The sequence below is a fragment of the Dromaius novaehollandiae genome, chromosome 8 (assembly GCF_036370855.1).
Source record: "Dromaius novaehollandiae isolate bDroNov1 chromosome 8, bDroNov1.hap1, whole genome shotgun sequence".
Lineage (NCBI taxonomy): Eukaryota > Metazoa > Chordata > Aves > Casuariiformes > Dromaiidae > Dromaius > Dromaius novaehollandiae.
In genome coordinates this window covers 16,917,596-16,989,684 of record NC_088105.1, presented here as the reverse complement: position 1 = coordinate 16,989,684, position 72,089 = coordinate 16,917,596, and the positions used below count along the sequence as shown (strand labels likewise).

Here is a 72,089-nt window from a genome sequence, read left to right as displayed (position 1 = left end):
AAACCTACTTAGTTCATACTCTGAGCAGGGTACCTGCCTTTACCTAGGGCACCGCTAATGCAGTCTACGCTTTTTTGCAGCAGGTGCCATATTTCCAGGACCATCCACCTGCTTCGTAACTCACTAGCAAGGATCTAGATTTTGTTAGAGGTATTAACCATTTTATTATGGCCTATTGGTCTTCACAGAAGTTTGCATCAATTTCACAAAGCTGTGATGTTAAATTAGGGCAGTGTTATTGGCAGATGTGTTTCTGCTCATGTTTTAGCAGAAACAAAGTGAATTGTTATAATCCTGTCTGACCCGATGGAAGTACATCTCAGCACTGACTTGTACTGATTTATTAACACTTACCGAGTGCTTTATTAGCAGCACAGCTTTAGTTTCATTCATCCTAATTCTCTGTTTAAACAGGACAGTCATAATAACAAAAGGGCAAAATTGCTGAAATAAACACAAAAATCTTTGGAATTAGAACAACATTTTAAAAATAGGTTAATGAAACTGGTTTGGGTGACTTATAGTCTGTACTGGGTTTAAAAGTGTCTAGGTTTTCTCCTATTTTGAAAGAGGTGAAGTATCATAAGCTGAAATTCAGCAGGTATCTTCTCAGGGTGAACTGCAAAGGTGGAGATGGGTGGGGAAGAAGGCCAAGCCCTTTCCTTATTCCCTTGCAAATCCGAACATCAGCAAGGCACAGCTCCACCTCCTGCTTCCTGAAAGACTGTGCAGGGAGGTCCCTCGAGTTCCTAAGGAAGCAGCCTTGCTCCCCCCATGTCTGCACATGCCATGAATAGCCTGTTTTAGGTGGGAGGCACGTGTGTTTCTACAGGCAATTACCACATGTTCTGTGGACAGTCTTCTCTCCTTTCTTATCTGCTATTTTCTGGGATAGTTTCTTTGACTTTCTGTTACTTTATTTCTTCTTCTCTTCTTTGTAGTTAAGTGATTTATATCAAATCTTCATTGATGCTCAGGAAAAAAATATTGTGTGAGTCAATGCAGTTAGTATTACTATAACCAAGTTCTTTACAAAAAGGGTTCAGCTCTGTTAATGGGAAGAACTATATGGCAGTGGGGTTTCCTGTATATCTGCCCTAAATTGGAGCATATCTCTACTGAGTGAGGAAAGTGCCACATAGGAAGCTTTCAGGGAAGACCTGTAATACAGAATAGCAAAAATGTCTGAATGAATGCACAAAAATCCATTTTTCTCTCTACTGTTTTCACTGAACTACCATATTATCCAAGCTGTCTTGGGGGACTGCCCTGAGAGCATGAGTACAGTGAGAAGAAAGAATAGTTTTTCAAGCTGTCTTTGTTACATAGTATAAATGACACACCAGATTTCATTTGAAAAGTGTCAAAAGTGAATTTTTAATTGGGTGACACCATTTGTTTGGCTGGAACACACCCCACGGGACATGGGTAACAGTGTATAACTTGCACAAAGCCATGCAGTCTTTTGTTTGTCTTAAGGTGGTTAGAGTGCTTTTGGTAAGCTTTACCTAGTGTTTCCAATCACAATTCCACAGAATATTTTTATTTCATAAAATATTAGAAGCATTACATCTGCGATCTATTGTCTCAATGTCCAGTGATGTTTTGCTACATGTCCCTTCTCCATCTACAAAACTGTTGTGAAGCTTTGTCAGTCAATCACTCTTCTGCTAGTGCAATTTGAAAGAGTTTTGTTAGTCACGATTGAACTATGATGATTCACACTTACTGAAGATCTAGTCTGAGGTTTATAAAGCACATTGAAGTAAGAGATAACGAGTACTACAGAAATGCTAAGTATTATATCAGTGTGATAAACAGATGAAAAGTGGCTTTGATTACCATTGATTTAAAAAAAAAGCACAATAAATCTATTTGAAAGAAAATTTTAGGCACATTATAACTTTAATCTTTCATGCCTTTTTCTTTTCCTAGTGTCAGTTTTGTATTTTATTATACACAGTAAAATATCCTGCTTAATGTGACTTCATCCCTCCACCCCAGGTTCAGAATACTCAAACTGGTGGTCTTGGAATTTGAACTGCTAGATCTGAGGTATGAATAAAGGTTTTAATTTAAGAGGCTGAGGCAAAAGCATTTTGTAACTGTTTTGGTTTAAGGAGAAACTATTTGAGACGCGATGCTATACACACTTTCAAAATGCTTGGTCAGAAAAGACCACTTTATCGTGTTTGGTTTGGAAGGAAAGAAAAGATGCACTGCCAGTTACAAACTTGGTTGATGTTTCTACGTGCTATCATGATGCAAGTAATTACCGAGAGAGAGGTGTCTCAGTGGACGTAGAAGGTAGACTCTCGCAGCCTTGAGGCCAGCCTATTCTTTTGACTTTCACTGCAGTAGAGTACCTGGGAATTTATTTTAGTTTGGGAACCTCAGCCAGGGAGCTTGGGAACCAAATCAGGAATGATGTGTATTTGAACTGGCAGACAGTGAATGACTGGCACTGAGCATAAGTAGTCCATGTTGTGAAGCTTTAAGGTGCCATTAGTTTTGGAAAAAGTACTTGCTGTCAGTATTCCTGAGATACTAACTTTCTGAGGCATAGAGGTCTGTCTTTTTGAATATTCTTGAATAAAGCACAAGGTAATCCCTCTTGTAGGCATTATGCATGTGCATCCCATGGTGAAAAATGTGTGTCCTTGGGCCCCATGGGACATATTCTTCCATTGGTTACATGAGAGAAAATGCAGAGTAAAGTCATAGCTGTTGCTGAGTTTTTTCAGTGATGCAAATGACAGCTGAATTAATCCCAGTGCCTATATCTGGTATTTTGTGCAGAAATGCTCACTGTGCTGAAACATACCCACATTTGCAAGAATGTGTCTGTGTAGTGTACATTTCCAATTTTAATTTTTGAGCCATGCATAAGAGACTCCAGGGAACAGTGTGTACTGTCAGCAGAAGTTATCTTTTTGATGAATCAGACACATTGTTTGTACCCCTGCGTTTGATAGACGTGTTGTAATAAGGTCCTGAACTGCTTACTGTGTCTTTATGTACCTTCCCTCTCAGCAGTTGTAACTATTGTGCTGCTTGACCTATATTAATGGTACTACAAACAACAAGTTTAACCATTAACTTGTGAGCCCTGTTTAAATGGATTTTGCCAAGAGATGAGAACTGAAGATTTAAGGAGGTGAAAGAGGGCTAGCCAATGTGAAGTCTTTCAGTGCTTACTGAACTGACATGGAGATCACAAAGAACTTCCAGGACCCAAGAATAAAACCTAACATTATATTATTACAATTTGAGCAACTAGTGCCATTCAAGGTATGGACAAGTGGTATCTTTTTTTTATTCGTTAATAGCTTGTGTCTTATCTGTTTGGTTATTCCAGTGAGGCTTGCTGCATAATCTATATCCACACATACAGCTGTAGCAAGAACAGGCTGAGAGGGGTACCCCGAAGCGGGGTAAATATTGCTTACTGCTGGTGCCTGGGAAAAGGGGGCGTAGGTTCACAGTAATGTTTGAGGAGACGGTGAAAGCTAGAAGGAGTCCAAGTGAAAGGAGGCAGTGCCAGAGAAGTAGCACTTTAGGCACAGAAATAGCTTTTCCTCTAAAAGCCTAAATCAAAGAGCAGTGGATTTAGTTTGATTTAGTTGGACTAATTTCAGTAACTGAAGTTCAGCTCACAGAACTTGAATTTTAGGCCATTTAGGAAAAGACAAAACTTTTATTTCTTATGCAGAACTGTATTAGCTCAGAATAAATAACTGTGTGACTGCTGATTCATGGTAGCTGGTCCCATATGCACACAAAGGCAGCAGGAAATGCGTGATGGTTCAAGATCTGATGTGATTTGTTCCTGCATGGAAAAGAGATTCTGTCTCTCTCAGTTCATTGATATCGGTATTTTTGACTGAGGTCATTAAAGGGAAAGCATGCAAAGGTGTAAAGAGGTGGAGGGCTCTGGGACATCCTGCCAAAATCTTTTGTCTTCACTGATACAGCTGCCTCATCTTATGCACCCAGGCATTTAAATATGCTACTGTTCTCCTTTGGTTATCATATCTCTTTCTGCTAGGATTTCACCACTCTGGCTATACAGGAGACATGTAGGCATCTTGTGCAATCGAACAGTGTGCGTGTGTGTGTGTCCTGCCGGGTCCTGGTAACTGACAGTGCCAGAAATATGTGCTTTAGCTAAAAGCAGCAGTTGATGTTTGTAGGTGCAGATATCTATGGTTCATTCTCTGCAGCTGAACTATTCTGCAGCATTTTTACAGCTGTCTGCTGTGAATTAAGCATTAGGTAGCAATGCACACATGATCAAAACTGAGAATCTAAATGAAAATCCCTCGCGGGCATCTGAGAGGCTCCTGTGAGGCTGTCACTGAAGGGCAGAATCACCCGTCTTACTCTAAACCCAGCAAAACACGGTGTTTGAATGCTTCCTCTAGAGATGTGGGGTTCTTGTGTATTGGTCCTTTTTCCAATGAAGTTACACTAGGAGGAACAGAACTTTATCTTCCTTGTCACTGACCTAGTTTGGTTGAAACAGATAAATGGTAACAGATAAATTCCTAAGGTTTGCATTTAAGCTAGCTGAACTGGTAAAAGCCTGAGTATAGATATTTGCTAAGGGTTATCTCTGCTTCATTAGTTTAATTTATTCCAGAAATTCTACAGAAGCAAGGTAAGATGGGGGAAATCTGGCTTAAATTAAAGTGTGTCCATACGCGAAGCTGCATTGATTTCCTTAATCTGGATTAGCAGCAGACTTGTGTTTAACCCAGAGCAGGCCAGGTCTCCGTGGCTCTTCTCTTTTCTTGTCTCCGTCTCTCCCTTCAACTCACTAAACAGCTATGTTCAGAACGAGATCACAACACGGTGATTTCATTCTGAACATTAACTTTTGTTCTAGCAGCTGTGCTGGCTGGCACCCATGCAAGGAAATTTAGCATTTTCCACTGTATTGGTACAGCAGTATGATTTTTATTTTGCTCTGAGACTAATGGGCACATTCCGGCTTGTAATCATGAGAGGCCCTGGCAGATGAGCTTTTGAGATGCTTGTTTGCAACCTGGTGAACGGCTCCCTACAGTTCTGAGTGTTCAAACTAACTTGCAAGTCGTTAGATTTTTCTCCTGGTGCATGTAGCTAGGAAAATTTGTGAAGTTGCTAGTTTGAATATCCTTGTTCAGGTATTCATGTGCTAGCCTGGCAAGAAAGGAGAAATCTGAAGTTTAATGAACTTAAAATATCTGCCACTTGTCAGTTTTCAGAAATGTGAAAAATGGAAAATTTCATCCCAGAATGTGACCTGTACGAATATGGGCAAGACAGGTTAAACAAAAGCGGCAAATCTAACTCCATGCCTTGTTATATCCTGCAAAATGGCTGTCTGTGTTCTGTGACCTGAGGACAACAAACCAACACAACAGAGCACAATTCAGGTGTTACTTTTTACTCTTTAAGTCATGCTCTCTATCCTATATTAATGCAGCAGTCGTCATGATGGGACAGCATCTTTTAGTATCTCGATACTTACTTTCTGTGCTAAAAGGTTAACATGAGCTGTCCTGAGAGAATTTTGTCTCATATCGGAGCTATAAACCTTATCTCAGTAAATAGAATAAAGCTGGCTAATGATCACCAACTTTATTTTCTTTTCTTTCAGGGGATAGGTTTGAAAAGGTAGCCATTTCTTTCAACAATACGAAAAGCATCTTAGAGAAAATAGTCTTCATTACATATCAATAAAGATAAGTAGCCTTTCTTAGGCTACTTATCACTCCTGTTCTCATGTGGAGAGTGTGTGGTGTGTGTAGCTAGCTAGATGGAAAGATGTGTTTCTGAGCATTTATGTCTCAAGCCCATGCCACTTTTAATGTATGAGACCTAGTATGGAATCAGTGGAAATCTTGCATGTCTTAGGACTTTGATTTTATTTTTTTATCAAAGACATCTCAGAGGAGACAGGCTCATTCGTAGAACCATCAGACAGAAATGGAAAAAACTTGTGTTCATTTTGTGGCCCTCCTGAAAGGGAGCATTGCCAGCTGGAGGCAAACGTATGTATGCACAAGATTGCAGCTGGGAGGACAATTTGAATTCCTTAAAAGCAGCTAGGTGGTGCTCATATTTATTGAGTACTATGTGCAAGGTAAAGCTCAGAAGCAGGGAAATCCATTGTGGAATGTTAAAAGAAGGATCATGATGAGACGTGTTTGCAAAAGAAGAGCATTTTAAATTAGTAGTAGCCCAGAGTGACTGAGCATGAAATCCAGGTGTGGTGAGACACCTTGGGATTCCCATGTGCACATGCCAAGGACAGACAGATTGAAAAAGCTGTGCTGAAGCAGAGATTCCCTATTCATCCCCAAAAGACTGAAGTATAGTGTCAGTGATTCACTGAAAATCAGGGCTTTCTTCAGCTCAGTATTTTTAGACTTAACGGCATTTGAATTGACACAGAAGCAGGCCTTTTAGCCCGAGAAGCTTTTTCGCAGCCTCACTTAATTGCTTTATCTCCAAACTTCTCTGTGCTCACTTTCTCTTTTCTCACTTGCTCCTGCAGAGTCACTTTTTATCTAAGTTTCAACTATGCTATTCACTCTGGTCATCTTATTTGGCAGTTTATTCCAAAGGATGCACTAGTCTCTATATGAAATAGTTCTGCTTCGTTTGTTTCCTTGTGTTTGTACCTTCTACTTTATGTACTCTGCAGTTGAGCACACAGGTTATCAAAAGCTGTTCTATTAAATTATGTGTCAGTCAGAAGAATGTTTACAGTGTGTGTGTTCAATGGTATAGTATTACAAACATCACATAGTATGAGGACAGTAGCTCTGTAATGAGACAAAAACCTGAACTACTCAAGGTTTGGAACTCTGCATAAAATAATAGAGGTTTGGATAGATCAGCCTCAAGAGTTTACAAACTATAAAATGTACTCTGCAGATGTGTCCCTCACTGTCTTTATTTCGGAAAATACCTTGGATTCAGGGGGAGGCTTTGCCTATGTAAGAGTTATAGGCCTGGAGCTGAGTTGCAGCACTATAGTACTTCAGGTATGCCAAATGATGTGTTTTAGGACAATTTCAATGTTCTTTTATAACTGTTGATATTTGAAAGATTTTAGTTAGTGCTTTTCTTCGCAAGGCAATCAGCATAACATTAAAGAGGTACTGAGAACAGACAATGAATCTTATGTGACCAAATGTTGCAAACCTCTGAGAAGCAAAACAATTAAACTGTTCTTAGTGTGTTCCTGGTGGGAGATTCATGAGGGGGTTCAGAAGAGTAGAGCCCTTTTTGTATGCAAGCTGCATCAGGGGATGCAGAGATCTGTATCTGCCTCTACTGTCCTATTTAGTGTTTCTGGTTGTGTATAGAAAGCAGCATCTAGGCATCCAAACCAATCCATGTCCGTGTTCTGCTAGCTACTCATCAAACACATAGGCAATAGCAATATTTGTTCAGAGGAATTTATGCGCTGAAGAGACAAAAGTGAAAGAAAGGAAGTGTACTCCTTTAGTTTTTAGATGGGGACTAGGTACAAAGTGATTAAGTATTTTACCAAGCTCAAACAAGAAAGAGATAGAAAGACGACTTGGTTCTTCTGATTCTAGCCTAACGTCTTCACCTACAAGACCACTGTGGACATAAGGCTTCAGGAGAGCTTTGGCTTCAGAAAATGGCTGTCTTTAGAACAAATGTCACATTGCTTTGTAGCTCAGCCCTTTCTTTGCCTTTAAATAAGATTCTTGCAATGCTGCATGATTTGTATTTGTCACAAGCATTACTTTTGTGTCACAGCTGTTCCCCTCAGGGTATTTGGTCTGAAGTTCCTGGTCTTGGCTTTCCGTGATGCTAAGCTACTAGAGTAGATTGCTTCCTGGTCATTCCAGTATTCCTATAAAATATGCAACCTCTCAAAACACCCTAGTTAGCATGACTTATTCTTCTGTGGGCGAAGATGAGAAATTAAATGCTGTTAGCATGGTAGCTACTTTGCAGGTGATACATTTAACTGGTCAGCTCTACACTAGAGTAGTGTAGATCCTGAATGTCTCCATCTTACATATTGACTGGTTACCTTGACGGGCTCTGCTCAGTGCAGTCAGGCTTCCCCAGTCCAGGATTACTCACGACTTCATTTCTTGAGTTACCAGCTCTAGCACTTGTCTTCGAACCATGCTCATGGAAAACTGATGCCATGTCCCTTGGTGGGGGTGATGTAGGAGGCGTGCACCGAGCCTTACATAGTTGTTCTGTTTTAGATACCCCTGTTCTAGTCATATTAGGTTCCCCGATTGGGAAACTGCAGCTGGACCACAGGTTTTAAGGACTGAGGACTTGTGTTTTATTCAAATCAAAAGAAATCTTAGCTTCTGTGATGTTGCATGGGACCAATATCCTGAGACCATCAAATTGCCCAAAACCATCAGAAAAAGGTCTCCCCAGAAACATTTGAGGAAGCTAAAAATAACAGCTTTTAGTTTAGAGGAATCCTGAGTTGTCCCAGTGGTTCAGACATGGGGAGGTGGTAAAGGTGTCTGGAAAGCTTCCCTTTATTTTGGCAAACATTATTTTGCTGCTTCCAGCCCGAAGTCTCATCTTCAGAAACACAGTCAGACCAGTTTGAAATGACTCTGTCATGACCCTTATTTAAAAGTGACACCTCTCTTACTAAGAAAGACTTGATGGTGTTTTTTAATAAGGTTTTGAATATTTTATTCTTTTGGAAGTAGCCTGGACATGTTGTGTACAATGAAATGAGCCAAACTCCTCCTCTTCACAACAGCTGTGGTAAGTGTGCAAGTGATTTTGCTGCTTTAAAAACAGGAAAAAAACCCTTGTGTTGCATCACTCTGGCTGGGAAGTGCTCAAAGTTATTGTGACAGGACTGTATTTTGAACAATTGTTGGTGATTTGTTTTTTAGCACACAAAGAAAGTAATAAATCTGTCACCCTGAAAAATCAGGTTGTGACCTAAAGGAAGGAGCAAATTGTGGCTTTAGGTAAAAAAGAGTGACCTGTCTATGAGGGTCATTTATCATTATAACAAAATTGCTGGTGCTCTCCTAGCTGACCAGGAAGAAAGGCTGTGGTAAGCAGAATCAAGGGATGCAAGCATCCGAATATTTTTAACTGATCAATATTTTCAGGATTTACAAGCAGCCAAAAACCTGTCAGCATGCAGAATAAGTGCACTGTGCATCTGTTCTAAAGCAGAAAACAAGGGAGAATGGGTTTAATTAGGCAATTAAAAATAAAATGTATTTTAGGCTTAGAATAAATACTACACTTAAAGGCATCTGCAGTGAGATACAGTTTTATCACCCTGTATACCTTGTACAGTGGTACAGAAAATGGGAATCGAAACAAACTCCCAAGAAGATTGGAAACAAATAAATGAGCAACAACATAAAAAAAACTCTTCAAAGTGGTGTTAGCATTACTTTCTATGAATGTATGTGGCACATGCAGAATGTCTCAGGAAATTGTCTCAGAATTCCCTTGGGATACACAGTTTCAGTGTTTGAAAGTAACTAATACTCCCAAACTGTTTCTGATTAAAAAAAAAAAAAAAAATCAAAACCAAAAAACCCCCTTCTTCCCACACCATCATATATTCTACATTACCCTATATGTAAATAGTTGCATATATATATATATATATATATATATATATCTTATTAAAAGGGAATAGCAGAACAAGTTGAATGTCCCAACTGAGATTGCATCTATTGGAAAGGATGCATTCATTCAGTTTAAGTCTGACTCGTGGCATATCAGTTAACCATCTTTTGAAATAAAAGATTGAAAAGATGATTTTTTAAATATAATTATTCTTAATTACAAAATCTCATTCAGAATTAAAAATACTTCCAGTTAGTTTTGGAAAATATTTTCCTGTAGGTCTTTCCTAATTACAAATTTTCGCTTTAATCTGTTTTTTATAGAGTTCACAAAGACATAATGAAAGAAGAGTAGGGGGTGAAAAAAGCCCATTTCCTGTACAGCAATTTCCATGCCAATTGCTAGTTTCAGTTGATTGCCTCAGTGCAGGAGTGTCTGATCAGACCAGAACACCCAATGCTAAAACCAATTCTAAAATATGAGTCTAGAAAAGCATTTATGATTCAGGCCATCACCTATCGTTAGGTATTACCACTATTATGCTATATTAGGAATGCTTAACAAAGCTATTTTAATAGTTTGCAAGGACATTCAAATATACAAAGGCTGGCAAAGTACTCTACATTTTCAACATATTGTAGAAGACATTAAGACAAAAATCATGTGAAAGATAAAATAGTAACTTATATGCTGTTTTAAAGTGCCCATTGATAATACTGTATTCAGAAAAGCATTTTAGCATGATTTTAAGCATAAATGTAAATCCCATTGATTTATTCAGACTCCAGTGCATGGCAAAGAAGATGTCTGCGTAATTGTTTCCTGAATTGGGGCCCATGTGCTGAAATCTCTGATCTAGTTCCATACCAAAGTGCCCTGGCAGATTTCACCACTCCAGAAGCCCGGAAGGAGCGGGCTGAGAGGACCGAACTGAAGTTTTGTGATTCCATGCTTGAAGGACTAGGCTCTTTTTCCAGCAGGTCTTCCACTTTGAGGAGTCAATTGAGTTAGCCTAGAAAATACCCCAAATTTGTCATTATATAGAAGCATTTTAGCTTTCTGAGGATACCCTGAAAGTGATCTTTATCCTCACAGTATGATTTTTCTGCTTTTAATGTGTATAAAAAAAAAAAAAAAAAAAGGAAGTGAAAAGGTTCTTTCCCAAATATTTTTTCTCAATTTTTTTTGGAAACTTTTTGCTTTAAGGTTTAATATTAATTTTTGTGAGAGTATGCATCTATGTGCATTTGCTTTTGTGCTCAGGAATGCTTTTTATTGTATTTGAACCATTTTTCCCCCTAAATTGCTACATACCAATAAAATAAACTACAGTATTCTCTATGCCAAACTTGCATTCAGTGAAAAACTGACTTAACTCTTTTCCACCTGAAACTCAGCTCTGTCAGAAAAGAATAGGTCTAGTAATACTGAGATATTAGCTGAGGTCTGATTTCCAGGAAAGCTTTCAACTATTCAATTACAATATGTACTTATTCTGGGGGCTCTTTGTTTTCATTCAGCCCACTATCAAAGCTAAGTTTCCAAAGGTGTCTTCTAGCATTTTACTTGTAAATTCTATTTTTTGAATGTAGAAAAATTAACTCTCAAAAAAAAGATGCACAGAAGAAAAGTGCACAGAAAGTATGGAAAATCCTGGCCAAAGTTAAATAGGCAGGAGACGCTTGAAAGCTATTTTCTAAATCTGGTCCTTACATTTGCGTGTGTGATTCAACATATGGCTACAGATTATTAAAGAAGTAAATGTGTAGGTTAAGTTTCCTATGTCAAGGTAACCACATAAAAATGTGGACTTAGTTTGCTTATGGTATCTTCAAGCGTGACTGGTATCATCTTAGAAAATGTGAGTATAGGTTTTGCATGTGAACTAGGTCATTGTATCTTTCACTGAGGTTTGGGACTAGGCCACCGTGTGTGAAGGGTTGGGTCTACCGCTCAGCAAAATCAAGAGGGGGGTCTCCTCCCCTCTCAGAGCTGACACTGCGCTAAACCAAAGAGAAACTATGTGACACAGTAATTTAGAGAGACTGCAGGAAAATTGCTACCTGTGGAACCACGAAAGCAAAAGGAACCATGGATAAAAGTTTTGCTGCAGAACAAAAATCAAGTTCTAGTCCCTCTGGGGTAAGCTGCTGTGTGGAAAAACAAAACTCCTGAAGGACGGAGTCTCGTAAAAGTGTTCTCTTACTCCCCTTGCTAGCAGTAATTCAAGTTTCTTTCTCCCTGTGCCTCCAGGTGCCTGACGGTCCCCTGCTCCGGCAAGGCAAGGTGGGCTAGGCAGGCTGGCTGCTGTGCAGAGGGTTTCACAGCCAGGCTCTCCATGCCTTTAGCTCGTGGGACCACTAGTGCATGTTTTCTTCTCTAGTTTGATACTGTATGAAAGGAACCTCATTATCTTTCAGATTTTCAGTGCTCGTTCAAATTTGGTTGAAACTAACTTGTATTTAAGAATTAAAATTTATTGGAGGAAGATTGATAGGAAGATGGGAAAAAAGCAAGGAGACAGCTCTAAAACTGTGACATATAGTTATTCTTTTTGAAACTGACATATTTTATTCCTGTGTTGAAAGGATAGTTTCTCCTTCTAGTACCTTGACATTGTATTATTTTAATCACTTAAAAAAATTTTTAAATTTATTTTATATGTGGGGAGGAAAAAGCAGATTATGACACTGAGGTAAGGTACAAGTAGAAAATAAAGCAGAGAGACACTTGCTTGTTTGTAAGGTATTCCACCATAAATGCACCTATCTTTTCAGTAATTTTTCCAATGGATTTGAGGAAGGTTTGTCTGGAAATGTCACATGAGACCATCTATGAAATACTAATATTTTTCTGTCTGTGAGGTGCAGTTTGTACTCATTTTAGTAAAAGTCTATTATACTCAGGTCTGATTCCCTTAAGAATGAAGTTTACATTTTAGAAAGTGCTGAGAGACTGAATTTATGCAGTTATAGCAAGTTGTAGACAGCAACTGAAGGAGATATATTGTTACAAATTGAAACTTAGGGCATTTCTAATTTTTATGAGTATAAAACTTGATGCAGAAGCCTCTTTTCAGTTAACAGAGTATACTGCACTCTTTGGCTTGCTCATGCCTAAGAATTATAGCTGAGACTGAGGAGGCATAAAATATAGGATTGATGAATGGAGAGAGCATGTACAACTTCGTATAATCCAGGGTTAAAACTTTTTTGACTTTAAATTATTATCAAATGTGTGGATAATCCTTCCTTCCCGATATAAACAAGTTATAAAAATGCTATTAAATCTCAATAAAAATGCTAATTGTAAAGACACCTTTTTAAAATTCATCTGGATAAAATGTCAAGAATTTTGATCTCAGTGTCCTGTTAGTACAGAAACCACTTAATGATGTCTATAACAAGACTACTGTTATTTTGCTCATGCTTATTAACCAAATTCTAAGGCGCAATGTATTTGCCTTACCTCTTCTTTTTATGCCTCATAGTAGCCATACATGTTACTAACCAGTTCTTTTTTACTGTATTATTTTTAAGAACTTCCTAATTCAGATGTGAAGTATTATTAGGACAAAGGTGGCAGGTTTTGTCTGGTCAAGTTATTTTCTTGCTATTTTTAGAAACAAATATGCTTGTGTTGTATACCATAGATTGGCACTTAGATGAGGTTGGGGTATGCAGCTAATCAATCATATCTAGATAATAGACATCAGTGATATTGCTTTGCAAGGTTTACCCTCTTTGATTTATGCTAGAGGGTTGTTCTTTTATGGGACCTTTAGAATATTTGTGACTGAATAATGTTTTTATGACCAAGCCACAAAGACAAAGTCATTATTTCTTTTAAAGCCGTCGATCAACAGTTTGATTAAATTTGTACATATTTCCAGTGCGTTCAGGCTGGATGCCATCAGTCCGAGTAAGTGCAATGAACAAAAGATGCTTTTAAAGCAAGAGTGATACTGGGCCTGAATTGCTATTGACCATCACCTCGTAGAGCCATTTACAACAGGGGGATGTAAAATACAATCAAGTCAAAATGGTAGCATTTAACAGGCAGCCTGTACTTTGCTTGAAAAAGTCTACATAAGCTTCAGGATGATGGAGATCCAAGCCATTGTCCTTTAAGCATCAAGCAATATTCACCTAAGACATTTCAATTAATTTTTAGCCTGCTTCATTATTTCTGAAGTGCTTAAAATCTTTAGTATAACTCAGTTTCGATGAAAATGAAGTGAAGAGGAATGCAGACCCACAGCTGGTGTACTGACACGTGGCTATCTTCATACCTCGGTATTCGAGCTTGGGAGCTTGGGCAGCCCCCACCGGCAGGCTGGTGGGAAGGCAGAGCCAGGCTCTTGCTGAGGTGCATGGCAGGAAACCAAGAGGCAATGGTCATAAATTGAAACAGGGGAAGTTCAGACTGGATATAAGGTGAGGGAGAAATTCACTATGAGGGTAAAGAAGTGATGGTGCAGGTTTATGGGGGAGGCTGTGCAACCTCCATTCTTGGAAGTTTTCAAGACCCAGATGGAAAAAGCCCTGAGCAACCTGGTCTGGATTCACTGCTGAGCGTGCTTTGAGGAGGAGACTGGACTAGAGACCTCCTGAGATCCCTTCCAACCTGACTGATTCTGCAACTTTGTTTCCTTTACAAGAATAGGTGTTGGACATGTCCTGGTAAATATGACTGAGATTTTCAGACCTGTCCAGGAGATCTAGTTCCCCAGAGTACTTTTCAGACACATGCGGAAGAGTTTGGAACCTTACTGCTTTCAGAGGCAGCTAGATACCTAGAGCTGTGTCCTGGAAAATCTGTTTTGACCAGTAGTCTAATTTGTCTGAAGGCTTTTAGTTATTTTAGCAAATGCATAAAAACACACCCGGAGCGGGTACTCTGCCATTTGATGGCAGTGTAGAACATAAAGCCACCAACAGGCCAGTTGCAGTAAAAGCTGGCAAGACCTGTAGAAAATTAGACTTTTGTGTTAGCAATTAGTGCAAGATGCATGTGAGCCTGGGGAAGATGTGCTCAAATTCCCTTTAACTAGAGTTTGGCCCGATGAGACTTGACTACACTGATAAGATAAAAATGAGACATTACAACTGAAGCAATGGAGGCTCCTTAGCTTGTTGCTTACAGTCAAAATCAAGTAAATGCCATTTTAACTATATCCTTGAGGAAAACTGCAGTGTAAAGTGAAGAGAACTACATGTTCTTCAATGCTATGTGGAGGAGGCATCATAATGAAAAATCTTATCTAACTGTTTGTAAACTAGTGTTTTGTCTGGAATCTGCCAGCGGACAAGCTATGCTGATGCCCTTCTGTTGTTTGGATTGGTCACTCTGGTCCTCATGTACCATTGCTTGATTCAGCTCCAAAGCAGCCTTCCTAGCAAAGACATTTGTAGTTAAAAGCCGACATAATTCTGATATTTTGGTAAAAAAGGCTGATAATGTTCAGTAAAATAGATTTCAGCCTTACAGTGCTTGGCTTTACACAAGTCTGATTACAAAATGTTTGCAGCAGAGCATGGCCAGTCCGGGCAGTGGAGAGGAACAGCATCCTGATTCCCTGAAGAAGAGTCTATCAGTAATGCTGCATACTTCCTTTTTAAAACCATGGCATGTTAACACATGAATTAGTATTTCCTCCTACTGTCTCAAACTGCATATTCCTGTGTTCAGGGCTCTCAAGTCCACTAGCCACATTGGGGAAGAGCCTTCTATAAAAGATAGTTTTGTATTGTAAAAATGTGATTTGTTCTAATTTCTATTTTCCTCTCACTTGTTATGCTACATGGAAGGGAGGTTATATAGAAAGTAACAAGAGGAGTATTATTTTAGGATTATGGAAATAAATGTAATAATTACTCTGAAATAAAAGATTGCAAAGAAACAATATCACAGTATAGCAAAGAACAATGTTGACAGTCCTACTTCTGTGAACTGGATCTCAGCAGCTCTGCTCTGAGATGTGACACATGTATAGTGATAATCAGAAGGGTGTGGAGAGACTTACTATAGGAGTGACCAGTATGATGAGATGTGCCTGTGCAAGACTGCAGCAGAATTTTAACAGGAAGAGCACAGGAACTAGAGAAAGCAGCTGTAAAAGCTAGAAATACTCTAACAGTTTAACTTGCCCCGACCCCCTCAAGGCAACTTGTAAGGAGCAGTAATAAATAGATATGAAGACCAATACCAAAAATGCAAGTAGTAGAATACCAACCCCTATTAATGTGATACTTGTCACTATAGAGGGCTCATGATAAAGCAGTATACTAACTTCAGAAGAAGGTATGGATCCACCTTTAATGTGTTGCCTCATTACAATGATTAGTAATCAATGCCTTGTGATGCATCTAGTACCCCTAAATAGTGTCTAATTTTCAGTGGAGCTAAGTGCTACTAGCTCTTCACTGAAGGTTGCATATGGTGGGCAACATATGGTGAGAATGGATGCTCGGTATTTTTGAAAATCATATGTAGGGCTCAGCAATACCTAAAATTTATCAAAGGCAATGTGCTGGAATATCTAATATCCCAGAACATTTTTATCTTTGCTGAATCCTTCTCATGCCTGTCTTGCACGTGTCCTTTCAAGAAATTTTCAGGACTCTTATTGCAGAATAAGTATATCCACATAAAGTGATGTCCCAGAATGGATGCTATAGTACACTTTCAAGAAGCAAACTGCAGGTGTCTAGTTTAGGGACCAGTTTTTCAAGAACAGGTATGTTTCAAACTTCCCCTCCTAGCATGTAGTATTCTTGCTGAAGCCCAGCTTTCATCGTTTTCCACATCATTATATCATCTTGCATCTCTCTAGCTATAAATGCTGCCGTCTAATTCATGGGTTTTCTTCAGTGAAAGTCTATTGTTTCTGGATGACTTTTGGGTGCCATGGCACATCAGCTGTGAGAGGATACAACCAGAAGCACCTGGGTGACCATCTGTAGTTTTCCAGCTTTCATGCTTTACCTGTGGACAATGTCACAGAGCATACACAGATGAGTGTGGTGGGCTGGGACAAACCAGATGAGCAGCAAATGTATCTCAAAACTTAAGCCCTCACTGAGCTCATGCTGGGCTTACCGCTTTCAAAAATATCAGTAGGAATTGCTTGGCATCCTAAAACATACTTTTCACCTAGTTTATTACTGAAACCCTTTTGAGTCCTGCACTTTTTTGCCAAGCTGGCTTTATAGGTCAGTTAGTACAACAGTGAGCCAAATAATGTCGAAGGAGCTGGCAGCAGTTCATTAAACAGTTCTGTTCTTGACCTATTATTACATCTTTTTGTGTTTAAATATTCTCCTTCTCTCTTGATATGTGTGTTAGAGTGCACAAATAATACCCCTATAACCATTTCTAGATTTTTGTTTCAGAGGTTTCTGTGCAATCAGTGTTAATTTACATTGTAGTAGCTATTCTTCAGAAGTTGTTAGTGTGCTACAAGTAACGTACATCTCTGAGCCAACAGTGGACCCCATGAGTGTGGTCTCAAACCACTCTCGAACTCTGTGAGCAAAGAGAAGAGAAAAGGTTTCCATGGGAAATAGTTTGCTGTAACGCTACTCTCCTACTTTACAGAAAACACTTTTCGGCTGGCCTGCAGCAGGGGCAGGGATATAACTAACTTTTCATGACTAACTCATCTGAATGAGCTATTAACTAAATTAGCTAGAACCATTTACAACTTAACGCCATTACACATACCTAAGGAGCAAATATTCCTCGGAGTAAGAGACATTACAGCAGACTTCTGCAAAACTTCTCATTCCCTTGTAGCTGGTGGAGTGACACTAGAGTTAATGTGATGATGTTATCTTTGGGTACTTCTTTTATATCTTCAAAAGAGAAGTGAAGTGGGGTACAGCTGCTGCCAAATGTTCTAGTATCCTTTTTCACAGGCCTGTGGGTGCTGAGTGTCTCGTTACTGCAGTGACAGGGAGCTGAGGATCTTTAGGTGCCATAATATGTTGCACAAAGGACTTGTCTCTGTAGAACCACTCGTTTTCCATATGAGCTATAGAATCATGAACAAAATGAAACAAAGCAAAAACATGGGCTATGTCATTTGTGTCAACAAGAAAAGAATGAAATCTAGATAGGTGAGTAAAAGTGATCTAGGCATTTTGTTTCTTTCAGTGAGCAAGGAAGCTGTCTCTCTGACTGCTGCAGAGATGAATGGTGACATGGACAACATTGTCGCCATAGTCAGTAACAATCAAGAATGTGAGAGGAGATTTAAATTAAAACATCTGCTAAATTATTTTTAAAAGCAAATGTTTGCAACTTTCCCAGTGCCTATAAAAATCACATTGTTCTTGAATGATTGCTTACCGCTCTGGGTAGCCATAATAGGTGAAATAGTCTTTATTGAGCAGAAAAACACTTTCAATTTGAAAAAGCAGTAGATTCTCATGACAAAGCATGTAGATATCTGTCAAACTTAAAGTTACGGTTAAGACAAATCTCTGAAAATCCTGAATAACTATAGCTTTTGACTTGTAAATCTATGCTTTTTTAGCAACTGCCATTTATTCCAAGTCATGATAAAATATTTTTCTTGGCTGAATTAGATAGAAAAATAGAAACTTGACTAATATTTGTACTCAGAGTCAAGTATAATATCAATAGCTGTTATACTGACTCCCCAAATTACTGTGGTTTCTAGGTCATGTCACATACTGTTGTAATAAGGTGTGAAGTGTTTCAATGACTTGCTTAAGATAGTACAGTAATCCTATGGCAGAGCCCAAAATAAAACTCAAGTGCAGCTCCTGATTCAGTGACCTATTCCTGGAAATGTAGCTGCTGTAGTCTCACCGAGCAAGCAGAAAGCCTTTGTAAAGCATGGAAGATAAGCAATCTTGTGACAGAGTATTTACAAACCCCAAAACAAGACCAGAAAGTGGCATTGCCAAGCAAGGGGTCTCCTATTTCCCTTTTTAGCTCCAGTTCCAACTCCATTTTGGCACAGGTCTGGTTTTATGACTGTTAACAATCAGCCCACTCTGGACATTTGTGGAAGAAAGTTTATTTCAGACTGGGGAACTCTTCTGTATCCAGAGTAATTTACTACAGAGAAGGAATGCTCCTGGCAGGCAGTCTACAATGTATACCTTTGAACCAAAATGAAAATGGTAGTAATGACTCGGCTAACCCTGGTGTGGGACCTGAGCTCTCATAGATTTGGAGAGCTTCTTCAGCCTTTTAGGTAACGGATCATTTTAGAAGTAATCAAGCTTACAATATTATTATTGACTAACTGTCAAAAATAACTCTGGTCACAAGTTACTGGGGGGGAGGAAAATCGGAAACTTAATTTTGGTGTGTGGTGTGCGCATATATGTGCACGTCAACATATACAGAATATCTGAAACAATTTTATTTTAGTGATATGAGGAGCTACATTAATTAGAGGACTTTGTGAAGGAAGAGGGAAGTCTGAAGAGTTCTACTGCTAGGAAAAGGAGTGAGGACAGAGCATCCCAGACACTCTCCTGCCATAGAGCAGTGCTCTTTCATGCATAGTGCATGTCCAAGTCAGCTTGGAAGAGACAGGTCTGAGTGTATGCACATGTGCATGAGGTTAGATGCCAGCTGCATACCAGGCACTTTAGACAAAAAGAAAACTCCTGACTCAGACAATGCTTTTAAAGCTACTGAGATAACAAACTGAAATTCCTAAAATGCAGGATGTCCTGCTGCAAGAAGGGCTATTAAGAAGAAGGTGGAAGGAAGCTGGACAATCCCAAAGAGAACCATTTACACAAAAAACCCTTATTTTCAAGAGCAAATCCAAAAAACAAATATGCAAGTAAATTTATACAAAAGAAATTATTGCAGCCTATGAACTCTATGCCACCTGTTATTTTAAAGGGGATATGATCGGTGCTGGTAGTTTCAACAAAGGAGCTGAATTTGCTTTAGCTATCTGATAAGTCTTCATAAAATGAAGGTATGTGATTTATCTCCCCAAGCTAATAGAAAAAATAGTAGTTCTTATCTAGGCCGGATATAATCCGTAAATATGCAATAACCTTTAGATATACAAAGCAGTCTCTAAAGAAGCCTAGGGCCTGCTCCTACTCCCTTTTTAACTCACTGAGAAAATCTTTGAAATGTGATTTAGGTAAAATTTTAACTTGGGATTCTGTTTTTGCTGATTATTAAGCTGGTCACTTAATCCTTGCATCATTCTTCCAGTCCTCCTCTTACAACCATGGAAATTTGTAAAGAGATAATTTTATTAACATGATTTTGTGCTATTAGATCAATAGATAAGCTAATTAAAGTCTAACACTAATTAAAACTAATTAAAACACCCAAAATGCTTAACAGTATTTGCTGTATACATATATGTACTGAGAGAGAGTATTAAAGTGTGTTTGTATAATAAATATGCATATAAAGTCCAGTATTGCTGTGGGTACTCGTGTATGTGCAGAGTCCACACACTACAACCCCTTATTCTTTTGGTGGTCTTTGCTGGGGTTAAAAAAAAAAAAAAGCTCTGGAAACACTTAAAGGGCCCATCCAGCAAAATGGGATTGCTTCATTTAGTCAGGCTTGAGATTTTTGCAAGAAATAGCACAGGGTAACATATATATTGGACAGCCGAAAACAATGACAGAGAACTGCAATATAATTTGGAACACAGACAAATTGTTTTCTTCTTAGTGAATTAAGATACTTAGGAAAATGTGGCAGAATATTTCTTTGGGTTTTTGCATTCTTCTAATATTCATATATATGAAGAGTTCCGTCCCCCCCACACTATGCTTATAATTATGTTGGAGAAATACTGTATAATGTAGATTTTTCCTGCCAGATGAAGAGAGTATAATACTATGGAAAAATATTAATCTGAAGAAAAAAATCCTGGAACATTCTCACTGGCATCCGTGCAATGTAGTTCTCAAATATCAAATGAATGCACAAGACAATTAGCTCAGGCTTTGCCTTGGAGAAGCACAGAGTGGGATGCCAAAGCTCCTATCCCATGATGCAATAAATTCTATTTTGTTAGCAGAGTTTCAGTTTTTAGTTAGAAACAACCAAAACCTGCCATGTGTGCTTTATTCTTTTTGTGATGTGATTCAGTGCTTCCTGATGGAGTAACCGATATAACTCTTCACAGGCATTGCTTACAAGAGAATGGTTAGCAAAAAACAACTGGAAATTCAAATACTTTGTTAGATGTAGTTAAGAAGATAGATTTATATTAGCAAGAAAATATTTCAAACTATCCTATTGCTAGTTTCATTTTTTCCTATTTATTCTACACATACGGAAAAGTAATATAATCTGTGGAACATCAATCATCCAGTAGGCCCCATTTCCTCTGGAAATGCTACTGTTTTTTTAGATTTTCCATGCAACTGTTCTTTGGTGAGCAGATAATAACGTTTAATGCATTTGCTCATTAAGTGAAATGCAGGAATAATTTTGCAGTTGTATTCTTTCAACATATGGAATATTCTACTACATATTCTATGGACATGTCTGTCATACGGGGGGGCAGTTGCAGATGAATGTTTCAGTGGATTAGGAGACTTGTCCTAACCATGTCAAATGCCGATCCATATATTAGGGGCAAAACAAAGCGGGCACTCTTAAAAAATTGGCTTCAATCTGCTTGTGTCAGTCTGAGGCATCATTAAGTATTAATAATTAGGCCTTATGCAAGATAGTTCCAGCAAAACCTTGATGCTATGTGTGTCTTAGCTGAGCCCTTAGCAGAATCTGTATCATGCCATCAGCTCTGGTCTATCAAATGGTTTGCTAAAGATCACATTTTTTCTAAGTGATTCTCGTTTCAGAAACATGCAAAGTTAGCACGTTTTCAGTGCAGAAACAGATTAACCATGCACATTTCCTTGATTTGCTTTGATAGATGCACTGTAGATGAGAAAAAAATTACACAGAACTCAACCTTATTTATACTCAGACAGCTCTTAATTGCAAATGTGTTTATATACTGTCTTCCAAGGGATGATACATTTCTGTCATTTTAACACAGTCCTTTCCATAACAACTGAAAGACTCCACATCAGTTGAAGTAGAAATTTTTGTCCATTCAGCCTCACTAAAAACATGGTTTTTCATTACTTAGAAATAGCTGTTCCTCTATTTAAAAATGCATTCTACTTGGGCCATCCTGGAACCAGTTTGAATAATACCTTCCTAACAAGGAAGTCTGGCCTTAGGGCATCCACCTGCCCATGGCTTCTGTAGGCATCTTGGAAGAGAGTTTCTAATCACCAAGGTTACCTTTATCAACTTCTTTTTAATGACTGATGCAGTAAAATACCTATACATGTGCTAAACTTTAAAAGTCATGAGATGTCCTAAGCACAATGAGCCTATACTTAAAATAAGTTCAAAACATCATATCATGGTACCAGTTCTGTACTCGAGTTTTGGCATGACTTCAGCAGGGGTTTTGTTTGCATTGCAGTCTTTATTTATGTAAAAGATTAATTGTTTTTGTCCGAGTCCTCATACAAGAGGTGTTTCCAAGGTGTAGTGCTGCTATCGCTAGGAATGTGCTCAGCACCCTTCTGCGCTCCGTGAAGGAGCTGAACGCCTCCACCTCGGCCCAGCTGTGCTGTCGGGGCTACCTGATAGCCATACCTGGTGGAAAAGGACTGGGCGCCTGCTCTGTACCCTGGGTACCCGCTTTCACCCCTGTGTGTCTGTACCCTCTGTACCCCGCTTTTACATATGTAGACGAAAAAGAAGACACTCTCTCTCTCTATGTATATATATGCATATATGTGTCAATGCGCACTGTATAATGGGATTAATACAGCGTAGAATCAGTACTACTATTCATTCCTTCTCAAAAAGGCAGGGTGTGGGTTAGACACTAGAACTACCTTGAGCAAGCTGGTTACAGCAGTTTTCCTGTATGACCAGTGCTTTACCCTCACACTGACCAATTTTTTTACTTTGTTCCAGCTCAATTTCCTTACTTTTGTGATCAGGTCGCTGTCAGGGAAGGGCGTGCAGGGATAGATCGATGTATTGCTCGGTCAGGTGTATGTTATATTCCCTAAATTTTTGAAATGCCAGGCAGACCAGCATACTTTTCTTCGCTGTCACTGATATTATGGAGAATGTGAGCTAGCTGATACAGGAACTGTGAGCCTCCATCGGAGCAGTGCTCAGGCTGGGCGGATGCTCTCTCCAGGTTGTGGCTGGCATCTGCGGCTTGCGGGCAGAGAGGCAGAAATGCCGCCCCAGCCGGGTGTGGGTTACCGCTCCGTGAGGTGAAGGCCTCTCCCAAAGGCCATTAGAGACTTGCATAAGGCGCTAGCGAAGAGGGTCGTTCTTACTGTCTGTCACATTAGGATAATCTGCTGTCTGAGGGTGTCCTACAGAAAAAGAATATACTGGCATTACTTGATTAACATACAACAGGAGGAGTATTTAGGAAGCATTTTACCACCAAACGGCAGCTGAGCATTACAAAGAGTCATTACTGAGCTCTACCAAAGGTTTTCTCAACTGAGTATGAAGCCTGGGAGCATCATCAGGACTGTAATGATTTCCTCTAGTCATGCAATGCTTTGGGGGGGGTGGGGGGGGGAGCACACAGGATAACAGTGCTCAAGTTAGCAGAACGTGGGTGTCGCTTGCTTGCAGCCCTGCCAGCTGGTCTCTGCGAGGGCTCTCACACAGCAGTGTCTGGAAAAAATGCTTGTAGGTGGACAAATCCTAGGTATTTTGAATGCTGGACTATTGCCAGCTCTTTTCTGAATTTCTTCAGACAAGTTAATTCATTTATTACTCCTGTTGCTTCAGTGCAAGAGTTTTGGCATAACGTCCATCCTCCCTAGTTTGGCTTCACTTCTGTGGTGGCTCCGTTTGATAGCCCAGCTAGCGGGAGGAATACATTTTATAAACTGGCCAGCAGTGCAAAGCTAGAATAAAATATGTGAAAGACTGAGCTCAAGAGAAGCCTTTTTCACTGAAATAGCAGCTCAAATTTGATAATACTGTAGAAACACATCACCACAGCTATTCTTCCACCTTTGCTGGAAGCTTGATGCCTGGGGATCAGCTTGCATGTGGCTGGGCTGTACGTCTGCAGGGGCCTTACTACAGCTGTGATTTGGCTTGCTTGGGAGACTCATGGCATTGCAAAGTAGGGCAGGAGATGCAAAGTTCCCACTTCTTTGCAGGCACCAGAAGATTTCTACCATTTTATTTCAGAGAAACCCTTTGAGGAGTAAAGCAGTTCAAGTTAAATATAGGCTTGAGGGGGATCTAAATATCTAGCTGTAATGGGAGCTTGTATTTCTCTCCTATCACACAGCTCTGGACATTTTCAGGATTTTATTTCTTGAAAATAAACCAACAAACCCATTTTACAACTTTGCTCTGGTTCCCAATGCATATGCAAAGCACAGAGTATTTTTTGAAATGAAATCAGTGTGAATTTTGGCACTAAGTTTAATGAACCCTTGTTTTCATTCCAAGTTCTCATAATAGCTCTTACCTGCTCGTTTTGTCTTATATTTTTTATGTGTGCCAGTGTGTGTGTGCATTGATAAGTGGATGCTTGTGCTGCCACCTGCATACAATAATCAGGCTGTGCAACCTCAGGGATTAGCTCTGCTGGTGTCACTAGCAGCAGTGTTTAAAGCAGGGCGTACACTGAAGCATAAGGAATCACTCATGGATTAGAAAGTCAGGCTGAGGATGAGTTGAGAAACGGAGGTAATAATCCCAATTTGTAATGCAGCCAAAGAGCAGCAGAGCACAGGTTTCTTGACCTCAGTCTAGCAGCACTTAGGGTGCACTGCCTCCTTCCCGCTCCTGTGCTCGGCGTTGGCCTGAAGCTCCCGTGCTTTAGAGTTAGCTTGGAGCAAGAAGGGAATGTTTGCTTTTAAGGCAGGGAAATCAGCCTCCCTTGGGTAATAAGAAGTCTCCAGCAGGTCAGGGAGCATATCAAAGCTTTAGGACTGTGTGTGAGAGAAGCAGAAGGGAGCCCGTGTCACATGAAAGACCACTGCCAGTCCCATGTGCGTGATTGCTAGAGAGGGAAGAACACAATCGAAGGAGCACCGTAATGTTACTAGAAGCTATTCACTGCAGCATAGTACATGGTCGTAAATTTGATATGACAGTTATAACACAGTTATCTCCTCAACAATTACACACTGTATGACTCTGAAAATGACTCTGAGCTCATCTGAAATGTCTTTATTATGAAGTGTTAGAAAAAGAAAGGAAAACTGGGATGTGGAAGACAAGGAGAGCTGTGTGTGCTTCACCTCCTCTTGGACTGCGTGTGAATGTGTTCCCTGGACTCACATGGGGACAACGATGGGAGAAGGCGAGAAGTGTGTTCCCTATAGGCACAGCTCTGCGGCCAGGCACGACCAGCCCTCTCTCCTTCAGGCCCAAGCTCCCAGGAAGCAGCACATGCCAAGCGGAGCAGAAGACAGTGGCAAAAGTCAGGAGATTGCTCCTTTCTGGACTGGGCAGGTGGGTACATGGAGACTCTTCCTTTCTAAACACTATTTGCAAAGGTGTTTCAGGAGTTGGCTTGCCCTTGCTCCTACGCCTCACTTTTCTGTCCCGCTCCCTGTCCCCTTTCCCATCCAGTTTCTCCAGCCTCCAGCAGTTATCACAACCTGCTGTCTCGAACTAGAGCTGTTGGTCTTTAGTCACACCAGTAGCTACAGCGGTACCTGGCAGAGCTCAGGCACACATGCTCCCATTTGCTGCTCCTCTTGCTTTGGTCTTGCTACAGCTTTGGGCATTCGTGTTGCTTTTCTACGTAACAACAGGCAAAATCTTACCTAGGGCTCCATCGTAACCCTGGCTTGGGCCAACATGGTCAGAGAGGACTGTGTAACTTCCCGGTGCAGCAGACAACTATCCCCGAGGGCACAGAATGGATCTCTAGGACTGGTGTTTTTCTCTGGTGCTATAACTAGTGGTCACAAAATGCGAGCAGAAGTTACACAAATCAATCTTTGGGCAGACAGGCCAAATGCACAGGTTGGCTGGTAGGCCCAATCATAATCGTCACTCCCGATTAAAAGGTAGGGAGGAACTCTTTTAGTGTCATTCCCCTGACAAGTGAGTCCTTTAATATTTCTTCTGGGTGAGATCTGTTGTTCCTGCTACAGCCAGTGACAGAGTTCCCTTTCAGTTCAGTGGGGCTAGAGAGTTACCTATTGAATGCACTTAGCTGATCTCTAGGGCCTCCTCCTTTTATAGCTGAAAAGGAGTTTAATCCCTAGCTCACCCTGCAATAGCCCTTTGATTAGAGAGCTAACAAAGGCAGGGATGAAGAACTGCAAGTTTTACCTTTTCTGTTGTCTCTCAACCCATTCTGGTCAGGAAGGCAAGAACATAAAGCTCTGCAAAACTCTCTTGGTAGGTCAAAAAGGTATTTGTGAATAGACAACTGATGCTTGGCAAATCTCCAGAAAAAAAGTCCTGTGAGGCCAGTGGTGAGACTGAATTTTTGATTTCTCACCCCTGTTTCTATTTTGTTTTTCTGTCTTTCATAGCCTTACCTATTTATGAAGATCTCTTATTCAGAATGCTTTTCTGTTTTTCTTTCCTTTTCTTACTAAATCTTTTGCTATAGAACTGTCATTAATTCAATGCACTGGAGGAAGTTTTCATTCAAACTTGACTCCAGAAACTAGTGAAATCAATCTAGAATTCTTTTATTTCGTCCCCCAAAATCAGATTTGCTTGTATGAGGAAAATGATATTTTTGGTGTGCCAAGAGCTGGAGTTACTCCCAAGCAAGATGATCTCTGGGTGGTGCTTGGAGGAAGGGTAAAATAGCACACCGATGTGGAAGAACACTGATGTGCTAACAGCTGATCTAGTTTTACTGCAAATACTGTTGAGGAAATAAAAGGCGTCCCAGTCCGCTTTTAATGTAAAGGAACTAACTGGCAGTATCTTTGCTGGCAGCTTGCCTATTTTACCCCAAAGCTTAATTTGGCTCCATCAGAATGTATTCAACACAAAGAAAGATGCTGAAGAAGGAAGCTGTATACAGTACACTTAAGTTCCTTTATTCCTTAAACTTTTACCAGGGGTGATTTAGCCAGGACACATACAGTGTAGCTAAACTTCCTTCTTTAGTATTGCACATTTTTTTTCTTTTCCCTTTTAAACACGTGTTTTTTCTCTCCCTCTCATACTAGCAGATGGTCTTCAGTTATATGCAGGAGCTTCTATTCCCTGGGTTGCTATGCAACAAAATGCATCCTATCTGCATCCTTTCTGTGCTGTATCCCGTTTCCGTTCAACAACTCAAAATAACCAGCTTAGTACTTCAACATGCTACTTCCTCTTTTCTACAGAGTTGAATATCTATCAAGTATCTTCCTGGGCTTCCTATCTCTTCCTGTTACAGCCTTGAAAAAAATGTGTTTGCCCTGAATTGATTTTCCTCATCACTTCCTATTTACATCAGTCCACTTAGTGCTAAGGCAGGCAAAACATACATAAATGAGTCACGCAGCTGCTAGCCCATAAAAAAAAATAGTGTCAGCCAATTGTGTGATGTTTGAAAGCAAGATTCTTCATTGTTGTCAGGTGTGGGGTTCCTGTTTGTCCTTTTTATCGTTGCTTTGTTTCCCTACTGATACCAGAAAGTTGAAAACAAACTTTTTCCTTTTTTTGCTACTGGACTTACGGAAAGAAAAATATGAATCTCCAGCTCAGCAAGGGAGAAGGTGAGACAGAAACAGTAGCGTGATTTGCTTTGGCTGCTGATGAGGACAAACTTTTCTCTAGGGTTCATTTTGCTGTGCTAGATATTTGCCAGATTAGGTGAAACCGTGCGAGTGCTCCATCACATACTTGTTAAGATGTAGTGTTATCGTGTTATTAAGAAGTTAGTGTTATTCGAAGTTGTGCACATTGTAAAGTGCCTGCACTGCTATTTAATGCTGATCAGAGTGAGTACAATTACCTGGTACCTTTGTTAAATTCTTTAGGTGGACTTAATTCCCACTTTGACCTTATGCTGGCTTTCTCCATAGCAGGGAATGTCGGCTCTGGAAAGCCTCTTCTTATCACTTACCCTACAGATAATTTAGTAGGTTAAAGGACACACAGTGATTTATTTCACCTAACTTTAGCAGCCTGAAGTTGGGCACGCGGTCTGACCTAGGCAGCGAGGCTTCCTTGCTAGTCAATGGCGAAAGAGAGGCACCTTCAGTAAATGAATTATAGCAGTTCAGTCATGGAGATAGGTGGGATGAATCACAGAGACACACAGCTCCTGTCTCTCCATTGGCTGCGGAAAGAGGTTAGCTGATAGCTTGCACGAAACGCCTAATTCTTGAATTGCTGAAATGAAATGAATCTGAAAAATAATTTCCACATCTTGGTACCTCATGTCAGCATTTCTAGGTACAAATAATCCAAACAATATTTTGGAGAGGAAATGAAAAATGATATATATAATATTACAGATATAAGAGTAACTACACAGGCAGTCTGTATTTCCATAATTATTGTTCAGAGGTCACTTATATAACCAAATATTTCATTTCTTTTTGTAACCTATTTTCAGCCTATGTAGCAAATTCCAGCCTTCTGCTTATGGAGCAGCAGTGTGCCTAGAACAACTATTTTCTGCTGGAAATGCCCGTGTTCAGATAATGACTAGGTTAAGACTGGCTGAATTTCAGTGACTGAATCTTTCCTTCCAACTTGCAGTTGAAATAAGTTTTTCATGAAAGATTATTTAAGGCAGATTTTAAGGATAATATTTATCCAGAGCACTGTTTTAAACTATAAAGCACAGTTACCTACAAAGCACTGAAACAAAATTTTAACCACCTGTAAATTTCCAAAGGAATCTGACAAATTCTTTTATTATATATCATTAGTTTTCCACAGAGCAGGTGGACATGGGGAGTCTATGCTTACTACATGGTTACTGCTCTTTTTTTCCCTACTACCCTCAATGTTTAAATTTTGCTCTTTGGCATGATGGTCTTCTCCCTTGTGTTTGTGTCTGGTCTGATATCATTAATACAGTATACTTGTATGTTATTGATAAAATTGATGCAGAATATGCAGTCCAGTGATTTCTGTTATTTAACTTTGGTGTTCATTTATAACAGTCCAGCCTTGGTATATTTTATACAGATGTTGTACAATCTCACATGTGTCAAGATCCTGTATCTTGATATTCAATATATTTTGTATTGCGTTCAGGTTGTAGTCTTCATTATGGTTCAGCAACCGCAGAAGAATTAGACAGAAATGTTAGCCAATATTGAAGGCAATTCTGAGGTACCAGGTTATATTTCTGCTCCTTCTGAGACTAATCTCCACAATTTAATGAAATAAGTTAATTTCAGCTTGCCACAGAAATAACAGTAAATAATAAATAATGACACTATCCTTATAAAGTGCCACTTTCAAAATGAGCATGCAATAAAATTAAAGCGCAGTGGACTTTTTTTTTTAATTACATCTTTAGAAAAGCTTTATATTAACACAGGGACAGGATGGTGGCCATAGTCCAGCAAGGTGTAGGAACTGCTGGCTGCTATCTTAAGGGCTGTGGCTGCGGATGGGCCACCTGGCTGTTCATACTCTCCTCTAGATTTAATATCTAGGAAAATGTGCATTACAGATATAAGCAGTGAAGAAGAGGATGGCTATAAAGATGCTGGCAGGGACCATCCTTTTAAATAATGTGAGTCATTTTCTGAAACCATGTGAAAGGAGAGGAATTAAATTCAAGAGGGGGGAATGAGTTTTATCAAGAAGGGACTTTCACAGTGAAGGGGTGATCGATTTGACCTGAGAGATGATGGAAGGATCCCTCTAGATGGGTGATGTCTCTTGACAAGGCAGGATACAAATTAGAAGTTGAATTATAGTCCACACAATTAAAAAAAAAAAAAAAAAAGGCACTGCTAACCCATACTTTATTCATTCGTGCCAACTTCTCCCCCCAGCCGAGTGTTTCCTCTGCTGTCCCAGGAGGTGTGTGCACAGGTGCTTCGAAGACCGTAGGGCCCCGCAGTCAACAGACACCGAACCGAGGACACGCAGATGTGTTGTGGGCACTGTTGCTCATTTTATGTGTGTGCACTGTAACATGTGCTGCTGCTTAAGGCTCAGATTAAGACTTCTGGATTCTGAATAAGGTTTTTACCTTACTTACCTTTTACTGTCACAGGGTAAGTACAAATTGCAGTGTAAAGTATTCTATTTGGAGACCTTGCTGTTCTGCCCAATGGATTTCCTTTAAATAAAACAAATGTGTATCATCACCATTACCACAGGATGATAGGAAATGCTAGCTGTGGCCAAGTTATTTCACAATAAAGTTTTTATTGTGAAAAAGATAATTCCTCTTAAATGAGCTCAATGCTCATTTCTTTCAAATACAGAAATAGTATAAGATGACACATAGGAAAAGGGTATTCTCAAGCTTTTATTGATAATTAGAAGGTACAAAAAAATATATATATCGGTTTTTGACTCTGTAACTTGAAAAGGGATTCAGTGCGCTGTTAGTATCTGTCTTAGAGAGAAGCAACCCAGAAAGAGAGGGCAAAATAACACAGATTAGCACCTCCTCAGTTTCCTGACAGTAATGAAAGTCCAGGTTTCCTGGAATGGACAAAAATTCTTGAAATGTATTACCTCAAAATTTCCTGATGCAGATGTTTTTTAATTGACCTTTTCAACTTTTAAGGCATCTTTCCTGAGAAGGTGTGTAGGTTATCTTTTTTTTTTTTAATAAGATTTAAACTCTCTTGAAAAATAAAATTTGTCATTCATGGAATGGTTAAGTTCATTTCTAGCTCTTATTAGTAGCAATATGGTACTTGTAATTTATGAATTCTCGTGATTTTTTTTCACAGTTCATTTTAGAAATGTCACCAAGTTTATCTGTCTAAATGTAAAGTGGGCACTTGCAGGCAAAAGAACTATGTTATCCTGACCTGTGCTTAAAGACTAGAGTAGAAGACATTGTTTTCTGTCAGGATCTGCATTTCTGGTGCATAGTGCTGGAGTTAGCAGAACAGATGAATTAGTATTTTATCTTGCAGAAAGTTAAGCAAAAAGATTAGGAAAAATCAGCACTGGGACAAATCTTTGTACCGTCCTCACTGGGGAATTTCTTCAGAGCGGTGACATTGCAGAGAACAAGGCCGGGGCTCCCCAGCTCAGCACTGGTACGCCTTACTCGTGCGAATGCCGTTCACGGCCGGCTGCAAGCAGGGCTGGCAGAGAGGTGGGAGCCGGCGGTGCCGGCGCGTGGCGGAGCGTAGCGGGGACCCCGGGGTGGGCCTTGCCACGGCACCGTACGGGCAAAGCTTTGCCCAGTGCCCACTGCCCCGTTGTAGGGATGACACTGAGGCGGCAACGTCGGGTGGGTCCCTGCTGAGGAAGGGGAGGAGAAGCAGAAGGACAAGGGACAATTTGGTGGTCTGAAACTGAAGACTCTTCCTCCTGAGTCCACTGCACAAGGATGCAAGAGGTAGACAGGCAAGGCACCGGGAATTTGTAATCTGTTTAAGCATGTTCAACGTCCCTTTATATTTAGCTTATTTTGCGTTATTACATAAAATATACAGCCTCAATAAGACAGATGCATTGAAATGCAGGCTAACATCCAAGAAGGAACAGGTATTTCTGAAAGAAATTGCCATTCACTACAATGGTAAAAAAAGAAAAAAAAGGCAGCAGGACTAATCCCTGGGGGCTGGAGAGGCCAATCAGCGAGAAGTCAGGGTGGAGAGCAGAAGTGCAAAGCCCCGGCTCACCTAACAAGAGATGAAATGATGTCCAGTCACTGCTCTAATAAGCAATTTGCATTAATCATTTTCTGGCGGACTCAGTAGTGTGTGTCCATGGAGGAATGTTCTTTCCCAAGCATTGATTGCCATTGTACATATGAGTTACTTTCAATATATTTCTGATCATTTTCAGTAGTAATAAAGAAAGGTCTGCAAGAGGAATATTGTGCAACCAGGTTTTAATACAAATGTCAATTATATTGAAATGTTCCAACAGCAACTCTATCTTTATTATTGACACAGTAATAGAAAACAAGCAAGCACAGTAATTAGCAAAGTAATCAATTTCTGTGTTTTGCAGATCTTCTGCAAGGAAAACAAACCATCTTCTGTTCCCATCGCGTGGATCCTTTGCTTGAGAAATGAACTGTTTTATCTCTCCTTGCTTCTTTGCATAGCCCAGTCACTAGTACCCATTTAAGAAAGTCTGTCTGGGAATTCATACCAACTTTACTATATGGCTGTATGAAAATCAATAATATATCAATATACAACACTTCTTATACCTAAGGGAACTGTAAACCATACTGAAAAGGAGAGGCTAGAGATGCTCTACCTGAATTTGCATTTGAAATTCATGCCAAGGGTGAGCCCCATGTTAAAAATAAAAATAAAAATCCACCGCATGTGGGTTACTTTCACCCCACGTGTTCACCCTGGGAAGACCGGGACGGGCGCTAGCAGCAGCAGCGCTCCGTGGGCGCTCGGGCTCCGGCTAACCGGCCCGGCGCAGCGAGGCACCAGGCAGGAGCACGCGGGCTGCCCGAAGGCGCCGGGCGCCTGCAGAGGCTCTGGGGGCAACGTGCATGGTGTGTCCTTCGGTGGGGTGTCCGTACGGCAGCATGGGAGTCCCTAGAGAAAATTACCGTAGTGGTTTAAACCATCTTAAAAGTGATTTGTCCCGTGGCTGGAGGAAGTTAGGACTCTTTTTTAAGGAGCTTCACTAATTATTTTAGTTGAAGAAGCAGTGTAGTTATATAAGTATACTACCTCTGAGTGCAAAGTGGTCTTTCTCAGTATGATATGTTTAAAAATATTTCTAATCCAAACTCTGCAGAAGGCACTCACAAGGGACAAATAACTAATATTGACATAGACTTAAATATATTGAAAAGACATAAATCAGAATAATGAGATTCATAAATCTGTTAATATTAATGGGGAAGCCTTTCGGGAAATGTGGTGTAAAATCAAAGAAAAAGATGATCTTGAGATGTAAGTGATGACTCTGGTTAAATGAATAAAAAATTGGATATTTTGTTTCAATGCCTTCTCAAGTCAGAGAAAACTATTACATCCTTTTGAAATTGTGCTTGTGTCTTTCATACTGCCTCAAACAGAAAGAACACAAAAATATTAGGAAAAATGAATCAAAGGCATCCCTAGAAGCTTGCTAATAAATTAAAAAAACCCAGCCCTGGAACTATTTGTTTTTCGCATCATGGAATGAGGAAAGCACCATGAAGCCTTTCTTTCAAAAATTCTCTCTAAAATCAATAGACTAATTCTACACTGAATTTCAAGGCTATAAAACTTTATTAGCAAGAAGGATATGTATATTGTTATTCATTTGTTCACACTGCAATGGTTAAGGGTCTGTCAGCATTTCCTTTAAAAACCCCTATAATTTTACAGGGAATTCTAACACACTCATAAAAATGCACTCGCGGCTGAGTGTAACAAACCGGGTTCCCGAGCACTGTGAGAGGCAAGATAGATAGTGCAGAAGCTTTTACGTTTTCTAATTATATTACAGAATCTTCAATAAATGACTCAAAATTCTGTTTAATGCAGATTTGCAGAAAATCATTGGGGTTTTTTTGAGCAATCATAAAGTTGAAAGTATTTGAAAGGATTCTCAGAGTCTCCATTTCTTAGCTGAACTGTCTGTTTACATAACAGGGAAAGATCGTGATCTACTATTTCCCCCATTTCTTTTTGAAAGTCCCCTTAAAGATAATTCCCATTCATGTGTAACTGACTACTGTATATCAGCAGCATTTTCAAATCTCCAATCAATACCCTGGATGTTTGCAGAGAAATTAATTAGTCTCACTGAGGGGTTACTTTGCTAGGCTGGAAAAAAACTCTTTGCTACAGTTGGTATTGACTATATAGTCAACTGGATAGACACACTATTTACCCTCCAAAGAGGTCAATTTAAGTGCTCTGGGCAGTACAGTGGAGGTAACAACACCCTTTTCTGCTGTTTCATTTGCAAGCACTGACTACACACAGGGTTTTGGTTCAGTACAATTGCTTCAGGCTATTACTGTACTACCTGTTTTTACTCACACTTACCTTTGATTCTGATATAATTCTTAAATCAGTGGTTTTCTGGTTAGGGATGGTTTCTTCCCTAGCAGCAGCCTATCAAAAAAAAAAAAAAAAAAAAAAAAGAAAGAAAAACTCTATTGATTTTGGTGGAAGCAGATGGACTTTATAAAAGGGGAACCTCTATGATAAAATAATAGATTTCAAAAGTATACAAATTATAAAATCTTACTAAATGCATTATGAAGTCATTTTGACTATAAACCACACACTCAGTAGTAAAAGATACATTACATATGTTTTTCACAACCCTAATGCCACATTTACAGCATCCTGCGGCATTGGAGTGCTGTTGTATCTGGTAGGAAAGCAGGAGCTGCAGGTTACGTTTGTACAGCAACTGCTTCTGCAGGATCCTGCTTCATCCGCTATGTAACTTCTAGACATCCATCTTCTAAAGCTACAGGAAAAGGCCTTTGTAAGACATTTATGCTGTGTTTAGAGTGAAGTGGAATTTTCTCAGCAATTAATGAGTTCATTAGTTTCACATAGTATGACATTTTCAAGGCTTCCACAGAGTTTGCAATACAGTTGCAACACCTCTCTCCCAGAGTTGCAGGGGCTTCTCCCACCCCCGATTGCTGAGAAGCATGTTTGGAAATTGGAAAATTTCATTTTGATATTTCATAATGAATTTTTTTTCCCCTTTTAGTCCCTCCTCCCTCCCCTGACATTTTGGCCTTAAAAAAGAAAAAAGTATTTTTACAGTAAGTGTATGTGATCTGAAAACGAAGCAAAGTACGCCAGGCTGCCTGGGGCTGGATTTTAACCACCAATCTGCAAAGTCTACCATTTGTTATATTAGCAGGTCATCAGGAAGTTAAAACCAGTGGCCAAATCCTCACCGTATCTGAAATGTCTCAGCTAGTTGAAGTGTCACTTCCCAAGAGATAGCATGACCTGCAGGAAGGAGCGCAGAAGCATTTCTGTCTTTCTCTCTGATTCAGTGAATATTTAAATATTTTGTATCTTCCAGGAGAGGGAGAGACTTTCCCTTCAGCTGAGTGCCTCGAGCACTCGCCTCGCAGAAGGGAGACGAGGACGGAGAGCCCCGGGTGCAAGCAGATTTCGAGCCCCTCTGCTTCCCGCTCTGCAGAGCCGCCGCCTCGCCTCCGGGCTCCTCCCGCCTCCTTCTCCGCTCTGTTAGTTTACAGATGAAACTAGTTGTACATTTGGAAATAAAGGAACAGGTTTGCACTGAAAACCGCATTTGATGAATGAAATACTTGCTGAAAAAATTGCCCAACCCAGTATGCGTAGTGTTACGGGTTTTAATAAATTCTCTCTGGGAAGTTTATCCGATGATTTTTCTTGTCCATAAAATTAGGAGCCCAGAGCTTGTTCTGCATCAGCTTCCTGCCTGCCTATTAAAAGTGGGAAGCCCTGTTGGGCTTTCCTTCCTATGACAGCTTGGCCATAACTCTTTAATCAGTTTTCCATAGCTGAAAAGTGTTGTTGGTTTTGTTTATTACTGTGAGCTGCAAGTCTGTGTGTTCTCTTCATGGTATCCCCAACATGAACTGTGGTTTATAAACATCCTGTTGGTATTGATGGAATAACTGGAGACTTAATAAGACTTTGATCTTTTCTAGCAACTCACATGTATTAAAGCACAATGTCAGTAGAGTCTTCAAAGTACTAACATAAAAAAAAAAAAAGCTCCATGAGTGTGAGATGCACATTGCACATTAGTTCATGGGCAATGTTGTCTGAGAATAGCTCTTAAAAAATCTTGACGAATTTTAAATTTTCAGAATAAAACTTTAAAATAAATTAAACAAAACAATCCTGATCAGGGGAATTAAACAACTGATTTGAGAATTGTATCTATTTTATAATAATATAGTCTGGTATTTCTTTTAAAGGCTATCAGAAGGGTTTCCTGAAACACAAAATGTTTTTTTTTTCTTGTCTTTATTCTGCTAAATTTATTTTATTTAGACACTTAGACCAACATCAGTTATAGACACGATTATAGACATATAGCTGTAATGTAGCAATGCCCCATTTCTTTTTGTGCCTAAGGACTGCAAAGATTGCTTCAAATAAAAATAGATTTTTCAGCTTGGCACAATTTATGATGCACGCATTCTGAAAATAGATCATTCATAAAACACTCAACAGATATGAAACAATTTTTAAAAGCATCTTTCACAAGATAATTCTTTTTGGAAACTAAACACTCCTTTAAAGATGACCCTGTGGACTACAATAGATGGGACAAACAGTGAGAAACAAGTTTCAGGTTGCTTTTGAATAACATCTAAAGCTTCATGGTGGCCCCTTTGATGTCACCCCCAAGGGGACTGACCACCTGCGTTGCTTTGCTCAGTGATGATTTGTTAATCAGGAAACCAAGAAATACAATATGGCCTCAAGTAAAGCTTTAAGTAATCTTAGATGAAATTTAGATTTCTTTTGTTATCCTTACATTATTCTTTACACAAGAGAAACTATTTCACCAACATAATTAACTACCTAATTCTGAGTTTTTTGTATCCAGTCTTCCAAAAAGATAATTCTTGCATGTATATTTTCTTATTTTCCATCTACTGCCTATGTAAGACTGCATAAAACAGGTTAGACTTTCAGAAGGGACAATCAATCCATATGGCCAGTTCCAACCTATTGCTTTACAGATGTTAAGTTCACTCAGGGTTTTTTTTTAACTTCACAAGTCATTATGCACCACAGCCTACTGGTGTCCTGAATTTTTTACCTGAAGGTAAACAAATGAACAAACTATTATTATTTTACAGTCATTTCCAGAAGACAAGGTGAAGTAAACTCCACTTTTATAGCATAATAAACGCTAATCTCCGCATTTTTTCTTATCTCCATCACTTTGAATACTGATCAATGAGGCAATGACACATATTTTTCAATTGTTATAATGGCTGTAAATCAAACATGCCAACAGTAGTCCAAAGTGGCAGCAAATACCTCCTTCCTTATAATGTCTTGAATGTTAAAACCAATATCCATTTCTTCAGCTAGGAAGTTAATGTCACGAGAGTAGCTTGAAGCTAGAATCTGAATAATTAAATTCTGCATTTGTAGCATCCTAGAGTTTAGAATGTTTCCTATACTCACTTTGTCCTTTTCAGAGGGCGATTGCAGAAGGAAAAATGAGGGAGTATCCTAGGGGAGCCTATAAAAAAATGTGCAAACAACGTGTTCTTCTAGCCTCAGCCACGTTCTTCCTCTACTGAGAGCTCCAAACCATCATTAGCATCAGGTTTTCTAAAACAGTGAAATTTTAACTTAATTTTTATGTTTTTGTAGAGCAGGTATCTGAAGGAAAACCCATCACCCTTTACATAAAATTATCATTAGAGAAAAAAGTTGCTAGAAAGTTCTTAAAGTAAGGATATTTTTAGGTGAAAAGCTGAGTGACTGCAAAATGTCAGCTTTGTTCAGGCAAGGGCACAGAGTTGGGTTCAAGGCTTGTTACATGGGTGCAAAGGAAATTTAGAAGTCCATGAAGTTATACCAGTTTGAGTGGTATGGGGAAGGTATCAGGGTCCACTGGCCTAATCTGATGGCACTACATAGAGGCACTACAGTGACTTTAACTTCAAAATGATTTTCAGTTTCTCCACACTCTTCAGGACCTGCCCTCAAGTCATGATTTTAGGATGCAGCCCATTAAGTGACAAGACCAAGAACTCAGGCTGAACTACTGCTGAAAGGTGAAGGTCTTCAGAGAGAAGAGTCCTCTCCTCTGCGGAACCCTTGTCCACCTCTGGAGCAATGTCCCACCTGGTCACTGGGTGAGGTAGGAAAAAAAAAAAAAGGTCACGTCATTACTGACAGCATACAAATGCATAAGCACAAAAGGGGGAGTATAATTAAACCGCATGGGCAAACACCTCTTGTTTCTTCATGCTGGAAGTTTTATTTGTACAGTTCATTTCTGTTTCAAAGCATGCTTTTGTGATACAATTTCATGGTAAGGATCTTCCTAGAGTTACCCAGAAAAATGTGTTTCTACGTAAATGCTAATGCAAGCTCACAAATTCTACTTTGATTCAAGTCTGTTTAGTGTTTTGAAATATATCCTCTTTTCAAGTGGTGTGTTGCCTTTTTTACCTTGCTTACTTTAAATCCACCATTGGGCTTAATTTGGTTATTTACTCTCAATAATGGAAATAAGTCAAAGGGGAAATGTTTTTCACACTAAACAGGCACCATGTTCTTCTGGTATGAGCGTTCCTTTCCTTTGTTTTTGAAACAATCTTTTGATTTCCTAGGCTTTCCTTTCATGACATTTAGGAGAAAAGGAAACTGCTGTTGAATACGGGATGCCTGGGATTTCTGTTTTATATTAGACTTTTTAAATATTTGAACTCTGCTTCAGGACGGAACAAATTAGAGTTGAAACTGCAGGGTGGGTAAGTAGTTTCAAGGTTTCTTTATTTAATTTTCAGAGGTCTATATTTACTCTGCTCCATTTTATAAGCGAAGCACCCTTTCTGCACACTCTGAACAGGCTTTTTATTGGTACCAGGCTTCTAATTAATAGTTACCTGCACAGCAGCTGTTAATCTTCTTCACTACTAAGTTTTTCGGAAAAACAGATTCCCTCTACATATTCCTGCTTGCTTTTGAGTTGGACTCCATCAGTCTTTGAAAGGCATATGAAAAGTTCCCTCACGCACCATTTCATTTTTGTTTATTCCCTCTGCATATCTCTGAATACAGTTTTTATGTCCTGATCTCAGCTTAAAAGTACCTTAAAACAACGTTTTCTTTTCATTGGTAAGGAGCAGGTGAATGATAGATCTGGACGCTGCACTCTTCTGCCAGCGGGACATGCAGGGCGCTGGCGCTGCCAGCCAGCACCTTCCCCGCGTTCCAGCGCGGCTCCACCCAGCGGCACGCGCACGGTCCCCGGGCTGGCGACACGCTGCTGCGCAGGCCCCTTGCTATTGCGTGGGGCACACTTAAATGTCCCAGCTGTCTGGTAGAAACTTCAGAGGTTCCCTGACCTGTTCAGTAGAAAGGCAACTGAGATGCAACTCATTTCCTAAGATGATTTATATACAGCAGCAGTTTGGTAGTCTTACATATAGTAAGCAATAAAACTAGTTAAAAGATCACTACATAACTCCCCTGAAGTTGTAACAATGCAATAAAAAAAAATCTAACCAGCACAGAACACCTTGCATCACAGGGCCTTCTAATCACTCTTTTCCTGGACTGCATTCAGAGCAGTGACCGTAAATCGACTCACTCTCCAGTTTCCAACACTGTATTTCCTCCTTTGCTCCGAGTTCTTGGGCCACCATGGAGAGAGAGCCAAAATCTTGCAGTACTCACCATGGTGTGCCAAGCAACTGTTCAAAGCTAGAGAAATTGCTTTGAACAAGGCAGAAGGAAGTTCTGATTTTAAACTTCCATATTAAAGCGGTAATGAACTGCATTTTTGTACATAGCTTTGAAAATCCCCACTGTGGAATCCTGCACTATCAAGGGTCATTTTAATAACATTGATTGTTAAAAGGCACAGCTCCCAGTGTAAAAACAGAACTCATTAGAATTCCGGATGAAGCTGATTACAGAAGAACGCGTAAAATTGAATATTAAGGAGATTAAGAAGAACTGGCTACCAGTGTTATATTCCAAAGGGACATCCACAATATGCTTGCTGTCCCAATCAGTGGTACCCAAAGGCAATGTGTACCTCTGTGAGCGTACCCTACTGCAGAGGGAACTCTGAGAGTTTGGCCAAGGGTAATTATAAATATTAAAACCTTTATTATCAATGTTTGATAGAAGCATAAAAAATTTATAGTTGTGTACAAATGCTTTCTTTTGCAGACGAGACACATGAGATTTTATAATGCCACTGTTGAGTCATTCTTTCCTTTTTTTTTTCTTTCTCAGACCAAATCTAATTATTTCTCCCCAAATTTCTTTCTTTCTTTAACAGAGGTAGCCTCATCCGAAAGAAGCAAAATAGAATGAATAGCTGAAGCCCTATATAGAGATATATAGTAGAGTCTGTATCAAGGTCATTCAGATAGGCTGCTGTGCTATGTTTTGTTTCATTTTTTTAATTTCCAGTCCCCTAGCCCCTCTGCCTCCTTTTACTATTCAGTATGTATTTGTCACAGACTCTCTTGTTTAGAAACAAATGCATTCAGACATCTTTGCTACTTACAAAAGCGTAGTCTCAAATTACAGCAATCATTAACATAACAGTAACACATAAGAGTTACTCTAGCATATTGAAAAACCTGTGAAGCTTTCAATGCACTTTATAACTGTATGAGACAGAAATGAAAGGGAAATATCTGCCTAAATGTGAATTTGCACCTCCCCATAACGTGCAAATGGAATTACTTTCCACATTGTTAAGAAGATTCATTAAACAGACACAGAATCTTAAGGCTGAGAACCTGCCTATTTTGTAGTGAGAGGCGATATGAGACATGGCAACATTTATATATTTAAAAGATGATTTTCCTAATTGAAATGTAGCATTAACAAATCCTGCACTATTTATGAAAACAGAACAATAGATACAAGCCTTAAAAATACAAAATACAATATGCCAAGAAACTAACTTAGAAGAGGATATAGTAAACCAAAGCAAATCTTCCTTAACTGCACTTGCAGCATTAGAGAAATTCATTTTGTAAATTTGTTGTGAAGTACAAAAGAAATTAGATAGGACATATCAGCTCACCAAATTTTATTACTGTTTTCTGCCTTCTCAGTTGGTGTCTTTTAAGTAACCAGAGAGCCAGTTCTTACCAAGATCCTTTCCACCCCAGCATCACTTTCACTAAAGCTCCCATCTCAGCTAAATCTCTACATGGTACTCTAAAACAAATAATTAATAGTAATTTCCTCAGTTTGTCTTGTGCACTGTGGAAGCCAACATTATTGTTGCAGAAGTACTTACAGAGAGAGAGGAGAAAAAAAAGAAAAAATCATCAGCTATTTAAAATACCTTCCCAGGCTTCCTGTCTTCCTGCGTAACATCTACTACCACGCCATCAGTGCTCCGATGTAGCTAGTCCAAGCTTGTAGCTACACAGCTTGCAGAAAATAAAAGGAGTTGTTTTGGCTATCAAACAAAATAAACTGTATGGCCAACCCAGTATATATAACTGTGGGTTTTCATATATTTTTGATCAAAAATACACTACCCCTTCATAGATTAGACATAGCAATATGTTTATGGTGCCACTGCCACTGCAGTACTAAGTCACAATGTTCAATTCAGTTACATTGCTATCAGTTTATTTAATTTAGACTAACAACAGCCATAATAATATTAAGATAATCAGAACTATATGAATATCTGAAATTTCCTTTGTATAAGTCAATCACTCTATTTTTGAATAGCCAAAGACTATAATACATTATGCTGCAACCTAGGACAAAGTACTATGTATTGTAGAGAGTTTCAGTAAATGTCCATGGACCCTCTTAGCTGTAAATGAATGTTTTTGAATAACACCAGTAATCTGAAGGTAATTAAAGTAGTTTATGCAAGGTGCAATAAACAGCCATTGTTGTGTCTACAGAACATTACTTTATCCTATTGTGAAGATGATGTCTTTTTAGCTTCCTAGCTGTTTTGAAAAAAAAAATCAGAGGCCACTAGTCTGAAAGAAACAAGGACAAGATAACTAGAGACGCAATTAATCCCTGTGCTGTGGAATAGTACAAGTTGTTACAACAATCACAGAAAAAGCTGTACAGAGGTTATAGGAAGGCAAGTTAATGCAATGCTTAAAAAAAAAGAATTAAAGAGTGTCAGAAAGACCTAAATTACAACAGCAAAGAAATGAAAATACAACTTAATAAGAAACAAATGTTGCATGCTGTGTATTAACTGTGGAATGCTTGCAGAAAATATGGAAAAGTCTTTATTTACTCAACCCTGACTCATGGGCAAAGGTTTACATAAACTGGGCTTCTTTCCTGATCACAAGTATCTGGGAAGTCCTGCGGGGATGGGTTGTCAATAGGGCTTCTCAGTCACTTGAAGTTAGGCACACACTTGGATTCAGTCATTTGGCGTAAAATCCTGGTCCTGTTCTTGTCAGATGCCCCCACTGTGTCCCTGGGGCCAGGATCGCCCAGCCACACTAGGCTCTGGCTCAGCCTCAGCAGGAGCCTGAGGGCTGCCTAAGGTCGGGCTCAGGCCTCTGGATGTAGCCCGTGCCCCCGCAGGTCAGCACACGGGGCAGCATATCCCCCAAAAGCATTTCTAGCGCTCTCCTTGCACTTACTGGCAGGAATGAGCTTTTGTCTTATGTGCGAAGAAGGAAACAGAGTAGCAATGAAAATCCTCATTAATGAACATACGGAGAAATCTTGTTTTTAGTTATGCCCTTTCAATTCTATTGAAGCAAGAACTGTCTTGGGTCTTTTACTAGGACTCGTTCTTGAGCTTCCACCACTTCCAGAAATCCAGGGAACCTTTGGGAGGATAAGTGCCAGCACTAAGAAAATGGAGGGGAAATATAGAGGGACATCGGAGAGGGAAGGGAGAAAGCACCTGGAAAGGACCACAGCAGGTGATGTAACCCTTACTACCATCTCTGGTAATTTAATGAAAATAAATCAGAATAAATAAATATCTGACTCAGAATCAAGATGTAGCTCATCTAGTCTGAATGGGAACTCATTTGCTGTTGACCTACAGCATTCTCCCCAAGGAGAAGGATGAGATTTTTATATGTGTGTATATATATATATATATATATTTATATATAAAATACACACACACACACACACACACACACACACACATAAATATATGTATTTTGCTTTCAAAAAATAAAGTCTTAATTATTCAAAGAAAAGTCTAATGTTGGTAAATATGCACAGTAAGTACTTGATGGATTGAATTCATTCCCCTCTTTATGTGCTGACATCCTACTCACTACATAAGGAGAGTCTACAGATGTACAGAAATGCTGCACAGGATGGGATGTTTCTTTATGGCATTTCCTTGTGCTTTAAATCTCTGAACAGTTTTCTGTGTGTGTGTTTTATATTGAGTCATTAAGTACAAAAACAAACTTATTCGCAAACCAACTTTGATCTAGGTTTCCTGCGATTTATCTCTGCTGTCTATAGTATGCACTGAAATCCCACCTGATTGTTATTAGCTCCCCAAATATTTATATCACTCTAGATAATCAATGCTTATCACAGTCAATACAGATGTTACAAGTTCCTCAAAGAAAGGCACTGTCAGCATAATAACATTTTAATTATTGCAGCATATGTTTTTGAATGGGTCTTTTGTTTACAGTATCAATTAAACAGAGCAACTGTATATATCTAATTAATGGATAGTGTTAAAAATACTGTACATGTAAATTACAGATTTTCCCACTAAAGATATGAGGCAATAATGTAATGTCTTGGAGGTATTAATGTTCACTTAATTAATTTAAATCATGTTGCTAGTGTTGTGTTTTCTGTTTTCATTCCCTTGCGTTTGCACTCTCTACAGGATGTTTTTCATTCAACTGCTGTGTAAAACAGATTTGCTTGTGGGGGTTTGGTGATATAAAATATCTGACTGGCACCAGTACATTACTTACTCTACATATAACTAAAAACATAAATGCAATATTTGGAGAAGAAGTAGAGATAGCAGCATCTGCTGCTTAGAGAGACACAGAAGACACGGTTTCTGTTATCAAGTATGCTGTAAGTTCATGGGGAAGTTCAGTGGCGAAGAGGCTGAGCCCTTCTGTTCCTCAGGAACAGCCTGTGGACTCTCATTCCCTGCACCCTTTCAAAGCTCTCCAAGAGCAGTGCAGGATGTTTTTTAAAGATGTTTCAGAGAAAAATGCTGTATTAGTTACATTATAAATTAATTAATTGAACATTTAAGATATTTTTGAGACAGCTGAAGGCATTGTCCTAATGCCCTGGGCCTATAAATCTTTGGCTCTGATATATACAGATATATAGACATATATATGCACACACAAACAGACACACACATACATGTCTGCTGAAATTCTTGGTATTTCCAACTCATGATGCTTACAATATTCAAAGATTTTCCTGGTGCCTCCTGTGCCTGAAGTCATTGGACTAGGTGAGAATCTCAGCTTCCACTCGAAACACAGGCTTCCTGGAAGCTCAGAAAAACCTGGCAAATGTGAATCTTCCACTCCAGATTCAAAATCAGATAAGGCCTTTTTATCTTTACCACCAGATTATTCCACACCAAAATAAAGGTAGCAGCATTTGTTAGAGTGGCTCTTGGGAGCAAAAGGAATTTTAAGGAAAAGAAAAACATCTTCAGGCCCAATAGCCTTGGAAGCAGTGAATATTCCATTATAAAGAGAACAATGCTTCGTTCATTTGTTCCTGGTGATTAGGTAATAACGGGAACACAAAAGTCAGAGTGGGAGGTATTGCTGGCTGTACGCCGTTAAAGGCAGTCAGAGCTCTTCTCCGCTCAGCCCTGCTTCACCAGGCAGCCTCCTAGGGAGCTACAGGACTACGGGAGGGGGGAGTCCCTCGCCGCTGGCACTCGGAAATCCGCTTAGGGCTTCCCGAATCGGTGTGCTGCATCGTCCATGCCCCAGCACCCTTCTGAAATGAAGGGCATTATCAGCACACCAGTGGGCTTTTGCACAGTAGAGTTGTCTGGTGGATACAATCTGCATTCAGTCCATGAGCATGTTTTGTAAGGCCCATTGGAGCGAATTTGCAAACATTTATGCAGGTCAGCAATATTGTTTGCAGTTACATTCGGTGGAACTGTCAATGAACATTAAGTTATTTGTGTATTTAGAAGAAGAAAATAAGTTGGACAGCCACACGTTTATAATTTGGCTAGATGTGTCTTCTACTGCTATTTCTTAGCAGGTTGGCCAGTTCCAAACACTCTACATTTCTAGTTATGATAACTTTTACAGATGTGTTTCTTCTACTAAAAATTGTATCTTGTATATCACCTTTACTGTTAGTTACTAGAACTCACTGAAGAATTTGAATGACTTTTTTGGATGAAACTTCTTTTCACCAGGTTTGTTTTGTCTAGTATGTGGTGAGAAACATTTTCCTGTTTGTATATGATAGTTTGACTTTCCAAATTGAAACTGATGGCTTGAGCTCACTTAGGTGGTTTCATCAAGACCATTGACCATCACATGGCTATTTAAAGATGTAAACAGAAAACTATGCTGAGGCGAAGCTGACTTAATTCAGGACTGAATGTCAACTCTTATCCCTAGAAAATAATTTCATATATGTAGATAATTTTGGTTTTAGTGGATGAAATCTAATCCTTTTTGTGATTCATTCGACTGTTTTTGTGGAACACTTCTGCTGAAGGATTCCAACAAGTGTGATACTCACCGTGTGAATGACTGTCCCATCCATGCACAAATTCAGGGTTAATATTCAGTGCACAGGCTTAAAATTCACTTCTCTGATGCATCAGTGGGAACAAAGCACAAGTTGTTGGCCTGGAAATGTAAATACAAAAGAAAATCTGAAAAAAGGGCTGTGTCAGTAATGCAGATTCCATCTAGAGATTAAGGAAATAGTCCTTAATCTTAAAACTAGTCCTTAGTCTTAATTTCTAATAGGAATTCCTTAGTTCCTAATAGGAAATAGTTTTGCTTGAGCGTACTCTTGTTCTACTGATTTCTCTTTGACATAGACCTTCATTGTCTCTTTTGCACCCCTAAAAATAGAGAGGGGGTTTTAACACTGACAATTAAATTCATGCTAACAATCTTTATTCTATTGTGCAGAGACATGAGCTGTATTCTCAGCGGGTTGGTCTATTTATTACGCTGATCTCAATGGAGAATTACATTAGGACATTCAGTGCCACTGAACTTGTGTACACCAGAAAAGCATTAGATTAAAAGTTGATCCACTGTTTTCTTTCCAGCACAGATCAGTTCTCTCCAAGTAAAGTTTCAGGTCATTTCTGGGGCATCACTGAAGGTAAATGAGCACTGATTTTTATTAGCCTTTCTGGTAGATAAGAAGGTTTCAGTTTTAATGAATGCAAGATCAAATATTTGACAGAAAGTGAAAAGCAAAGACCGGAGGTATATACCATAAAGTGAAAGAGGGAGGAGAATAATGAGTTTGAAAAGTATAAAAAACAGATTGTTTTAGTGGAAAAGAATGCTACAAAGGTCTCCATGTGAATCTTCGATTCCAGGAGTTTCTGCCAATTCCTTTTATTACTATTTCAAGTAACCAGGTACATATGGCATGTTTGTAAGTAAAGCAGTCAATGAAGTTAGTTACACCTCTGCATTTATTACCTTACCCCGGAGTATTATTAACTTTTACATTCCCCATAAAATATAATTTATCACTTAAATAATTTGCTTTGTGTCAGGGTTCAGTGTGCTCCAGTGCTTTCCTGCTCATTAAATGAGATATTTTTACTTAATGAGCCCAGAATGTCCTTTGCATTTAACATTAGAATTGATTTCAAACACTCCATTTTTCTAACATATTTGTGTGTAATTTCAGAATGTGGACTTCATCCCACAGTCTTACACTGAAGGAAAAAGAGCTACAAAGAATAATGATCCATGAATTCTAGAGAGGGACACAGTAAGTACGGGTGAATAGTTTTTTAAAAAACCTATTATCTACCTGAAATTTGCATTCTTTGATCTAATTTGAAAGTTTGACTTACTCTTTGAGCCCGATGCTGTAGTTATTACATACATAAAGCTCCATCAGAAAATTCTTTTTTGAAAGGACATCACAATATTGCTTGCTGTGAAGTTAACAGAATATAAAAATTAATTCTGTCTTTAGATGCATGTGTGTAATGTGTTGCTTCGTGTAGCAGGCAGGTATTTTTTCAAAGGTACACAATTCACATGTAACCTATGCATCCATAGCATAAATGAATATTATAGAACTATGGCAACGTACACCTAATGAGAATCTGATTAATCTTTTTGCAATTGTGAATAACTGATCACTTTGCAATTAATTAATAAAATCTGAGTAGAGAAATCCTCTGTTGTGCAGTAAATCAGTGGCTTTTAACAGTCATTGAAATCAGCCAAAAACTCTGAAATATTTCAGCAATTCCAAGGTAAACATTGCATCATTACACCTTAAACAGAATTCTGCCACCAGCTAGAGCTCAAGGAGGTGGTGAGTAGCATATTATGGATTCACAACCGGGTGTTCGTTTGAGGCCATTACATCAAACGTAGCCATCTGCACATCAGTTGTACATCACTAACACGCAGAGCGCGAGCCTGACCGGTCAGGTGCTCACAATCCATGGCCATGAGCATGGCATGAAACGCTCAGTAAAGGACACTAAAGCTGAAATTTAACTCCATAATAATATTGTAACATTGACATTTTTTATTCTCAGTGAAAAGCGAAGAAAAGAATAATATAGGAAATAAGCAAAAAAGAAAACGTTGCTGTGTTTAACCGAACTCCAGAGTTTCACTTTCAGGCTGGTTGTGGTCATCATTAAACCTGGTAGGCCTGCCTGTCGGCTGGTGCGACGTCTCACCCCGTTAACAGCGTGGGCCTCTCTCTTTCTGCCGCCCCCACGGCCCCGGGGTCCCCGGCCGGCCGCGCCGTCTCACAGGGCACCTGCAGCCCCCTCCTTCCTCGGGGCCGCCTGCAGCGGTGGCCGTGGCTGGGAGGTGCCCAGCGACGACGGCACTTCGCAGGCAGCGAAGGCGCCCTGGGCCCCCTCTGCGGTAGGCGATTTATGCCACGCTGTAACAGCTCGGTAGCCTTGCTCAACACGTTACGGCATTTCCCAAGGGAACTCTCAGGCTGCTTATTAGACTGACAATATCCCATTAGATTAGACATATATTATTTTTAAAAGTGTTTTAAATAAGGAAAGAATACTACATGGCATTACATCACGTCATAAAGGTCAAATGCTGGAGAAGAGGAAGGTTTGCTTAGCTGTGGTAACAGGATTAGCAGAGTAGTGTAATTATATATACAGGTGTAGTAAATGGTAAGTTTTTATCTTTGTCATGTGGTGAGAGAAAAACAATTGTAAAATACAGAATCAACTGTTGATTATAATTTAGTGAAGGGTGAACACACCCCGGTTACATATTAACACTTTTTCATAACTGAACAAGCTGATAAATAACATCTCACTCCCACAGAGACTGGGGAAGCAGCATTGTCGGGTGGGTAAAGTGTACGGAAATCCGAGTTCTGCTTTCAGTGCTGCCATCAGTGCATCACGTCCCCCGCGGAAGCCACCTTATTCTGCTTTTCCTTACTATCCTTTGTCCGTTTTGTCCATTTAAGCTGCAAATAGTTACAAGCAAGGTTGGTACATTCAGGTCTATATTCTGAATTAAGAATGCACAGTTTTAAAATATTTTTTATTGTAGAATGAAAAGGAAAAGAAATCTTGTTTTCCAGCAATAAGTATCACCACAGTTTGCTCCAGGGAAATACTGAACTATCACGTAGATACTTAAGGCCGTTGATAGTATGATGGCATATTTACAAGGACTGATTAGAACTCAAAAAATACAGTATTTTTTTTTCTTCTGGTTCCATATGAAAACTAGATGTGCCCTTCATTTCATTACACTTTTAAGGAGGGATGCAGGGTATTTTAAATTTTATTTGACTTATTTTACTAAAGTATCGTTATCCTTGACCATTATGTGTTAAATTCTAGTGTCAAAGAACTTATTCTTTTAAAGAAAATAAATGATTAAAGCAAAACATCTAATTGAAATCAAAATCCATTAAAAACTGAATTATCTACACCAGTCTGGGTGGGTAATAACTTGGCTGCTAAAGAATTAAAATGCTGTGGGTATCTAGATGTATACACAGAAGAAAAATGTAATGCCTGCACCTACTTTGAGAAATTACTCTGATGGGTCAGCTAGATGCCTGGGAGACCGGTTTTCTGTGTTACTGAGTTAGTGTCAAAAATAGGCAAGCAGTTGCTGGAAAAGAGGAAGAACTGCAATGCTTTTCTCTCCTTTAGCTCCTTTAGCCTGTACCAGTCTCGCTGACAAACAGGAGCTTTAAGCAAACGCAGAAAGGACATCCCACCTGCTTCCGTGGCTGACCAAGAGTTTTATTACCTGGCTCGTAGCTGATTGTAACACAAGTATGAGGACAACATTTTCCACCCCAGATAACTGTGTGAGGCTGGTTTTGCTTGCTGTTTGGTTCCAGCCACAGTGATGTGCCAGTGGGAGACGGAGACCAGGGAAAACAGTGGTTGGTTTGCCATGGAGAGGCTCTGACAGGCCCGGCTGAGCCTGCCCCATATCCTGAACCACTCGCACGCAGCGCGTGACCAGCCACGGTCATCGTCCCCAAAGGAAAGGGATGTTCCAGTACACACATGTGGAGGCACCAAAGCTCACCTAGATTTATATTTGGGTTATAGTTGAGAAATAATCTCTGCAGTTTCAGGAGAGGGTAAGATAAAGGTGCTGATCAGATTCCTTTGGGGAATGGCGGTAAGTAGTTTATAGCCAGTTTCAGTTAACACAAACTCTCTATAAATAAGGACACATAACATTTTACACTGGTAGACTAAAGCCAAAGGCTCCCTTCACTCTTTGAGCGCGAGACATTAAAGTACCCACGGTGAGTAATGCACTTGACTTAGTCTTGACTGTACTATTGAAAGAACCGACCACATATTTCTTGGAGTTGTCCACAAACAGCCAAGTTTAATGGTGAAGAAGAGCTTTTAAATTATTTCTTTTTTGTTACTATTGTAGTAAGACTTGCATTCCAGGTTCATGGGACATTATTATACTTCTTGCTTTAAGGCAGCTGGCTTCAAGGAGATAGGTAATAAATATATGCTCTTCAGAAGTATATGACATGGCATTATTTCAATATGATAACAAGTACTTTCCCTTTTATCTCATTACAAAGTAGTCTTTTTTCCAATTTTATACTTGCCCAGGTATTTAGTTTGATATGCCATTTGTGGTGACAGGCTAAACCGTGCTCAGTTTCAGCTGATTACTTCCCGGTGTCTGCAGCCCTCCTTGAAGCCCTGCTGCTGGCATCGTATCGCTTATGTGCCCATGGCCAGCGCCCTTCCTCGGGTCCTGGGGTGATGCGCAATGCTTTTACGAAGAAGTCCCAGATCTATTATTGCTGCTTTCATCTACTTTGCCCATACTGTGTATACTTGCTGGTGCTCACAAACCCTTGCAGAAAACTGTAATCCACTGCAGTTCTTAAATCTTCTAAATGCTAGGGATTGTCTTGGCTCACATTATCTGCCATGGAGTGTGAGTCCTATGGGCGCAGGGGGGTTTTGCACTCTTCTGCGGTTACAGCCCAGATGCTCCACACCTTTCCGTTTGGGTCTCACGGTGTTTCGACTTCTCCATTATCGGGGGCATTGCCCCAAGGAGGCTTCAGCTAGGCTGGAGTAACTTCCCTCATCTGCAAACTTCCAGGAATCTTTTTAGAGCATTTCCTAGCCAAATGTTCCATACCAAATCCCAAACATCATCTGGATTTTTATCAGGAACTTAATCCCTCCCCACCCATACTTTGAGATCCAGGTGGTGCAGCCTCAGATCATTTACAAACTCTTTTGTGTTTTCCCTCTCATTTTTGTATTGCTTGCATAAAACCATATTTCTCGTATCTTTTTGCTTTGGGATCATAGTGCATGTGGACTGATTCAGATCTCTTTAAATAGCACAGGTCTTAAATGAACTTTAATATAGGCAATTTGTTAAAAGTTGCAAATGATACAGGTTTGATTTTAAGTGTCCCAAGTTCTTGGGAAGTTAAACTGCAAGTAAGTAGTGCTAACCAGCTTAGGTAGTTTTGATCTGTATTTTGGAATATTCTGAGTTATGATCTGAAAATCATAATTCCATTATAGCAAAAAAGTCCTGAAAATGAAGCTGGTTTTGAAGAGCCCGTGTCTTAAGACTTTGCCAGTCTGCAACTATTTTGTCCTCTTACGTGTTAAGTTCACAATGACTCCATGAGGAAAATGGACCTTACTCTCATTAGACATCGTACAGTATTAATGGCACTGGCTCCCTCATATTTTATTCATTAAAAAATATTTGTCAATGTGTTTTTCTATTTTAAACTCTTACTGTAAAAGAAAGCATTATCACCTTAAAGCATTCGGTTCCTGGAGTGAATGCCAATACTATCCAGCCACCCCACAGTCTCCTAATTATGCTGAGGGTTTCTTTCCTAACAGCGTTTATTTTTAGGGTGTCAACAATACTTCAGTTAAATGTAGTGTAAAGTGCACTTATTTAGCAAACTTGTCCTTTAGAAAGAGGGGTTTTTGTCTTTAAAACACTATTAGATTGTTTCTTTCTGTCAGTGCATGATACAGTAGATATCTTAAATCAATAACACTTTTTATTCCTATGCAATTGATGCATAACATCCTTCTTCACACAGAGGTTTAATGTGTTGTAAATTAATTATCTGGAATGAGTACAGGGTCAATGGACCTTGGCATGACCGGGATGTAATGTTAAAGTGTTCCATTTCCTCCCAGCCCTGCACACATCTCTTACCGCGGCTTTTATACGTGTCAGTTATGCCATCTTCTGCAGTTTGTTCCCTTAAGTGTTGTTAATGCCCCTCCAGGGCTTGATCGATAGGAAAAAATTGTTTTACCATAAATTTGCACAACAATTTTCTTTCTTCTGAAGACAGGGCATCTTTATTAACTGCAATTGTATAATGCTTGCTAGTAAACTATTCTAACTTTTATAGGAACTCAATAGCTTTTATTTTAAATTGGAATGAAATTACAAAAATGTTGAATGTGCAGCAGTAGACTTTTTGTTGTTGGTGGTTTTTTTTTTTTTTTTTTTTTTTTTTGCTTTCAGGTGCTTAAAATTAAATCTGGTGTTGTCGAGGTTTCTGGCAGGAGAAGTTTTGCTTTACTGCTTCTACGCAGCAAGCCACATAGATGAATGAAACTGTTATTACCTGTGAAAAAATGTGGGGAGAAAGATTCTCAGCCATGAACAGTGCAATTAAAACCTGCGTTCATTGGGTTTTAAAATAGTCAATTTGCTTTAAAAACCCCAGCGGCCACCTCTATTATTTTTTCGAAGACAGCTCGGCTATTAGTTGCTAGGGTAACAAGACACAAGGCGGTGAGTAAGGCAGCGCTGTCCACACAGCACAGAATCGGGGGGCTACGATAAGAAAGACTTGCTAGCAACAATGTTCAGTTTGGGATTATTTTTATTTAACTGCTGCAAGAAAGGTGGTCCAAATATGTATATGCCTGCAATTCAAAAGGTGCTGATACTGTAGTGGTTTAATTGGCTCTTCTGAGTAATGCATGACACTAAACTATTTAGGTAGCAAACGCTTCTCATCTCACTGAAAAGAGGAGATGCTACTTAAAACTTATGGCATGTTGGTGGGATCAATTTAACGCACTGCGCTGTGTCAATGTCACTTTCATAAACTTTTGCTGAAGTGCTTTTCCTACTCTATGTTGAATGATGCTGTCAGGCCCGCGAGTCGGGGGTGCGCTGGAATCAAGTCTACTTTACTTCCCTTGATGAAAAGGTCGCTGCCACTTGTAAATCTCTTTTACTCGCTGCGCAGTTGTTAGTGTCAGAGCCTGTCAGCTCTGTGGGATGTCAGAACCGTGCAAGTGCGGCAGGAACAAGGAGCGCAAGTTCCCAGGTGGTACGTCCCACCGAAAGTCTCTGATCTTTGTGTAAAAGTTCTGCAGAAAGTTTTTCATCTAGGATTTTCGGCTCACTCCGGCTTGACTGCAGAAATAAACAACGTTTATGTTTCAGTGCCTGCCATCTGGTGGGCCTTCCCTGACGATAGCTCCTCACAGGACCACTTACTATGTCTGTAGCCTACAGCTGCAAATGAAACAATCCCCTCCTCTTTATTTTTTTTAAGGGTCCCAATTAGGGCACAAATAAAGATCAGCCTGTGTTGTGTTACGTGATCATGTTTTGACAAATCATCACACTAGATCAGCGTCACAAATCCGCAAATTATTCATAAATTATTTGGAAAATACTTGATTTTTAAGAATGTGAAATAAAATAAGTGCCCAATAAAAATCAAACAAAAAATATCCCCCAACCTACCAACCAATACAAACAAAGCAAATGGCCAAAACCTCAAAAAACAAACAGATTTTCCTCTTACCCATAACATCATGTGAACTCTTTTGTGCATAAGTAAAGGCAGTTTATAATTCAGAAGTTTTTCTCATATAAGCCGTCATATTTTATTAGTGACCTGCCGCAAATGCAAGGAGAGAGAAACCTGCTGCAGCGCCAGTGGTGGATGTGTCCTGCTGAGTCTGATTGATGGCGACATAAAGAGTTTTTGAAGTTTTATGCTCTGGCTGTACAGGAGATGGACACGAAGTCCTCCGCATGTGAAGCATGGCCCAAGCGTTTAGGTGGTCAATTGCCTGCTGAATCCAAAGGCCGCCACTAAGACAGAGTCAAGTTTTTCGCGCTGTGATGTATTTCCATATGACCTTGCAACTAAATTGATTTTTGATCCGAGTGGAGTCGTTTGCTGCTGAGGAGACAGAACGGGACCCGAAGGGGGCAAACACTGAATCTTTTTGGCTTGACTTTCAGTCAAGGTAACTCGCGGGGGCCCGGCGGTGATACAAGCAAACATCTGCCAAGTGAATCTGCGTGTCAAGGCAGGCGTTGTGGGCACGGCAGGGTGTGCATCCACGGGGACACGTATATCAGCGTGCCAGGCACCACCCCGGTGCCAGGGGAGAGCAGGCACCAAGTGCCCCTTCTTTTTCACCCTCATTTTTGACTGGAAAATGCTCTCCATGCACCCCTGGACCTGACCCAAAAGCTGTCTCATGCATTCATTTGAATGACATGAAAACAGAGTCTTTAATACAAAGCTTTTCCTACCATTTGTGAATGATTTGAATGAAAGATGAGCAAACAAAAAAAATCAGGAAAAAATAGAATTTTAAATTTCTGAGGAAAAATTCACTTCCACCTCTGTTAATCACTTCCTTGGTTGTGTGGACAGCTTTCGAACTGTCATCCAGTTTGCCTTTAAGATCATAAATACTTCTGCTTAATTCTCCTCCCCTGCCCCTGCGGGAATTTTAATATAAAAATTCACATTTTCCCTTTCTTATCAGATTCATTTCTACTGTTTGAAATTGCTAAAAAACAAATCATAGATATTTGTACTTACATAATTAGAAAGCTGACTAGGTGCCTGTCATATCAGTGCTAGTGTTTACTGAAGACTCACAATGTTAGACAGAGGGCAAGTCTGGGGGACGTAAACAAACATCCACCTTATCAGGACTTTTACCACTGAGAAATAGAAAATAACATTTTTTTCTGTACCCTCTCCCCTCCATTATCCCTCAGATTCTATATACTGTGCTCAATCTTTATATATTTTCTAATTTTCAATTTTTCTGGACACAGGTACAGTAACTGAGAACTGTCCAGATGATTTGTCTAAGCTGGAAGAGAGAGGTCTGGACTCTCATGTCTGCCTATACCCATACGGTGGGTATCCTTTATATGGCTATTTTATCACTCTGAAATAAAACGAAAGAACACATATACACTAATTTTGTCCATATGTGGACATTTTAATCCTTTATAAAAACAGATTTTTTATAAAATTAATTTTGATTTTAATACTTCAAAACAAAATTAGATATGTGTTTTTGAGAATATATAAATTCTGGCAGCCAAGTAATCAGGTTTAACTTGAAACAATCATCTTAATATATTTCTGGGAGGAAGGAAATAAAGCCAAGACTCAGACGGTATTTAGAGAGCTTTGGAAAAGTTACTTACTGATCAAGCCTACTGACCAAACATGAGATAATTTACAGACAACAAAATCTTTAGGTCCTTTTGTGGGACTTGAAGCCTTCTCAGAGAAAAGGTGTAAATATATGAATTCATGTAACAGTTCACTGTGTGAATCCTTACTGGTGCAGCCTGAAAAAACTCAGTCCCACATTCTTTTTCATGTCCAAGACCAATGGACTTGATGGAGACATAAGCATTTTCTGTAATGGTTTGAATACGAAACATCAATGTGTAGATGTTAGGCTAGATGACTGATTTATTTGAGAGAGAAATGGATGTGTGAGATCTGCATCGTGTTACCAATAGTTATGGAAAGCTAAAGGAAGTGAATCAACATTTCTAGAAATCACAGTTTAGCTCCAAAATGGGGGTCAGGTAGAGACTGAAACTAAAGGCCATGCTCAGTTGAGATGGGAAGCCAGATTTGATAAGGAATGAATAAATACACAGGCCAAAGCTTCAGCTGCTATAATTCATAATGCAAAATCCTCCTTCACATATAAACATTCCTAAACTGAGATGCTCAGACACAACATTAATTCAGACTGGGAGTGAGAAAAGTGATGCTGATTAAGCCATATTAAAAAAAAAAAAAGTTTATAACTGTTCTTAATATGTGGCAAACTCTCCCCTTTGAAAATGAAGTTTACACTGATCCTTTAATTTGCAAAAACATAAAGTCTTTAAAAAGAAGGTTCCCAAATGCCTGCAACACTTAAAACATAAACAGGCTCACTGAATCCCTTTTCTACAGACATTTTAAAGGAAAACAATGAAGATGAGCTAATGTATGCATTAGTGCTAAATATTTGAAATGTTTGCAACTGCCGCCAAATGACATTGATCCAGTCCCTGGGGTGATGCTGCTCAGTGGTGATTTCAGTGCGTGGAGTCTCCACGCTGGTTAACTTGCTGGGGAAAACTGGCAGCTCTTCATTCCCAAACCAGGACATACTGTGCCAATGCTCATTCAAAAAGCTGTGCAAGGAGCCTGGGAAAACCATCTTTATTACTAAGATACAAAGCAGAATAGTTTTATAATCAAGGTCCTTTGGAATCATATTTCTAATCACTTCAACCAACCTCTTTAGTGTTTCAACTGCAAGCCCTCGGTTCAGCCCCACATGTGCATTCTGCATTATTTATACCAAACGTTTTGATGCATCATTTTTAATGCAAAAAAAAAAAAGAAAAAAAGAAAAAGTGACACATGTGAGTTCTTTTATATAGCTGAGCCAAAAAAAAAAAGAGGAAGAAAACAAAACCCTACATCATTTCCATATTCTCATCCTCCTCTTACAGCTATGATCTAGGTTGCCCCTATTGTTGAGTAATGTATGAACAGCAGCGTGCATTTGCAACTTGCAATCAGATTTTATTGCAGGAATAAAACAAGGTCAAAATAATATATAATGTTCAGGCAGCGTGCTGGTATTCTCCCCATCAGCAGACTATTCTTAAATAATGGTAACAAATTAGCATTAAAAGCTTGCCACAACAAGATGTGCTAAAATCAGACTAGATGCTCAGTGACCTACGCAGAAAAAAGGAAATATATTGCACTGCTTCCTAGTGCTCCCAGCCCCAGCTGCCAGGAGTGTCAATTATGTCACTACAGCTTTTCAGAAGTGGAACCGTCATGACTCAAGAAAATAGCAAAACAAGAAAAAAAGATGAAAAAATAAAAGCATAAAGTCTGGACGTGAAAAGAGAGAGTGTTGCAAGTGGAGGGTGTTTTGCTCTGGCAAGGAGTTGGAAGGGGCTGCCCTCCTTCGCACAATGGGAGCCAGCTTCCCTGCTGTGTTCTCTGAAGTGGCTCATTGCTGAGCAGTAATATTATATCTTAATAAGCATAACACTGTGAACTGAGGCATATTTTTAAGTCAGACACATGGGAGGGAAACAAAGCAGAGCAGAGCTGTGTTATTTTTAATGGAGCATGTGTTTGTCTTGTAAGTGTGTCAGAAGAAAAGGAGCAGGTCTCAGGTTTCTTCTCACCATCTCTAATGTGGGACGGGCACTCCGATGGCCTCTCTAAGTGACATTAGTGGTCTTTGATATTACAAGTGACACAGGACAGTCTGGACTACACTTACACCTCACATTCTTTTCTACTATTTGTAAGCAGTGTTTATTTGAAGTTGTCCTTCAGATGAAGCTTTTTAAAAGCAGAGTCAAAGACTGAGCTAGTTTTCATTAGAAAAAGACAAGAAGATTGTAATAAGCAGCTCTGTCCTCTTCCCAAATTTGCATGAATATACGGTACATGATGGGGGCCTAGCTCTGCAGAAAAACATACTTTTACTAGAAAATAGAGCTTCCAGTGTGGAACTGATAGCTGTCATGTATACCATACTGCAGCCCATGCCACTCACCTCTTACTCATAACACCAAAACTAATATTAAAAATGTTTGCAGTGAAATTCCAAAGGGCATTTTGAATTTCAATTAATATGGATAATGGGTTTTTTAATAAGTCTTGGGTCAAGATGTATCATAAAACTATTTTCCACAGTGAACCGAAAGTATATTCTGTCTTTGCGATATGACTGGATCTAGTCTTACGTTCAGCAGCCAGCTGAGCCTGCTTGTCTATTATAGTCTCTTCCACCATTCCTAACAAATGAACAAATAACTAGATGCCCTGTGAAACATTTTAAATAGAACTGTCTCCTGGAAAAACTGTTACTGACAGAGACAGGTTCGATCCATATCAAGGGAACCTGCTTTGGGATAGGGAAGATCAATACTGGTCACTGGCTTTTTTATTTCTGGCGTTTGGTTCTCTCTTTTTTATTTTTTTATTTTTACTAAGAGGAGGTAAAGATTATGATGAATAAAGTAAAGCAGAAAACAAGCAATCTATGAACTGAAGTGCATCCTTCTTATTAAACCTTATTGTGCTCTTAAAGCAGTAGCAGGAGCTGTTGCTATGAACTCTGTCATGCAAGAGGCTTTCAAAAAAGCATTTAAAACTATATATTAGCTAGAAACCACTTTGTCTACAAATTCTGAAAGAGCTGAAAGTAGCTTTTGAAAAGAAACCAATGTATTTGAAAAGGAACCAATATATTTCATGGCAAAGTAAATTAGACGCTATTTTTTGCTTTTGAAGTGTTTGATCAAAATCTAGTGCTGAGCACAAGTGTCTTAAATTAATTCTATTTAGAGTGCTTCTCTGTTGGTTACAACCTGGATTCTCTGACCTGGATCCCATATTACTAACTGTCCCCCCTTCCTACAGTGTTGTTTAGCATATGCATGAGAATTAGTGTTTCCAACACCAGCTGGAGGCACTAAGATCTCATTCTTATGTTTGGAAAGGAATGCAAAGGTTTGTGTGTGCTGAACAGATCAAAACTATGATTGCTTTTGTTTAATCCATTTAAACAGCATTATCTAATACGACTTTGCTTAACAATGAAAAAACCAATTACAAGGAAAGAAGAGTCACCAAGACCAAATCACCCCAGTAATGGAAAACTATAAAAAAAAAATTGATGGGTCTTAGGAAGCAATGTTAGCATTATAGCTACGATATTCTCCATAGCCTTTGGCTAAGTCCAGGAATTCAGCCTACAATATAATCAATCTTTTACAATCCACAAGCATTAAATTCATCATTAACATGTTGTTCTCCCCTTCCCAAACCTTCTATGTAACAAGCATCTCAGTAAGATGAAAGGCATTTGTTATTGAGAACAGCCTTAAGGAAAGCAAAAAGAGCAAATCTGGAAAACATATTCATATTTTTCTGGAAATGGGTAGTATTCATAAAACATTTAGCAAGTTCAAGGTCAACTTGTTCTCCTTCCGTATACTATTCATAACAGGCATTTGACAACTCAGTGACAGTCAATCTAGCAGCTGAACTGAATGTATTGAGTCATCCAGTTTAAATAAAAGCTAAATCTCCATTGTGGAATTGAGCACAATGAAAACAAGAACAACACAAGACTTTCCTGTTTCTGAAATTTCAATTAAAATCTAAAAAATAAAGTTACAAAAGAGAGGAAATAGACCTAATATTAGTAAAAGCGGGCAACATATCTCCTTGAGCAGGCCTATGAGTAAATGAGAAGAGATTATGGTCCTTCACATGAGAATGAGTGTTTTCTTCTCTCTCCAGAGAAACTTCGTAATCCTGAGCACTCCACAGGTTCCATGGGTTGTTTTCCGGTGTATCCTGTCTGAGAAATGACTCAATGCAAATAAAACATTCAACTTTTGCAGTCAGACTTGCTCTTTGGACTTACTTTGTCTTTCTACTGCCTTAAGAAGGCAGGATTCTGTTCCCAATATCAACTGTGTTTTCCTCTGTTTCTGAGTTGGCTCTGTCACTTAATGAAAGGTGTCCCACTGAGGCTTTTGCCCTAATGAAAAATGAGATTATACTCATCAGATTGGAACCATGAGACTGTCATCTAACTTCACATCTGGTCAAAACAGCAGCTTGAAGAGCCACAAAGATACACATTTTGGAAATTAGGGGAATCTTGAATTCTGTATCCATGCAAATTCTGAGGCAGGGCCCATTTGTACTTTCAATACCATTTCTTGCTATAGTCTGTGTTACCATGAATCTTAATTTAAAGAATTTATTCTCTGTCCTTGTATGTCCTGAACAACATGAATATACATGCAGTATACCCATCTGTTATAAAGAAAAGAGAATCTCTTAAGTAAATAAACAATAATCAGATATAGTGTACACTGAAGAGATCATAAGTTCATCTGTTTACAATACAGATGTTTACAATAAAGATGGTGCTAAACAACCAGCTGACACCTTCCCTCCACCACTTCTAATTTACGCAGCTATTTCTACTGTAGAGAAAGTGCATATCACCAATTGCCTTCTTTGTTTCATCAAGATATAAAATGAAAAGCAACTAGCAATTGTTTTGTGGGTGGCTGCATGGATTAAAGATCAACTATAAATTGAGAGGAGTATCAAGTTCACAACACAGTTTGCTCCTTTTTGGAAACCACTATCTGGTTTTGTTTTCAAAGCTGCCACAGGTTTTCAATAGGATTCTTGTTCTAAGAGCTCCACATCATTCATCAGCCAGTACCTGCTGAATGACTACTGTCAAAGTTAGTGTCAAATTCTTCTGCAGACATTCAGCTGGACTCCTCTACAGGGATTTAGCTGTAAGGCTTGCTGGAGGAACGATATTATTAACAGGCCCACCTCCCCCACTCTGGTTCTTTCAAACAACAGCTATCCTAATTACTCATTTAAAATTTTAGATCTCCTCCCCAGTTCTGTAAGGTATTTTAGAAGTTTTCTGCATACAGTTATAATGTATGTCTGCAGTCCAGGAAGACAGCTGACCAGCACGGTGGCTCTTGCTCTATATTTGGAAACATCTGCTATTTCACTTCCATGATGCACCGTGACGTGCTGTTCCAAGAGGAAGAACAAAGTCTGGCCTAAGAGGCATTAGTTTGTGGTTATGATTAGTTATATTATGATACTGAAGTTGGGATTCCTCTAATCCAGCTCCAGCCTTCTAAATCGCCCTCTGGAGGGACTTCTCCATTGAGTAAAGGAGTCTAAAAGAGTTGCTTAATTAGGCCTCTGACTGGCAGACCATTTCTCGAGAAAATGACTCCCACTGCAACTGAGGCTGGCTCTTCAGGTATCAGCAGCATCTTCAGGTTCTTCCTCTGGTTCATTTCGTCATTCTCCGAAGAGAAGCATATAGGCAATGTGACTGTGATGTGGAGGCAAAGCAGTTCACCCGACTGGAGGGGCTGGGTTTGAGGAATCTGGAGATGCTAAGGATGTAGGAGATCTGCTTTACTATGTGTTTTACAAGACAGTCACACTGAATGGCAGCAGTGTTATCAAACATACAAAAGCCCAGTTGCCTATTAAGACGACATGCCCTTTCAGGGGACAAGAAAATTTGGCAAAATGCTGTTCATGATAGTGATGGAGAAAATACTGTCTTTGAACAGCTTATGAAATAATTTGTGTGGAAAACTGTGGCATGAATAATCCTTACAGTGCTTTATGTATGGGTGAAGTGAATGATTTTATCAACTATCTTTAGTCTACACAAGGATAATTTTGAAAGGATAGTTTTGATTCTTACCTTAAACTGACCCAAAAAAGGCCTTTCCATGTGCATTTCCATGAGGATCAACTGTGGCTCGCTGCTGGAGCAGGACAAGGAGCTAGACACCCTTGCATCCGGCCCAGTACCATTATCCTTATGGTCTTTTGTTCTGCTGAAAATAATGGAGTTAAACCTTGGATGGATTCAGAATCAGACCTTTGCTTATCTCAGTAATGATTATTAATGGAAAATTTAAATTGGAGCTAGAAGAGAATACAGCGGCTATGGAGAACTGAATCAGCACATTTGTGAAGTACTGTTAGGATGGTACCGTTTGGGGTTTGTGTTTCTTCTGAGTTTGTCTGTCTTCAATTGTGCTGCTAAATACACTGACAGAAATTTCAGAGCATGTTGAAAAATTGTTATTTTGAGAAGCATATGTACAAAATTCTTTTTAAAACCACCTCATCCATTCATTATGTAGAAACTTTACATTATATAAATTACTTTCGGGGCAAGGTAGTTCTGTTGGCCAAGAATTCTTACATTCAAAAGGCTGGGACACAAAGAGCTACCTGCCCTACAGAGAGAGCAGACTTGTTTTTCTTCTTAAATTTAGACATTAGTGGAGTCTTTCTTCAGCAAAACTAATATGGAGTACATTTTGATCTATCAGATTCAATTTGATTTGTCAAATTTCTGAATGATCAAAACTAAGAAAATCAAACTATTCCATGAACTGAGCTGAAAATAATCCTTTTTTTTTCCCTAAATGTTATGCCAATGTTGTTAAGGTTCCATGAGATATGTGGGCTTGGAAGGAAAAATTATTAGCATTTGGAACAGCTGGGCTTCTAGTATGGAATGCACCATCGAATTCTTAATTATTCTGTTGCTTTTTTCTAACCTTTTAACCAACTTTCAACATATAAAGAATGCCAAAAAAATCAAATATCTTTAATGGCAAAATACCCTTAAGTATACAAGAAGCGTAAAACAAGTGCAGTGTGTAATAATGAAATGGGCAGTGCCATAACAACACACTCCAAAACTGAGAGCTAGAAATGAAAAAATAAAAAGAATTATTCTTTAAATCTGATTTAGGATATGAAAAGGAATCAATAGTTTGAAAAAAATCTATGAATTTGCCCTGAGGTGAAACGCTTAGGTGATGGGAAAAGCTTTTATTGTGAGATGACTATGTAAAATCCCTGCATTTCATAAAAGAATATTTCATGATCTTCTTTCTTTACAGGTTGTTTTATATTCACTTACATTATTCAGAAATGGTTTACATTTTCACCTCCTAAACAAGCTGAGGCAGCACTCTTTAGCTATCCATAAAAGCAGGAGTTACTGCTTATACCAGTGATTTTTAAGAGGTATTTTTGGTTTTGGACTGATAAAAGTTATCTCACAACACTTGCAGTATTGCCATCCCACACTTTCAAGAAACATGATTTAAGCACCTAGAAATCATGAGACTGGCTTCAAAACCATGAGTCTGAAGTTAAACAAGTACATTTGGCATGTCTAACCTTCCAGGCCTTGTAGTTTTAGAGGTCACTTTCTAACTTCTCTCCACAATCATGAACAGAGAATTTTTTTTTTTAAATGAACAATGATTTTAGTCACGTGAGTATAGAAGCTGAGGCTTAAGTATACCATAAGGAATTTAGAGACTATAGTAGCTGTAGATAGCGTATTGTTTTCTAACCCAGATTTTAGATGTCACCCTGAAAAACGGTGTTAAAAAGAATTAAATTCTTTATACCGAGCCTGTTTTGGGTTCTTTCAGATATCAACTCTGCAAAAAGAGAACCTTCCCTCCCCCCTACCTGGCCATTTTCCATTTCTTTTTTATAGCTAGATCCCTATAACCACCAGTTCTGGCTGTTAAATTTCATTTTCATGTCTGTACAAGGAACAGTGACATCATCTGTAGAAGCAACTGAAGTCACAGTCTCATTCTGCATAGACGTCTTGACAGGGTTCGGCTGCAGGCCCTTCGAGCAACTGGGGAAAATGAAATTTATCCTGGCCTCTGAGCACCTCTGCCAATACTACTTCTCTTTAGTTAGACTTAGTTGTTTCTCTAAAGGTCATTGTGTATTGCTGCTACACAGCTTTATATTGTAATATGCAGATACTCAACTTTCCTGACCTTAGCAATTATGAACCAAGATTTTCATGTGGCCAAGAATCAAAAGGGACTATCATATATCTCAGAAAGCTTATTAAAAGGGAGAACTACCCTACTATTAAAAGGGTGACCTCATAAGCAAGAGAGAACAGGTGGTCTTGAAGGGCCCCATCAAACTCTTTTGAGGAACAAGGCCTGGCTTCGTCCTCAGGCAGGTTTTGCAGCCCCTGCTGTCTTGCTTCCTCCCACCCAGATTACTCTGCAGCACCCATGTGTCTTGCAGCTAGTACAGAGCCACAGTATCGAGCTGGCTGCAAGCTACATGTGGTTGTATTTCCAAAAGTAATACACATACCTATGAGCACAAAATACCGCCCATTTCCTTAGGGAGTTGTACACTGTAATACCTGAGTGTACGCCAAGGGAGGCACTGCAACCTTACAGTTAGAATAGATCTTCTACGTCTATTGGATCTGACTCAGCTTCGACTTGGTATTTAGTAAAGCCCTTTAAAAACCCAGTGTTGATCTAATGCTAGAGTAAACTATGAATGCAATATTAAGACAGTATCCTCTCCAAAGGATAATAATCAGTGTATGAGTGAAGTATGGGGGCTGAATGTACCAGTGTGTTGACCTGAAGAGCTCCCCCGCTCTGCTTTTTATTCTGACTATGAATGGTGAATCTTCAGATTTATAGTGTTGCTCCTTTCCTTCTCTTGCTCCATTTGTATAATCCTTCCCTCTCCTACCCTGTCTGGGTGGCAGACAATATAACTTTATAAGATAAATTGGTGCAGATAGGATGCTGAGACTGGATTTTTGTTTCTTCATCCTTTTGGTAAGGGAAGCTGAACAGACTCATATAGATGGATGGGTGAAGTGAAGTAGAATATTACTGAATAATCTTCAACCTTGAATGAGGAAAATGAGACACAGCATGCCTAATATTTCATTGACATCCATGAACAGAGACACAAAAACATCCAACCCTCACTCTAAGAAGGAAAGTCATGGGCACCCTATGCCCACCCATAGCTCCAGTTAAAAAGGGGGCCCCGAGGACAGGGGGACAATGGGGATCCCACTCACCACTCCTTGCATGGTCTCAGAGCAGAGGCTGCACCTGGTGCATGAAGAAGAAACATAGGCCTTTTGGTGAGTTCTCAGAGCAATGCTTTCCTCTTTTCTTTCTGTGCGGGAGGTAACATCAACTTAAAAGAAAACAGAAGTTTCATGTAAAATGGGTAAAATATAACTCCATGTTTCTTAATTTCTGTAGCAATTTCATGATTATGTTTCTAAAAGAAAGGATGCATTTTTATTTTCATAATTAACAGGAAATACATGTTATGCATTAAATGTGACACAAGAGATATGAATTATGCAGTAAGCTCAGTGTGTGCTGATCAGCACAAAGCCCAAGGCACATTCAGCAGAGTTTCTATGAAGATCTGTAATGAGTTTCAAGTACATCATTTCCTGATGGAGGGTAAGAAAACATCCATCAATGCTAATTTTCCCACAGTTTTTAGCTTTTTATGAATACTTTACAGTTTACAGAAAAGACAAATTTCTAAAGTGCAACTTGAGAAAATTCTCCTAGTAATTAGAGAGGATTCCAAGCCAAAACTAGAGACCTGAACCTTAAACATAGGGCTAGTTCAAAGCTGACAGTCTCAGCCTCTATTTTTTTCCAAAAGGTTAAACTGATATCCAAATATGACCACCCAAAGGATATTTTGTTTTCTGCTTGAACTTTAAACGAGGGTTGTCATTTCTATGCCTATGAAAAAGTCATTTCAATTTGAATTTATGTGTTAGGCTTGTTCATGATTCTCTAGTAGTGTTGCACAGGATTAAGGATTAACTGATCTGAGAAAGCAAACACAAAAGAGACTGGGGCATCCCTGTACTGAGCTTTTACCAGCGGTCAGGCCAAAAGCTGTGGAGAGCTTTCAGAGAGAAACTCTAAACAACTGGTCAATCTTTGGCATGTACTTGAGTGGCTGAAAAATATACATGGTTGGGTCACAAGCATATGCAAACAAATAAATATATCAAACCAGGTCTTGCAGCCTTTTGCCACATGCGTGTGACAATCACAGAAGGATGAAATCACCATTTTTCCTACCATTCATTCCTTCTTCCCAGACCTCCACCACAGCAACAAGCACAAGATGAGCCACTCTCAACCGTATTCAGTGAAACCAGCCCCTACTGTTTAGTAAGGAAGCATCAGATTGTTATTTGTATGTATTTATCTCCTACATATGTCTCTCTGCTATGTTAAATGAAAGCTCTCTCAGAGGAGGTCAACACTCTGATTTAGTGACAAATTAAGCTGATACGTTTATAGGATAGAATTTGAAATGAATGTTCAAGGTTTCTCAACACAAGCCGCCACTTTTCACTTGAGCCAAGCTTTTTTAAATTCACAGAGTAGATTTTGTTTGCTGAATAACAAAATCAAAAGCTATGACCTATTGTACTGCTTGAAGGTAGGAGACTCAACAACAACAAACAAAATAACTTAAGGTATATGTGAAAAAAGTTGAAAAGCTGCTGATATTAATTAGAGTCTGCAATACTGAATTGCTGGCTCTAATTGAATTCTGCAAGTGAATCTGCAAGAAAATCCTCACTCTTCAGGCATGTTTAAGTTACAACACAGAGTTTGGTTCAAGCATATTTGTATTTTGTTTGTATTTACATTCTTGGGAACAAGTTTTTGTTCACAGAGGTGTTTTAAGGAAAGACTGTGCCTTATATGAGTCCAGGCATGACCAATGGTACTTTAGATAGACACCAGAAGCTATTCTCTTCAAAACATTTCAGCTAGTCAATCAAGACACAGAAACAATCCCATAGGATTAAGATGAACAAATTGTGATGGTAAATATGAAGATTATGAAGTAAATAATCACACTATTTTATTCTGGATTCCTCCAAAAAATTATGGCCTGAAAATTACTCGCCCCATCTACCCAGTCATCACTGTGGATTTCAGAGGAAGAAAAGGATAGGATCTCTCATGTTCTTGTAAGAAAAAGAAAGGCTAATTTATTCTTGATTAAGGTGGGCAAAAATTATTTGTTTGGCTCTGGTACTAATGCAAAACTATTTTGTGATACAAAGGCAAACAGGAAAATAACATTGAATATTATTCTCTTTGGAAGCAAACAGAACTTTTGTAGTATAATATTACACTCATTGCCCTGTTCGGGAATTAGTATGGCAAGTGTTCATACTAGATCTTCAACTATGCTAAAAAGCTGAAGAGTATATCAACATTTTCAGCATAAAAATGTCTTCTCTTTGATCATTCAAGCTTTCCATCTCTCTAGGTGGTCCTAACTAATAAGGAACTGTGATCCTCTTTACTACTTGATTCCAGCAGACATGCAATAGACCACATGCAATTAGTGCTTGCCATTATTGTTTTAGTCAAATACCAAGACTTATCTATAGATTTATTATCCTCCTTAAGAATCAGTTCCTTTTAAGTGCATATTTAATAGATCTTGTTGCTATATATATAGGAACCAAAATTTATTTCTCTCTTAAGGATTTTAAAAAATTATCAATTTTTGAGGGGGGGAGTAATTTTTTTCCACAAGGCAAAAAAGTGTACAAGTGTTGTAATACAGATAATACATGTTACTGAGCAGAAGCCCTGCTTTGAAGTTCCATGCAGAGATACACTACGAACAGTATAAATCTTTGATTTTTCTCCAGATTTCTATATGCAGTTCTTGGTATAAGAGGGTTACGAACATGACTTACAAGTCTGACATACCAGTGCAATGCCAATATGGTCAGTGTTCAATCCCATGTCTCTGCTTCAGCTGCTATGTCCCTTGTCTGCCTTGTTATGGCTGCTGGGCACTAATACCCCTACTCACTGCGTTGTATTGAGAACTCGGAAAAACACACCAAAAAAAGGAACTGGCATTCTCTGAATTTAATACCTGCTTCTGGTAACAGTCTTGTCCCAGGCAGCTATTCTGTTATGGGTTTATTAAGGTATAGTATATGTTCTTGAAATCTTTGGACAAAACCAATTGCATACAGGACACAAATAGATAAGGGAAATTTGTGAACTTAGCAGCACAGTCACACTCAGCAGATGGCCAGGTGTGGAACAAAAACGTATTTATGTTTTGTTTAGATACTGTGGTACATGAGCCAATATAATTCACACTTTTTTAGAATTTAAGGATAAAGGAAGAGGGGCTGATGGTAAAACACAGATGACACTGAATTCAGTTTCAGGTATGATGACATTTCTCAAAACTCCTGAAAGAAGTTTTGAAACTCCTGAGAGCAACTGAAAGCAGTCAGGTCCTCCACAACTTCCTTTCCTGTTTTTTTAAAAAGCCTACTGAATTTGAGCCTATGAGAAAATTGACAAGGGGAAAGTGAGGAATGACCTACAGGTCCAGTATCTTTTTAGAAGACCTTATACCCCTCTTGCATGGGTTATAGGACAATTTTCTGTCCTCACAATCTTGAAGAATGTGTGGCTGTGATGAGATCACAGTGAGTTAGATGTTTCAGCAATGTCAGTTGCAGAAAACCTTTGGATGCACAAATAATTCCAGTCCTAGGGGTACATGATAGCAACCCCCTCTCCCCAAAACTTGTGTAAGTGACAACATGGCTCATGGTCTCCCCAGTACATATTATGTAATAATTTGTGACTTAGAGCCACAGGTTGGGCAGTGGGTCCTGCCATAGTGCTGTAGCACGTATGATTGTCCTTAACCTTACTTTCAGCTCAGTTATTCAATCCAGATACTTTACGAGGTTGGATTATCCGACAGTAAGTCTTCCTTATCCTCTGAATGTCTCATGCAGAGTGTCAGCAACCTGAAGCACTGAGAATCACTAGTCACCTGAAAAAAAAATAGCCTTCATATTTTCATTGCCATGCAGTCCATTAATTCCACATACTCCTTAGAATTTGGGTTAAAAAACCCTGGTAGTTAATGCTAGTGGAACACACAGATATGAGACTTCAATTTCCTTCCATTTTAATATATAGGTGTAGATTTTAAATAACTGTAAAAGAAAAAGAGGGGAAGTATCTGTCCTAAGAGAGGGATGACACAATGGATTTGCTCTGAACTGCCTGGGATCGTTTAAAATTGATGAATTAAAAATTAGATAGTTGGTGAGGGCTGTAATTTACACTACAGAGGTGATAAAGCCTTTTGTGCTCGTATTTACAAAGAAAGCATTAAACTACAGTGATTTTTGATTTTTTTCCTCCCACCAGGGAGAAATGTGAAACTCAATTTTACCCCCGATTGGTAAGGTGCTAATTTGTCTGACAAGTTGTTGGAATCTCAGCATGTTTGAGGTATCCTTGATGTATCAACACCTTCATGCTGAATGAAGGATGCCTTTAATGTGTAAATGTTTAGTACATATCCTATATCTCATTAGCCAAGAACAATACAAACCACACACAGGCAAGAAGGGTCAGAAGCAAGGTCCGGTCAAAGGAAAAAATCTTTTATGTTCTAATTAAATGAGCAAACATTTGGAATACATCTCATTTGCAAATGGTTCCTCAAAAAATACACTTGAAATCCACAGCCCAGCTCGTGTTCTAAAGGCCTGAGGAGTCTAATATCAAGTGGCGCATCCTGAATCAGAGTGCCATGTCGTAACACGTCTTCAAGTTCCTCCTACTGCAGGCAGTATCACAAAATACTTATTAAGAAGGATAGAAGAGAAGCAGCTGGATATAAAGACATAAAGGTATACTTTTCCAAATTATTTCTGTTGTTAGTTTCAGCTTTGCTAAGTAATATGTAACTTCAGAAATTAAGTTTACTGGAGTCAAAGCTTTCACTTTTGTGAAAACGAAGCCAGTTCCCAGGGAAAATGCAACCATTTTCTTGGGAAATATCATCTCCATTAGAATGAAAGTTAGAGTCTTCAGTTTCACTTCCTTCCATAACTACAACAACAAGAAAAAGAAGCCAAGCCGGTGAAAAACAGACACCGTCTCCCCTCCCCCCAAAAGGCTGGTAGAAACGTATGCCGTTACCTGGAGCTGCGTCTCAGGTGCAGAGCAAAGGCACAGCGGTCAGGCAGAGAGAGCTCCTTGCCACGCATAGTCTAAAAGGACTTTTCCCTCCGCGAGATAAAAATTTGATAGCTCTGTGTGAGGAACAGGAGGATACGGTCACACACTCTCAAGCAGTTATCCCTGCCATTTTCCTAGTTTGGCTGGGATTATACTGCTTCCCTATGGAAAAGTTTTCCAGGCTGAGACAAGAGCCAGGCTCAAGCACAACAGGACTCAAACCAGGCTTTTGCTCAGCTGCATTTCTGATTGTTACCTTTAATCTTCTCCAGGCTGTATTACTTTAGCCATCTGACTCAATGGTTTAGCCAGGGACAATAATTAGCCATCCAGTAGGAAGGGGAACAAAGGCTAAACCAAAACTGCAGTTTAAACAGAAAAAAAAAAATTACATTTTGCTACCATACTTTCTTACGAAGACCAGGAGGTACAGCTGAGTGGCACAGGCTGCTGAGCGGGGCCAGAGCCTCAGGGCGTCCCCAACTCCCTGCTGCTGAGAGGGAGGGAGGGACTGGTCTCTTGCAGTTCATGTTTGCAAGAGGACACTAAAGTTGCCACATTTCTGAATTATCACACAGGAGTAATAAGAATAGGTCTGTAGATACATCTATACAGTGGATTAACAGCTAGGTATACCTCAGCTGACCAGCTGGCTAATATATCCTGCTTCTCAGCTGAGCTAAATAGTCTGTATAGACCCACCTACCACTACAATTACACTCGTTATGTACTGAGCAATACAGAATGTGACTGCATTGCAGTAGGTGAGTACTTCTGGGAAATGAGTGGTCTCATTTTGTCCTGCATGGGATTGCATTAAATATATTTATCATGGGAGACTTAGAACAGCAAAATGCAGACAAGGATCTTCTGGAAGTTGTCTTAAATATTCCCAGCTTGAAGAATTAAAAAAAACCAAAAAACAAAAACCAACCCACTTTTGACAATCTTGGCTATCAGTATCTCAAGGGAGGAAACATTTTCACTATTGTGATTATTGGAAAAATGGGTCTTGTTTGTAATACTGGAAAGTTGCATAAAAATTATCTGCATCTATTTGCTTGTTATGCAGCTTTTGAAGCCTAATATTTAAATAAATCCCCGTGATGAGTATATGAAATTTTGCAAATTCTGTGTTCCAGCCAAACATGTTATTTTTCCATCTTTGTTTTAAAGGTTTTGAATGGCTTCCTCTGCATCACACCGGAGGCAGAGTGAACTGTTGAGCACTTGCCCCTTTCTGCCGGGGTATTAGGGTCTGGGAGGGTGAGGCAGAGTCTGCTAGAAGGCAGCCTCAGCCCCCCGCCGTCACGCTCAGGCTTTGGCTCCCCCCGTCGCCCTCCTGCTCTCCGGTGCTGGTCAGCAGCCGGATGGTGCTGGGAAGCAGCCCACCTGCCCGGCAGCCCACGGCCCTCCTAGGCGCTGCGTCTGCTCTCACGGCTGTGCCCTCCCCGGAGCCCCCTGCGCAGGGCTGATGGGCTTGTTCCTTACCCTGTTACCCTGCCCACCCCATCTCCAGTTTAGGTGATGCCTCTCGTCCAAAGCTTAAGTCGGAAAGAGTTGAGTTTTGGGCAGAAAGACAGGGCTTCTTTCGTTTTCTCCACTTGGACCCCCTGGGAGGGGAACATGGGGCGAACACCCATCTCACCTGGCCCTTGCGGTGATCCTAGCCATCACCCTTTTCTCCGCAGGCCATGCGGGCGCTCTGATGTGCAGCAAATTTCTGGCTGGTTGTGTCCCAGTTCTGCACAGAAGAGATGAGAGAACCTCTTTTCATTACTATTTATTCACATTACACAAAATCAGACTAATGTGGTTTGTCATTTCAGTTGCAATAGTGCCCTGGCCCTGTATGTGGGTTCATTCCTTCTTTCTGCTTTTCTTTTCCAGAGGTTGATCCCTTTGCACTGCTGAAACCTGATGACTTGCAATCAATAGTCTGTAAAACCATAAGGTCAGCAGTACGAACATTCAGATTTTCTGCCTCTAAATGCAGTAATACTGCTGTGCTGAGCCACTGAGGTGAGACTGACCTTAACTGACTGCCTGACAGAACAGGGTGGGGAGGAAAAGGATTAAAAATGCCATGAGACATGTGGAGCTGTTAATACGGTATCTGTCCAACTCATATAGCTGGGGGAAATATGACTGCATAAACTTACAATAGGGTATGACTGACAAATATCATTTTCTTGCTAAATATTAAATCACTGGTAGAGCCCGTGACTGGCAATCAGGTTTCTAAGCTGCATACTTTATACCGCAACCTTGCAAAATGATCATGAGCATTTACTAGCCCAGTCATAAGATCAGCCTTTGCAATGACAGTGTAACAGGAGCCTAGTGGTATTTTATTTACCAATAAGATTATATTTATCGGTATATTTGGGGGTATATTTATTGCTTGGCTCCAAGCAAACAGAAATTTGCGAGACTCGCACGAATGACAGAAATATTGTAGGGTGACATGCTTTGATATCATGTCCACTTCCCAAGAGGAGCTAAATCCAGGCTTCTGCACTGGATGTCCTAATAAAGCTGGCACCCCCAGCACTTCTGAACAGTTTGGGTGACTTCCATGCTAGATGGACATTTATGTAACTACTTTTGGTGGAGGAACTGGCACCACGCTCAATCTACAGTCCAACGTGCTCACCTCCGAGTTGATCAAGGCTGTCTAATAAATCCATTACAGTTTGACTACCTTGAACCCAACAGGACCTCACAGTGGCTCAATTACACCCATTTCATGTTGCACTCATGAAAGAAAACAAACTTAAGGACCAGAGAGTCAATCAGTGAAATGATGCAAAGGGAGAGATTTTCCTCAAATTTTGACAAACCGTTTGGCATACGCAGAACCCAGAGGTGTGCTGAGGGATTCAGAAATGATTCAGACAGTTAAGTCCACATAAACATATGTCTATTATTCTTCACCTCAATAATGGAGACTGTTACTGTGACATGTTTAAAAAAAAAAAAAAAAAGATGAATTTGCTTAATGTGTGAGTAGGGCTGGGAAGACAGCACCACATTGATGGAATAGCAGGGAGTGCCTGGGGTCAGCGGGTGGGTGCAGAGCGGGGCGGGGATGGTGACACGGGGCCGGTTCGCAGCGCTGCCCTAACCCGCCGGGCTAGCGTGGCAGGGTGAGCTAGTCCTA

General features: G+C 39.5%; 1 long non-coding RNA gene across 3 annotated transcripts; it reads left to right on the top strand.

Moving 5' to 3' along the window:
- The first annotated feature begins 24,799 nt into the window (after positions 1–24,799).
- On the top strand, positions 24,800–59,970 carry LOC112994242 (uncharacterized). Of its 3 annotated transcripts, XR_010390160.1 has the most exons (8): positions 24,800–25,125; positions 37,397–37,563; positions 38,039–38,179; positions 42,185–42,325; positions 46,284–46,367; positions 53,027–53,388; positions 54,218–54,301; positions 58,746–59,970. It is a non-coding gene; the product is annotated as an uncharacterized LOC112994242 (long non-coding RNA). The 3 variants fall into 3 exon arrangements; XR_010390159.1 differs by having other exon boundaries at positions 53,027–54,301; XR_003261902.2 differs by lacking the exon at positions 58,746–59,970 and having other exon boundaries at positions 53,027–55,174.
- The last annotated feature ends 12,119 nt before the right edge of the window (positions 59,971–72,089 follow it).